Consider the following 60,948-nt stretch of genomic DNA (forward strand, 5'->3'; position numbering starts at 1 on the left):
TTATATTAAGTTAAATAGTTGCCTCGTGGAAATCGAAGAGCATCTCGGGTTTAATGGATTTTATAGGACTGCTAATTTCCCGAGATTGCAATGTTTTTGGCTTAGTTTGACTGGGAATTTTTTACTTTTAAATAAGCCTCTTGAAACAATGCTAAATATTTTTTATGAAATTATCTTTATTGCAATTTATCTATTAGTACGTCTAAAAAAATACTGGGCTAGAAAATACCCAATATGGTTTTCAATTGAACTTAAAAATCGTATTATCAAAAAGAAAAAAATGCACAAAAAATATAAACAAAGACGAACACCTACCTACCGACAATCGAAAGTTTTCTAGGTTGAGACAGCTATGCAAGGATCTGACACATGAATGTTACACACAGTATATTTACTGCACTGAAGCAACTATTGGCTCTAACCTAAAGAAATGATGGCCATTTGTTAATAATAAAAGAAGAAATAGCTCTTTTAAAAATACACTAAGATATTTAGACAAGACAAGTTGGACTGGAGAGGAGATTGCTAACTTTATATTACTGCTAATTTTTCTATAGTATACTCACACCATAGTGGAAAACTCGCCACTCAAGAATTATCTGCATCCCATACCTTCACATTAAAATATCAGATATATTTACTACACTCTCATACTTGAATATTAACAAGGGTCCTGAACTAGACGGTGTGCCTGTTTTATTTATAAAAAAAAATGATCTTTAATCTCTGCAGACCCTTATACCACATGTTCAACCTCTCCATTCAAACTGGAGTGTTCCGAGACTATTGGAAAGAGAGTTTCGTAAAACCTTTTTATAAGTCAGACGACAAAACGAGTGCTACCAACTATTGTCCCATCAGTATACTCAATACAGTTCCCCAGGGTATTTGAAAGCTTAGTGTGTGACATCATCACCCCCCTTCTTGAATCTTTACTAATTGATCAGCAGTTTGGATTTAGACCACGCAAATCTACGGAGCTGAACCTTTTCACTCAGGTGGACTTTTTGTTGGATGCTTTGAGGAAGGGATATCAAATGGATACAATATATACAGATTTCTCCAAGGCTTTCGACAGGGTGCCTCACTATATTTTGTTGCATAAACTAAAAATGTTCATAACCTTTATTGTCCTGGTTCAAATGCTACTTATTTGATCGTAGACTGATTGGTGCTTTTCTTTCTAAAACTATTCAGGTTCCATCTTTCATTCATTCTTTTATTATTTTTATTAATGATATATGAATGCTTCTTGATATACTATCTGCCTATTTTTGTTGTTTGCCGATGATCTGAAATTGAACTGTATAATCTAATCCCCTGATAACTGTGACAAATTACAATATGATCTATATAACTTGGTAGTTTGGTGTGAAAGAAATGGTATGGAACTTAATCTAGCTGAATGTAAAATAATGAGCTTTTCTCGTTTTTGAAAGACTATTGATTTCCACTAGAAGTATGATCGCTATACCCTTGGAAGAGCTCCTCTTCTTAAAGACTTCGGTGTCAGTTTCTATACACACTTACAGTTTTCTCATCACTTAAATAGTGTTACCAATAACGCTTTCCGAATGCTCGGTTTTGTTGGGAGATTACTCAAGACTTCACAATAAGCACTGCCGCTTTAAAAACACTCTACTGTATCCTGGTCCGTCCTAATTTAGAGTGTGCCTCCTGTGTGTGGTCTCATTTTTCTGTGTACATATAGATGCTCTTCAACTAGTTGAACACTTAAATTTTTTTTTAAACAAATTGCATATAAATTGAATATTTTGGATAATTACAATGATGCAAATATACTTAATGTGCTACATATGGCTCCCTTTACTATCCGCCATAAAAAGAGGGATCTTATTACTTTTTACAATATCCTACATGGAGCTTCAGAGCTATTTCAAAAAATCAGTTTTCATGCTCCACTAAGAACAACTGGAGCCACTAATAGCTTTCATTAGCCAATCCATCGTACTAACTATGCGCCTAATAATTTCCTTACTAGAACAATGAGACTAGCAAACCAACATCATGAAATTGTCTCATCATCACAAATTCCTGGGTCAAATTTTAGTAAAATTACCTAAATTATGTATTATGTTGTGAATTTAAAAGTTATAAATAATTATAATATAAATAATTAAAAATTATTTAAAAATTAAATGGAAGTATTTAAAAAAAAGTGAAAAACTGTAATTTTTATATTTATATATATCCCCTTCTCAGTTTGAGCAGGTGTCATAAAGTCATAAAGGATAGTAATAAGTTATGTATTTTTTTTGTATATTCTGTATTTTTTTCGAATCTTTTTTTCTTTTCGAAGCCAGATTATTTTGATTTCACTTAGCTATATAAATTTCATATCATTCATTAATATTGTAGCATTTTTACTGTTTGTTTAGGTCTGTAAAACACTCGATACACAAAAATAGCCAACTAACTGGTTTATTAGCCACTATTAACTCAGTTATTACACACCTATACACTAAACACAATAATTAAAAACTACTAGAAACATTTATTTACACTGTAATTATGTCCTAATATTTAGTTTGATAAAAGTTGCGCCAATATTCAGACTTAAACTCGCCTCCTAGCGGCAAGGGCTTCTTATCTATTAGGTAGGCCGTCCTCTTTTTCGTCCAACGTTGCTCCATCCTCGTCGCACCTTCAGGTCTAGGCGACGGATGGGATGATTCGCAACTGTTAAGATCGTTACACTGCCCCATTCGTAAGCTAATTTTCGTCTCGAAATGATTCCAAACATGTTGGATAGCAACAGAAGGTCTCCCTCTTGCACCAAAACCTGTTGTAGAAGTAACGATTCATGTTTTTCTCCAAACAACGACGTCAAAGTCATTGATTTAGGAATTGCCAGGCTTCGCAAGTCCTCGCGGAAAACCTCGGCTATCCGTTCAGACATTTGTAAATCCTTAACCGCACAATGTGCATACTTAGCTGGAGCACTAAAGAGGTCTTGCTGCACTTCACAGGTCACGCTATAGCGACTCTTTCAAATCCGGATTTGTTTGGATTTGCGCTAGCTCAGCATCTTCATGGTTTCCATAATGAGGAGCCAGTCACTTAAGTTGAATAACTAGCGCTTTACTCTGCGACGGCTGGTGTATTCTATAAAGGACATCGTAGATGACTTCTAGAACTTTATATGGCTCATCCCAAGATGTTTGAAGTTTCGGTGACAGACTCTTTGGTCTCTTAGGGGCGTAAAGCCAAACCATGTCACCTTTGTGTATTTATGGTCTTTGGCATTGACATCATATGCGACGTCCTTTCCAATCGCTGGCATCTTCAATGGAAATGCGAAGCTGACCATACAAGGGCGTACGCAGGTTCTAGACAAGGGGGGGGGGGCAAGAAAGGATATTCATGTTTGGAAATCGTGAACAAGTTCGTAGGAAAAAAATAAGTATACTATATACAAAATCTGCATATTTTATTTTAGATACATATTATAAGTTGAAGGTAGTAGGTCTAAGGAGTAATAGTAAAAAATAGTACACAAGTTAACAAGTATTACAAAAGGTTACTAGGTAATTCCTTATTTAAAAATTAATCTTCGTGAATCTTCTGCGAAGCGATTTAAAATCTTCTATAAAAGAATGACTCAAACTAGTCACTAATTTTTTATGCACACTAAGCATGCAAAGGCCGTTTAGCCTATCTTCTACCATTGTCGATCTCAGCCAGGTTTTTACTCGTCTAAGAGTGCTAAATGTTCTTTCAATGGTAGCTGTAGAATAAGGCATTGCTAATAGCATATGTAGGGCTCTTTCAACCGTTGGATAAAAATTTTCTGCGTGGTGAATCAAATCTGATACTTCCAAAGTTTGAAGATCCACATTTTGCATTTTTTTTCAATAGATCTGCCAAAGTTGAGCTTCTGACATAATGCCTTCTAATTCATAAAATTTGGAGACTTCTTCCATACGAATTTTTAACTCTGCAGCTGCAATTTTTGTAATCTGAGCAGGGTGTAACAAAGATAAGGCAAACGCTGGCGATTGATCTTGGCTAAACCGCGCTTCTAATGAGGATAGTAATGAGTCCAAATAGGGCACATATAGCGAACGGCGAAAATATTCACTTAATGAAGCAGCTGGATGATTTGCTCTATAAATTTGACGTCCAATAGTCCGGGGAATAAGCAACTGTATATCTAAAGCTTCCGCTATTTCATTGGCTGTTTTTAAAAGTTCCTCACTACCTTCTTCCGCGGAAAGTCTGTGTTCTATAACAGCAGTTTTTATTGTTTTAATGTGATCTGAACACTTAATTATATCCAGAGTTTTAGACTGCAAAATGTTAGCCACTGGTTCAAGCAAGGAGTTGTATTTGTCTATTATACATAAGGATAATATGAATGAAGTTTGACCAACCGCAGATAATAGTTGGAAAGCTGCCGTTCGAGTACCAGAATTTCCTTCTTGAGAAAGCTGCTCTAAACCTTTAACAATTTCGATAAAATGTGTCTTAAATAATGCAATACTTTTATATTTTTGGGACCACCTTGTTTCGCAGAGCAATGGAATTTTTGGTGCATATTTTCGACGCAAAACTGATTCCCTGAAAAAATTAATAGTATCTTTGACAGTTCCAATGCAGTTACGGATCTCAGGAACTTTGTTCAGATCATTCACAACAAGGTTTAGTTTGTGGGAGGCGCAGTGAAAATATAGACCCTTCTTGTATGTTTCTCTTAATATTTTTTGGACACCACCGTCTTTTCCCGCCATTGTAGCACATCCATCGTAGCCTTGACCCACAAATTTGTTAACATCAATATTTAATATATTAATGAATTTATTAATTTCACCAGATATAGTTTCGGCATCCATTTTTTCCAGTTCGATGAATCCCATAAATTCTTCCCTCACAATTTTTTTTTTGTTGTCGTAAAATCTTACCCCTATTGACAACTGCTCTTTTCCTGATATGTCAGCTGATTCATCAGCCAAAATACTGTAGGCATAAGCAGATTTAATTTCGGTAATTAATTTTTCCCTAATCAAGACTCCACAAATATTTAGGATTTCATTTTGTATCCTTGGAGATGTATACTGAGCATTTTTATGGCCTTTTTCCAAATGATTTTTTTAGGACCTCATCACCAGAGCTAATTTTTAGTTTAAGCAGATCTTGAAAAACGCCTTCATCTTTTTCTTTTCCTCTTAGTGGCAAATCATGTGTTCCACAAAAAATAATTGTATTGATGATAGGCCTTAACACATTTTTATTATCTTCAATAACTTTTGCATGGCCACTGTGCATAGCAACTAGTACATTTGTGTTTGGATTGCTAAAATTTTGAGCAGATTCACTTGACTCTTTATGCCATTGACTACCTACATGGGCTTTGCAGAAAATATGTATATCCTTATATTTGATAAATGGTCGGATAATAAGAGATCCCTGCACGCCGCGTGTAACTTTCGGCGGAAAGAGAACGCAAAACAAACAGAATGCACCTTTTAATCTTTGCGAATAAACAAGCCAGGGCTTATACATTTGTAGCCAAGTATGACTGAATTTGCGTTTTAAGTGCATGGCATCGCCAGAAAAAGCATAATTATCAGAAGGTACCCAGCATCGCTTTAGCATTTCCATCTGGTTTTCGGTTGTCATTTGTGAAGATCTTCCAACCCACCGCCCTATATCATTTTCATGGAAATGATCTCTCAGAACTGGTACTGGATGCGTAGGGTCAGATATTGCGTCCTGATCTGATTCTGCTGCTTGTTCCGATACTTCCGCCTTATCGAGCGCCTCGTTCAACATTACAGTCTGATCTGGGTTTACTGTCTGATCTACTGCCGCTTGACCTTCCCCTGTTAATATCATCTTAATTAATGTTTCACTGGCACTGGATTCATTGGAGGATACTGCGGCCGGATCTGCTACACTAGTCTTACTTTCATTAATGTTATTGAGTTTCCTCTTTTTTTGATATACTGCTGCAAGAAAATTTATTTTAATAGAAAAGGCAGGACAATTAAAAAATTATTATTAAAATGCATGTCAACATTAAAAATTTTTACATATATGATTACATATTATATCATAGGTTGCATATGGACTTTTCATTATTAATTTTAAAGTCGATTTAAAAAAAAATCTTCATTAGTCTTAAATTAGTATTAAAAAAATATTAACCACACTATTGTTGGATTAAAAATCCGAAAGTTCGATTTTTACATAAAGAAATAAAGAAAAATGCGAAATAAAGTAAGTCGTTGGAAAAATTATTAAGTTAATTACCATGGACAGGATTTGAACCTGCGTTCAAAAAGCGAAAGGTCACAGGTTCAGATCCTGCCCATGTTCATTAACTTTATAATTTTTCCAACTACTTTATTTCGTATTTTGCTTTTTTTCTTTATGTAAAAAAAATATATTGAACGTATTTCAAGATTACATTTGCATACTAAATACAAACAAGTTTATAAGCAATTTAATTATAAACGCCTCCAAATATGTAGATACCTATAAATAAATCTACTCATAAACAATGCTATTATTTTTTTTATCTAATAAAATGAAATACAAAAGGGAATTAAACATTGCTTTCAAACTTTCAAACATTGCCTTATTGATATTATTTTATGACATAAACGCTTGCACAAAAGAAAATGTTTATTTAGGGAACTTTAAAAAAATACTTACAGAAAAAGTTTCGTATGTCCATTTCTTACAACACTTTGCTTCTACTCCTTTTACCAACTACAAGAAAAAAACCAATTATACACTTGTGGCCTGATCTGTTGTCACTTCCAACATCAAAAACACTTTTGCTGGTAGACTGGAGTAAAAGTATTTACTAGTAATTTAAACACAAAAGTATTAGTTGACGAGTGACAAAAAAAGCAAAGTAAATACTTACATACCTATAAATAAATTAAACACTATAAAATAGCGGTTTACGTGTTCTTTGCCACTTTTATAAAATGTCCATTTAACAACGTTTTTTACGTTTTATACGTAAGAATGTAATAAATCGCGATTTAAGTGAATGCAATTAATAGCTGAACCGTTGTCCGAACTAAAATAATAAATAATTAAAAAACTCATTTACTTGATCGGGAATGGAAGAGGTCGCATCGCACTACCACAGCATAAAGAAACCAGCAGTCTCACTCCGCTCGAAAATGTAAGCGAACTAATAGCATCCTTAGCCATGCCGCAGCCATGTTCTCCGGATGCCGAGCTCACTGTTTATCGAACTGTGTTCATAGGTGTATCGCCTAGTTCAGCGCCGTACTTAGTGACTATTTTGATAGCGTTTTTACAAAGCGTAGCGTTTTTGATAAAAACTTTTGTATTAAAAGAGGGGTATGTCAAAAATTATTAATAAAGCAAAATAATTGACTTTGCCAAAGTTTTTAATAGCTGCAAATTTGGCTGTATGGCTTAAATAACATAATTAAGCATCAGTTAAATTTGCAGCAATGTAGTATTTTTTTTTTGGATTTTTAAGGACATTATTTATATTTCTGCCATTTTAAGAGTGTTGCCATATTTAAAAGAGTTGCAAAATTGTATATTTTTACTTTAGTTGGTACTTAATAATATAACAAAAATTCGCAGATGTTAGAATTGTTTTGAATTGTTGCCAACTATTTGTCTTTATTTATTGGCCTAAGAGTGTCTATTTGTTTTGAAATATTACTTTATTTGTATAATTAGTTATCCTTAAACTACTATGTAGTCAGAAAATCTAAAAGCGTTACTATACAGGGTGTTAATTAAGTATGTACCATAAATTATTTAACAGGCGATTGGTTGAGTAATTTTAAGACAAAAAGTTCATATGAACATAGGTCCGCCAGTTCTCTGGCGGTGTTATTTATAACATTAAGGAGCTAATTTACCCCTAACATGATTAAATTTATTAGGTCCAGTGTAATCTCGAACGGGACCTGAAGAAATATTTGTGGCAAAAAAATTGGGGCACCTCAATTTTGTGCCATTTTTAATATGTTATTTGATTTACTCAAATACAAATACAACTTTTTCGTATCTCGCTTATTTTTCGAGAAAAAAAAAGGCCACTTAATTGCATATCCCTGGATCACACAAGGAATTTGGGGAAAAGTTTCATTTGGAATTTATTATTAACTAAGCAAGATACGAAAAAAATTCAAGAGACAGAAAAGTTTTATTTGTATAATCCACAGAACATAATAAAAATTGCGCAAAAGTCAGTGGCATATATTTTAGTTGTTGTTAAATTTTAACACCCTGTATATTGAGAACTAAGAATTTCTAGACATATGCTTATATGAACTTTTTGTTTTAAAATTACTCAAAGAATGGTCTCTTAAATTTATGGTACATAGCTAATTAACTTCCTGCACGTATTCTTCTATATCGTCGTTGTTAGATGTAAAAATGCGATGTTTATTTTTGTTTAAATATTTTGTTAATGTATGAACTTTATTTTTATTAAAAAATCAATATTTGTACTATGTAGGTATTTTTATTTTACAAGATAATAACATCTAAAAAAATGTTTAAGTCCGGCTCTAGCCAAGGCAAAAGCCGCGCGGACCGTAGCGAGTGTCAGCGGCATCCCTACTATAAGCAAAAATGCCTCGCCTGCGTTAGTACACATGCACCGAACTCGCTTATTCAAGCCAATGTATTTTTATTGAAGTGCGACTGCTGGTTTCTTTATGCTGTGGCACTACCGCTGACGGGCAAACTACCGGAGGAATGGCCCGCACGCGCGATCTGATTGGTTCAAATTTGGTATTAGAGGTAAAAATGCGCCTTGTCTGCACAAAATCAGAACACGCGACCGGGCGAGTTCTCCTGTCGTCTCTGACGGGCGGCGTCGGAGCGGCTCGTGTCGCAAGATATTTTGATTTGTTTGAGGGACACCTAGTGAATAATTATTTTATGTGCCCAATACACTACACATAATAACACATCGTAAAATGTCTGAATGCTGAATGTAAATAAATGATTTTTTGTTAGCACCAGTTAAAAGTCCCCCTGCCCCCCCCTCGGTACGCCCTTGTGACCATAAATAACATCCATTCTATTACGTAGCTCACTTAGGCAGTCCTCCCCAGCAACATGAGTTCTTTGCGGGAAACCAAACTTCAGATCGCATTCGACCGGTACGAAAATACTTGGCAACTTCTTGCCAGATTGGTTTCATCTCTTCATTTATCTAGTTAAGGACTGTCTGAATATCGGGATTTTATTTTCTTTTTTAAAACTATTATTTTACCAAATATCGTCGACGATGATTCTCCCTGCTCAATGGTCAGCGTTGCTTTTGGAGCCGTCTGAATATACTCGGTTCAGTCTGGTCCCAGTCCGCTCAGTCTGGTATATTGACCGAGTATGTGTCTGCTTGTGCTTCGTATTTTTCTTAGTATTAGGTCTAATGATATACCAAGTGTGCTGTGATTGCACACCTTCTCAACCAGTTTAGTTGCTTCCATCCAGACTTTGTTTGCCGAGATGCCATTTATAACATGGTGCAGCTTGTAGGTAGTTCTTATGGCTTTCCCCTGCAGGTATATGTGCAGAGGGGTCAGTCCAAGTAGTACCACAGATTTACAGAATACAGATGTAAAACTGATCGAAAATACGCGTGCAAGCGCCTGACTTCAGACACGCTTCCTGTACGGTGGCAAGGGGTTTAATTTGCAGCAAGCCTCCGCGCCGCGTGCTTCTAATTTTCTCTACGTAGTACGCCTGTTTATGATTAATAATTAAATTGAAATAATATATTTATATTTTTTTTAAATATTTTTTTAGTATTATTTTTGTTGAAATGGGGGGGTATAAGTGTGTATATTCTATATAGAAGATAAAAAGCAATCCTACAGATACGCGCCCAAGCTTAGTGATGCTCATATTTTGCATCCAATTTTCAAAAAATGAAGGTCAAGCTAGCGGCTCAAGTGCTTAGTCGAACGGTAGCTTTTGGCATGCAAACTCAGATGACTTTGGGCATTTTGCCAGCTGAAGCTGCACCTACCATTGAAGTATTGGAAAAATTCGATAAATTATTTGATTTATTAAATTCAGTTAATGTTACTCATCCCAACCAGTACAAAATTGCATTTAAAGGATTAGATTTTCAAATATCATATTTAAATGGTATGTGGATATTTTTAGAAAACTTGAAAATTTTTAACAAAAAAAAACAAGATGTAACTTTAAAATGTAAATTTCGTACTTGTTATATGATAACAATAAAGGCTGTACTAGCACTTTGGCAGCAACTTTCTAGTTTGGGCTTTAGCTATATTAAATTGAGAAGAATCAAGAAAATTTTTTTGGCAAACAGTTCCCCTGCCACCTGGCTTGAGCCCTTTAGGTCCCCCAGGTCCGCCCCCTTTGGGTGGTGAACAAGGTGGTTGCTTTAGAGGGCAGTTGTTATCGCCATTTTCCCCTCCACCCCTTTTACCCTTCTTGGGTACCGTTTTGCCTGGTGTATGTTGGCCCTTTGCTGAGGGCAATTGCTGCTGACTCAGGGCTTTTTTTTGGGATGGAGCTTACCATCCCTGTGGACGACTATCAAGAGGTTTGATTTGAGGCCGTGTTAGGCGTCTTATCGTTCAGGTCTCCAGACGAAACCGTAATTGTGAAAATCAATTAAAAAGTCGAACGTTAAACAATTGCAAAAGGCTCCTAAAACTCCCAATGTTTAGTTTGTAACTAACATAAATCGATTTAGTTGTTGATTGTTCATATCTGAATAAAAAAATATTAAAATTCCTTGGGAATTCCAGAAAATACGGGCATTATATCGATTAAATAACAGCGGGCGCGGACTATAAATAGCTTACTGGCAAACGACATATGCTGCGTTCTAGACTTAGTTGCTGGATATCGATCGGACGCTAGCTTCACACATATGCAAAAATATCTAGAAGAAAAACACAAGGTGGCAACATCGGATACTTGCATTGTAAAGATCTAGGTATTCTACGTTGCCAAGTTGCTTTTTGTTTTTCATCAACTTTTTTGTTAAGAATCTTTTTTTATTCTGAAAAGTTTGTTGATTAGTCTCAAAAGATGTATTGTAAGTTAGGGAACAAAAGAAAATTTTAAAAAGTGCATTTTCTATCTATTAAAAAATACAGCAAATTAAAAAAATATTCAGTGGATTACGAAAAATATATATTGTATGAAAAATCGATTTGACATGATTACCTGAGAGATGGTGCACTCAATATATCTCCTATGGTTTGCAGCTGGGCTTATTTTACAATTCTAGGCATTCAATGTTCTAAGCAATATAGGGTGATTGTGCCGGTTAGCCGGCCACAACCATTTTTCGACCATTTCTTAATAAATTTGCAAAAAATAAGGCTAATTTCAGATATTAGGTATGATAATATTGACAAACTCGTTTTTGACTAAGCATCCCTGCCCTATATTACATTTCTAAGAGCCTAGCGGATGTTTAAAGTACTATTAGTGACTGTTCAAAATAGCGCTAAATTGGCGAGTAGAAATTGTGCGTGAATTTAAGCAAACAAGTAGTGTATCGGTGGCAGAAAATAGTAAGTATCTTCTTTAGATATTATCTAATGCTGAAACTTTTTCCAATATGATTTTATTATGATTTAATCTAGAAGTTTTTACTATAAAAAGGTTAATTTTTAATTTTTAAAATAGTTAAGTTAGGTGGCCGGTAACCGGATGAAATAATTTCCATCTTGCCCGATTCTCGGCCAGGGTGGCCGAAATCCGGTTATATCATTACAATGTTTTTTTGTCTCTCTCTATCTATACAGTTCCGCTATGACTATCGCTCTCTCTAACACATTATTTTGTAGCATTATCTCAAACTAATAGCCAGTTCTCGGCCACCTTTTTCTATAACATAAATGTATATATGCTTGGGTAAAAGACATGCCGAAAACAGGTCGATAATGATCCGGTTTTCGGCCGAGTCAATAATTATCGTTGAATTAAGTACTAAAAAATGTTTAAAGGGCCTAGTCTTTTAAATTTTTGTAAGCAATTCTTTTATTACAGATGGCAAATAGTGGCAAGAAAGCGGGAAATAAAAAGAAAGTTCGTGAAGGTCGCGTAGTTAAACAGAAAAGATGTTTCTTTAAGTATTCTGAAGAAAACTTGAATATGGCTCTACGCGAAATACGCGAAAATAATTTAAAAGTTAGGGAAGCAAGTAGACGATATGAAGTTCCTAGAAGTACAATTCAAGATCATCTTAAAGGAAAAATTCCCAAAATTTCCAGAAAAACTGGACCGGAAACACTTCTATCTATCGCAATGGAAAAAAAATTGTTGAATGGATTTTAACTATGGCAAAATGTGGTTTTCCCATTAAAAAATCCGAATGCATTATTAAGGATTTGAAAAAACAACACCTTTTTAAAAACGGCAAGCCTGGTGAACGATGGTATGCTAATTTTTTAAGGCATTACCCAGAAATTTCATTGCGAGAAGCCGACTCAATAAACAAAGCAAGAGCTGTAATTACTGAGGAATCCAAAAGGTTGTTGTTTAGAGAACTAATGCATTTTTTAACTGATCATAATTATTTAGAAATATTTGACGACCCAAGTCGTATTTTTAACGGCGACGAATCGGGTTTTTCTATGTGCCCCAAGACCGGCAAAGTCTTGGCACCAAGAGGCTGGAAAAATCTCTACCAAATTAAAAAAGGACAAGAAAAAAAAAACCTTTCGGTACTAATCGTTTTCAGTGCAATCGGGAATCTTTGTCCGCCTTTAATAGTATTCCCTTACCTAAGACCACCCATGTCAGCGTCTTTAAGCCCATGGAGACAGAGTAGAAAACTACGGTCAGAAAGTGGCAAAATCGACCGGAAAATATTAATTCTTCAATAACAAAATTAAATTTCTGCCAAGTGTTTTAGGAATGTCTTAATAATATTAATATGACCCAGTATATCATCAATGGTTTCCGCAAGTGTGGCCTTTTTCCGTTAAATCCGAACAATGTTGATTACACGAAGTGTGTAAGAAACACTTTGGAGAATCACAATACTGATAGAACTACGCAGGATTTAGTAGAACCATCACTATCTTCCGACAATATTAAAGGTTCCAAACAGGTTTTGGAAGCAATTCGCGAAAAATTAGTTAGTTACGGTATTAACGTTGATGTAATTATGGAAGAGATTAAAATTCTGAAGCTAAGTATTCCTTCTACAGATGTGACCCTGCCGAATGACATTGTTGTGACTCACCAACAAACATTACAAGACCCTCTTCCTCACATTACAGACGTCGTTCCCGATAATATAACTGGAACATATGTTAACATGGATAATATTGATATCACTCCTGTACAAAATATTATCTGTATGCCCATAGGCGATAAAGATAAAGAGTTCTACGTCAAACCCAGGGATATCATGCCTGAAAAAAGCTCTGATGAGGAAACAGATACCGAGTTCAACATAGAGTCTCATCAGCAGGTGATACCTGAGATACTTTCATCAACTTCCTATCATAATGAAAAGGACACAGGTTTGTGAAAAGCTACTTACTTTTTGTATTATTACGTTATATTCTTTTTTCTCTCTTATTAGATACTAAGCTTAACTTAGAACCTTGGGAGATTACACCTGAAACATCATGTTCTCATAATGAAACGAACACAAATACCGAGCTCAACGTAGAAGAATCAGGGGAGACTTTAACTGAAACATCATCATCAACTTTGTATGATGAAAATAAAACAGGTTTGTAAAAAGCTTGCTACTATTACTATTCTTACTGTTATTTAATATGCTTTTGTATTAGATACCGACTTAAACGTAGAGCCCCGGGAGGTAACACCTGAAACAGTACCAACGTCTCACGCTAAAAAGGAAATAGTTTTGCAACCCCAATCTAGTGAAGAATTAATACAAGAATCCCTTTTAGAAACTAACCAATCTCATGATCAAAATCAAGGCTCGTTTCTTCGTCATTTGATGTATCCAGAACCTGTGAAATATAAAAAGAAAGTCAGCAGTAATGAAAAATTACCAAGCGCTATTTCGTCTGTAGCATGGAGAAGACATTATGAGGAAAAGGATAGTGTTAAAAGAAAAAAGGCAGAGGAAATTGAAAAAAGAAAACAGAATAGAATTTCCGCCCAAAAACTTCGATTAACAAAAAAAAAGAAAATCAATGTTAGAACGACCGCCAGACAAAGATAGAATAAAAGAAATGCACTCACGAAGGGGCTGAAAGGAAGGAAAAAACAATATGTATTACTTGTAATGAAGATTTAGTAAGCGACACAGAAATAGACGATGAAAAGAACATTGGATGTGATAAGTGCACAAATTGGTTTTTTTAGTTCCTGCTACATTTTAAGGTATAATTTGTTGCTTTTATTTATTTATTTATTTTTTGTTACTGTTTTAATGTGTAAATTTTTTATATTGATGCTTGGTTAATGTTAAAAATCCCTTAATAATTAGCTATTACTTTTAAAGCATCTAAATAAGAGAAATTTTAGATAATCAGATTATCTAGTTAATATAATATACAGATTTAAGCAAAACCGTTTTTTTTCTACTAAATAGGTATAAATAATAGTTTTATTATAAAATATAAGAACTTACAAGTAAAAAAACTCAATGGCCGAAAAACGGTAAGACATGTGGACGAAAATAGAACGTATTGGTCGAAAACGGTTACAATTTTGGGGAAAAACAATTCCGGGTGTCCGAAAACCGGCAAAAGTGCGTATTTTGTATTTTTCTGTTATTTGTAAATTTTTGGGCATAGTTATACTTATTTTCAAAAAAAAAGCAATTACTAAATACTATTATATCATCAAGAACAAAACTTAATTGACATATTCGTCAAGACGGTTGGGCTGCACAATTTTTAAAGACAAAAAACCGTTAAACGGCCGAAAACAGGCGCATTCACCCTACCGAGTGGTAACAGTAACCATGTTCTCAGTATTCAATTTTTTTGAGTTTTGCATTTTTTTTTTGAAAACTTGGATATGTTTATTCTATTATTCCTAAACATTTTCAACAACACTTCATTTTACGCATGCCAAGAAGAATGCAGCAAGACAAGCCGGTACAGACAGTGAAAATTTTTGTAGCATTTAGCCTATATATTTGTGTTCTGTGATTTAGCCTTCGAGCCAGCGAGCCGCCCGCGCGGGCCGTAGTCATAGCGAGGAAGTTGTCCAGTCCGCTTTCGAATATTGTTTTATTAATTTTATTAATAATTATTGTATGTAGGTTTCGGTATAATACAGTATTCACAAATGATTATTTCATAAACAACGCAGAGTTAAAAAAGTACATTAGGTATCAAGTATATAATACAGAAAGGGTTAATAATACAGTATTTAAATGTCAACATAACCTATTTATTTTATTTAGAAAATACGTTGCATATGTAAATGAAAAGGGGATATGCAGGGCATTCGAAAAAAATTTAAGTATAGGAAGGATTATATTGGAAAGTGCTGGAGATTGATTTTAAGAGATCGAATTGCGCATTTCATGGGCGAAAATAAAGCGTTTTGAATATATGTATGTTTAGTCGGTCTTGTTATGGATATACCTACAGGCCGAAAACAGGTAATGTTTATTTCATGATGAATATTTCATTCAATCTGATAGGTAGGTGCCTACTTTAACAAAAATAGGAGATACTGACTCTAAAAATTAGTTTCAAAAAATTCTACGCATACTCTGTTGCACACGGTCGAGTCAAAGTTTACTGAATAAAATACTGAATAGTATTTTATTCAGTAAACTTTGGTCGGGTCGTAGTCAACTTTTTTTCTTATGATCGACACGTTGAATTTTTGGACAACATGTCCATGTTCTACTGATAGAAATACTAAAGAAATAATTTTTTACCATATTTAAATGCATTGGATATCAATAAAGTGTTATATAATAAAATGCATTTTGGAATGATTTTGTTAATATTGAAAAAAAAATATCGTAAGTGGAAATATATTCAGTATTGTAGGTGCACATGCCGTGTTGTCCTCTGTATAGGTATTTTTTATTCATGTAAATTTATTTACCTAAAATATGTCTTTTCTTCAACCTAAAACAAAATCTTGCTTTAACCTCTCATGTTTTCGACTATAATAACTATATCTATAATATTGCATAAAATAAAGAAGTTTTTCTATAATGCGCATGGATAATTTTTAGAATGAGTTAAAGATACTGGAATTTTTTTTTCTCGAAAACAAAGGCAGATATGAAGATAATAAGATAAGTTACGAAAAAGTTGTATTTTTAGTTGCTTAAATACAAAAATAAATAAAAAGCTGCAAAACAATTAATTATTGGCCTTGTGTTTTGTATGACATTCTGTGAACCAATGAGGGTTTTCGGTCGCCCAGCTTTTCTACCACGCTTTTTTAGGACAGCACGTATCAACCAAACTAATTAAAAAAAAGTAGCTCCTCTAACTCAATTAACATTCCCCCTATTAAAGGTTTTTTTCATTTTAAGATTTATTTTGTGGCTTCCCATGTGTGGTTTGTGGCTTCTTATCTATCTATTATATTATTATGACGAATTCATAATCGGGTATTATGACACTATTTTAGTGTAAATCAAATTAGAAATTACTATCTCATACGCCCAATTATTGAAAACAAGACGAAAATAGACTTGTTCAGCTATTTAGAAGAAATATGAACTTAAATCTATGACACCTTTGTTTATAGGTTTATGATGTCCAAGTCCAATAAATCTTATATACAATAATTTACATGAGGTATAATACCTTTTTTTATTATATACCCAGGAGCTGAACCTTTATCTATCGATTTCTGATCTTCTTTTCAATATCTTACCTAAGTTTTATGTTTTTTATTGAAATTGAAAAAAAAAACGATTTATCTTTTTGGTTTTTCTTTGTTGCTTTTTATCATCATTTATGAAACACTTTTTTTTATTTTAATTTGATATTTATTTGACTTTGATAAACTGATTATAATTTTTTTATTATTGCATGTGTGCACTGATGCAGTTTCCAGCGAACCACTGTGTATATGTTAGTGATCCCTACACGCCACCCTCTTACCATATGTAGCAACAAATCTTCACCCTGTAAATCTGCCTTTGTCCCGGTCACGTAACCACCCCTCTACCTAGCCACCCTTTTTACAAACTTAATTACTTTCTATTGTTATAGACGAGGGGATCTAAAAATAAACATCTGTACCTAAACCAATTTTATTTTTGATCCGGTCGGTCACAAACTCTCATTTAATCGGAGAACTAAGTTGAGAGTTTGGATGGTTTATCATTTATGTGCAAAGATAAGTTAACTTGTTTTTTCTGATATACACAATTAGTGGGCGATCGATAACTCCCAGCTGTGGTCCCTCGGTGCTTATTATTAAGTTTAATTGAATTTAACTGGCTTTAATAAGTCAAATTAGTCGGGCGTTCTGAATGCGTATTAAAGCGTTTTAGTGTATCAGTATACTTTTGTGAAAAAAGTATGCTGCCTCAAGAAGAAGTATTGGTTAGTAGCGGTACATCAGATTTTTTAAATCTGTATGGAGATATACGGAATTTATATGAAGCGCAGTGGAGATATCGGATGTAAGTTTATATTTCATTTGTATATTTAGTAATCTTATTAAGTATTTCTGAAAGGACAAATGTTTGTAAAAAATTTAATGTACAGAAATAATAAATATTTTCTTTACTATTATAAATCATAACAAGAATAGCACGGTAATTTTTTCAGACATGCATAATTTTAGGTTTTTAATAAACCAAGATTTAGTAGTACAAAATTTTCAATCTATAAAAAGCCAGATTTTTGGAGCTGACAATTCGTCCCTATTAAGTCGAAGGGGCGTATCTCAATAAATACGAATTTTGAGATAAGCCTGTCAAACATACTATTTTTTATATATTTTGTTATGACATACTAGCATATCTCTTGGTTTGCACATAAACCAAATAGGTCTGGGCGTATTAATAAATCCTAATTATATAAAAATCCTATTAATAAATTTGAAGATTTTACGAACAGGCGTATTTAAATAATGTTAAGTTACACCCGATGACAATTACTTTACTGAACCATGCGTGATTTATATACAAGGTGTCTACTATAAAAACCGCCAAACTTTGAGAGGTGATTAAACAAATCATTTGTAACAAAAAAGTCCTATAAAATTTTTTCGAAAAGTTGTTAGTTCTTCTGGTATTAACCATTTTTTGATTTTATCAAATTTCTTTAGTTTTTTTTATATAAACAAGAATATCTCCGTTATTCTTACCACCACATAAAATTTAGATATACTATCTGAAAGAGAATTAAATTTGTTATAAGATGGGTATATTTAAGTTTTTGAAATGTGCAAAATTAGTGGTATCTTCTTCGTTTTCGTTTTTCTAAAATTTGGTAAAAAGGGACATGTGTTTTTTCAGGAAAAACTACTGAATTTATATTCTTTCCAATGATATACTTACTTTTGTGATAGCTATTTGTTTTCACAGCAATATCATAGGAAAAAGAAACAAAACCACAAAATGTTTCAATTTTATATTTCTTGATTGACCAAAATTAAAAAATCAAAATTTCATTAAATAAACCTAAAATTATAACAATTGTTCAAAATGTCCTCCCTTTTGTTCAAAACATTTGATGCATCTTCTTCTGACATTATCAACAACCCGTTCAAGTTCAAGGCGTTTTTGTCGCATTTCATTGCAAGACACACTAATTCGATTAATTAGTTCGTCTCGAGTATTACTATAAACATTAGATTTAAATGTGCCTCAGTCATAAAAGTCAAGGAGCGTAAGGTCAGGGCTTCTGGGCGGCCATCTTACCGGACCGTATCTTCCGATCCATTTCTCCCCAAAGCATTGATTCAAGGAATTTTGCACAATTCTGCCATTATGGGCTGGGCATCCGTCCATTTGAAACCAAAGTGCCTGTCTAGCGGCTAAGGGGATTTCTTCCAGAAAGTCAACAAGGTCATTATTTAATAAATTTGAAAACTCATTGGAATTGAGCCGATCAGGAAGTATTACAGACCCGAAAAGGCGATCTCTCATTAATCCTATCCATACGTTGACCCTTATCTCATGCTGAAAATGTGAAACAACAGTCGCATGAGGGTTTTCTGTATGCCATATATGGTTATTTCTTAAATTCATTATTCCGGCTCTTGTTAATGTTGCTTCATCTGTCCAAAATATTTGATCTGTTCCCCACTCTGGCGACTTATTTAAGTACCACCTACAGAATTGAAGCCTCACCTCACCATCCACTGGCAATAAATCCTGGAGTTTTTTCAAATGAAACGGATGCAATTTTTTTTTTTTAAGAACTCTATGTACAGTGGAATGGTGAATCGTTAATGCAGCACCAATGCGGCGAGTACTTCTAGATCTATCTTCTGTAACAGCTCTCATAATCGCAGGTTCTTGTCTCCAGCATTGACCATTTTGACCACCTTCTCTAATCCGCAAACCTCGAAAGGAACCAGTTTCCCCACAGCGTCTGAACACTTCTGCAAATGTACTTCTATGGGGTTGCCGTCTATTAGGAAAACGAAGCGCATACTCCCTTGCTGCCTCCCGCGGGTTTCCATTTGCGACACCGTAAATAATAAGATGTCCCGATATTCAATGTTTGTGAAACTAGGCATTATTTTTTTAAGCACGTTTAAATCAAATTACTTATTTAACTACTTTAAGTCCAAGTGAAAACTTAATGAGAGTTCTCGTCAAATTTTAAATATCTATGCTTTTGTTATGAAACTGGGTAATACATGGTTTGTGAATTTCCTTCTTTTGCAGATTCATTGCCATTTACAAAAGATGGAAAACCTGCCTTTTTTCTTAAAGAATGAATATCGCAATATGTTATTTCTTTACGGATTCTCTAATGGAAATTTGTGGACTTGTTGTGTTAGGGAAGATAGATCTACAAGTACTCAACGCATTGGTGCTCAAAAGATCAAGAAATATAAAATTTGAAAATTTTCAATTTTTGTGGGTTTCTTTCTTGTGCCCATGATATTGCTGTGAAAACAAATAGCTATCACAAAAGTAAGTATATCATTGGAAAGCATATTAAATGCAGTAGTTTTTGCTGAAAAAAAAACGTGTATTTACCAACTTTTAGAAAAACGACAACGAAGAAGATACCACTAATTTTGCCATTTCCCAAATGTTACATTTAACTTCTGATAACACCCGGTATAAAAAATTACTCAAAAACTTAAATATACCCATAGCAAATTTAATTCTCTTTCAGATGGTATATCTAAATTTTATTTGGTGGTAAGAATAACGGAGATATTCTTGTTTATATGAAAAAAAAAAACAAATAAATTTGATAATATCAAAAAATGTTAAATACCAGAAGAACTAACAACTTTTCGAAAAAATGTTATACGACTTTTTTGTTGCAAATGACTTGTATAACTTATATACTTCTTAAAGTTTGGCGGTTTTTATAGTAGATACCCTGTAATGACAATAATCTTTCCATCATCCAAAAAAGGATCAGTGCGGATTGTGTTTCACATATCGCAAAGTTGATCCTGCCAAAAAGCTGGAACTAGAAAAAAACTACCAGCAGCATGTACTTGGTACTTGAAAAAGAAAAAGTTCGCGAAAAAAAAACAACACGAAAAAAGTGATCCTAATCCTTTAGAAGTTTGCGCTGTGTTCGACCTTCAGCAAGTGATTTTTTTACCAATCACTAATGAGAGTAAGTTATTTTATGGACGGCGATTAGCAAATTATAACTTGACTGTATATAACATTAAGACTAAAGAGGGGCATTGTTTTTTGTGACATGAAGGTTTAAGTAAGCGAGGTTTTAATGAAATTGCCACTTGCTTATTTATATCCCAAAATTTTCTTGATGACAATGGCATTACAAATATTAACTTATTTTCAGCTGTAGTAGTCAAAATAAAAAATCAATGTGCTTGCATGTGGTAAGTTTGTCTAAAAATATAGACACTATTTCTATTTCTTTTTGAACCATATCATGGTCAAAATGAAGGTGATACTGCTCATAGTGCAATTGAAAATGCTGTTAAAAGATCGGGCGATTTATTTTTATCATCTCAGGTGGCTCCAATTATAAAACTTGCTAGAAGGAATAATCCATATGCTAACGTCCGATGATTTTATGAATTTTAAACATGTTTTAAATGATCCTAAGATCCTTTTGGTAAGAAAGGATCATGCACGGAACAATATTGACTGCAAAAATATACGTGAAGGAATGGTAAAAAAAGATAGCGCCGAAAATATTTATTATAAAAATAGCCACATGCAAGAAGATTATAAATATATTACTTTAAAACGAACCGCCTTTAAAATCTCGACTTTACCACCTATGTTAAATGATCCTGTTGGCCCAAAAATATCATCTGAAAAATATAAAGATTTGACGGCCTTATGTAGTGGCTCCACGCCAATAATAAAACTCAAAGAACCTACTGATTTTTTTTTAAATTTACCACATTAGCAACTTCTTACTATACCTAACGTTTTCTTTGGCTTAGGTCTGTTTTAATGTTTTATTATTATTCATTTACTTTTCTTTTTTTTTTAAGAATAAAGTTTAAGTCGTGTAGTGCAAAATGAGTTTAGTTAAAGTTATTAAAATTTTTTATGTAATACGTTTATTTTTTTCACGAAATATAAGTTTACTCAATTGTAAATGTCAACCTAATATGATTTGCATAAACAAACTTGAAATTAGTTTTTGTTTTTTAGTGTATTCAATTATCAAATATTTTGTTTCAATTTATTTATTTTTCCCTTTTGTTAAAAGTAAAGTTTAAGTTGTTTGAAGCAAATTATTTATATTTTTATAGGGCCCAAGTATGTATTTTCATTAAGACAAAAAATTTTAGCATACGACCAATAGGCGTATCTCTTTTAAGGGATGATTTCACCCTATCATATAAAGGTCTGTAACTTATATTATTATTTATTAATAATAAAAATTCTGTAAGCACATACTCTACTTTATATAGGGAGTATAAAATATTAATATGAGATATCTAGTGGTGAAATATTTCCGAAGACTTATGATGTTTACCGGTCGGACCGAAAATTTCAATCCGTTATTGCCACACGTGGTGGCGGAGTTCTCTGTGGAGTTTCTAAAAACATTGTGTCTGAAAAAATTAGTTTGTCTGATTTTTGCAACAGTATTGCGCCCTCTATCGATATTGTTGGCTGTAAATTTACTATTAGGTTACAGATATTTTACATGATTATTTTGTACATCCCACCATCTATCACATCTGTAATTTTCGAGCAATTTCTGGATCAGTTTACACTTTTAATATCAAAGCTAAACCATAATGTAATAATAGTGGGCGATTTTAACGTGTCTGATTTCTCTATTAACTCACCTACAGGTAATCATGTTAGTCAAAAGTCTATTGCTGTGAATAATTGTGCTAACACTTTTAATCTTGATCAGTGAAATCACATCCTAAACTTTAATAACAGACTATTGGATCTTGTTTTATCTAACTTCACCTTTACTGTTTCGCGTAGTGACGTGCTTTTTGTCTTGGAGGATTTGCATCACCCTGCACTGGAAATTGGTTTTACTGTCTCAGGCCAACGTGTCCATAATTTTCAGCTTAATAAAAACTTATCTCATTCTTTTAACTTTAGAAAGGCCAACTTCCATCTCCTTTATGACTCGATCCTTGAAGCTGACTGGTCTACTGTGTATTTATCCTCTAACGTTAATGATGCATGTGGAGCCCTATATGATATATTGAATGGCATATTTGCCGCACACATTCCTCTTAAGCAGCAACGTAAAAGAAGATTTCCAAATTATTATTATCGAGAATTGATTAAGAACATTAATAGGAAAGAAAAGGCTTTCAAGGACTTTAAAATGTACAATTCTCCATTTTTTCAAAATAAATTCCATTCTCTTAGACGCCTTATCAAACTACAAATACGCAATGAATATAAGTTGTATATATCAAACACCGAAAGGAATATTTCTTTGGACCCATCTAGCTTTTGGAAGTTTATTGGTTCTAAGAAGGCTGGCACCAGGATTCCTGGTATGATGAGGCTACCCGATGACGTGGTAATTAAAGACCCACAAGACATAGTTAATGCTTTTGCACTGTTCTTTGGTGAGGCATTTATACAATCAAATTTCATTAACCATTCATCGATGTCTGATAATGTGCCCCACTTTGACATTTCCTCATTTCCAACGTTGATGCTTCCCAGATTATTTTGGCTAGTAAAAAACTCAAAAATAAGTTAACATCTAGTGTAGACGGTGTACCTAGCTTGTTGGTTAAAGATTGCATTGGTGTCCTGGCTGATCCGCTGACCTACATTTTAAAATAATACAATCAACAGAACAAATTCCTGAAATTTGGAAGACTGTTAAAATAATACCTATTTTAAAAGCTGGGGACTCTGATCAAATCGTAAACTACATGCCAATCTCATTACTCTGTAACTTCTCAAAAATGTTCGAAATTATCCTAAATCGGTCGATATTTAGTCACACAAAAGAGCTCATCTCTGTAGACCAGCATGGATTTTTTAGAGGGCGATCTTGTGTTACTAACTTATCCTGTCTGTCTAACCACATCTGTGAATCACTTGACGTTAATACTCAAGTCGATGTTATTTATACCGACTTCAAAAAAGCCTTTGATCGGATAGATCACTATATTTTGCTGCATAAATTAACTCAGTATGGTTTTTCAGGGAGATTATTTCATTTATTTCATTCCTACTTGATTGATAGATCTCAATATGTTGAATATGGGGGCTTTAAATCAAAACTTTTTAACGTAACGTCGAGTGTGCCATAGGGCTCGAACCTGGGTCCGCTCCTGTTTAGATTTTTTTTTTTAAATGACTTGATTGAGGCACTCACTTGTCATAGGCTGGCTTTTGCCGATGATTTGAAGCTATATTTAAATGTATATGGTTTGGAGGATTGTGTTTTTCGTCAGAACTGTCTAAATACATTGGAGGTATGATGCGCTGTTAACAGGTTAGGCTTGAATGCGTCTAAATGTAGTGTGGTCAGTTACTCTAGATCAAAAACACCCTTAAATTTTAATTACTTTATTAATGATACTATTTTGAGTAGATTAGAGCAAATTACTGATCTTGGTATCACCTTTGACTCTGAATTTACATTCGTTCCACACTTCAACAACATAGTCAAGTCAGCCCTGAGAAGGCTTGGGTTCATAGTTAGAAGTTCTCAGAGTTTTACTTTGGAATCTACATTAAGACTGCTTTTCTGTTGCTTTGTGAGATCAAAACTGGAGTTTGGCTGCACTATATAGAACCCGCTCTATCAGAATCATGTTGGTCTCCTTGAATCTGTTCAGCGTAGATTTGCTTGCAAGTTTTTGGCCTTCAGGCAGGATGGCATATATCCGGTAGAGGGTTTGATCATCGGCAACTATTGGAACGCTTCAATCTACATCCATTACATCTCAGAAGAATAATCTTCTCTGTAAAATTCCTGCATGGATTACTGAATGGATTCATTGATAGTCCTGTACTTCTTTCTGGTGTACGTTTCATGGTGCCTAGGCTTAATGCTAGACATCCTCTAACATTCTTTCTGCCTCATACTAACATCCTGTTGAAATCGCCACTATATACAATATGCGCTATATTTAATCGGATCTGTCACATGCGCGATATAAATTTCTCTCCGGTTCATGTAATTGTCGATATCTTGGTGGATCATTACTTTTGGGATTAAGACCCATGTGTTTAAGTTATAGTTAGTAGGTATATTGCAGTTAATTTAATTTAATTTTGTTGAATATGTGATTATCTTGTTAAACTTTTATAATTGGGTTTTTATATCATATTAATAGTTATATGTTCTAATTTTTTGGACAACTTTTGAGATTGTGACTTTACTTTACTTTTTTTCTTTTCTTTTCATTCTTTTAGGTTTGTTTGTGTGTGTTTTTTTTTAACTATATTTTTCATTGTTTTGCAACTGTTTCCTGTTATTGGGCAAGTTACCGGTTGGAAATAAAGGCTTATTATTAATACACATCTTTAATTTTTACCACAACAATTTTAAAACTTATATTTTTTTTAAAACTCACTTAGCTCACAACTAAGTATTTTGAGATACGCCTATGTGACTTGATAGGGACGAATTTAAATATTACTATTGTTATGGTTTGTTGTCCTGCGTTTATTTATCCTCTAACCCATATTATAATTTGTTATCTGGAGAAAAGCTATTTTCCCGAAAAGTGTTAGTTATCTCGTTATCTCCGGAGTACATCATTGTTATGCAGATTATATCCAAATTTATTTTTCATAATACCTTAATATTAATATAGATCTTAATATTATCTTTATTAGACTCAAAATCTACCTTTAAATTAATCCAGCGAAAACAAAAGATATTCTTTTTTGTATTGACGCCCACCGAACTTAAAACCCTTGTCTTAATTACTTTTAAAGGATGCGGGCTAGTTCAATATGTTTAATTGACTAGTGCATCTTATTTGTTTTTTTTTATAAATTATTTACTTATATGCACATAGAAGGATTAGATTCTGAACCGATGTGCATAACCTAAGTATTAATAAAAAACTTGCTTACTATTCCGGTGCACAGTAATTTTCATACCTAATTGCACATTACAATAATAAGTTTAAAATAAATGATTTTACGTTGACAGAAAAAACTTTTAAAATTTAGCTGTTCCTCCTTGGGTAATTGTAATTATGTGTATTAGTAAATTAATTTATTTTTTTGGTTTTTTTCACTATACTTGTGAATTAAATAAGTATACTATAATAGTATATAGTATATGTTAAAGTATTTATGATACATATGTAATTAAGTTTTCATTTTTGTTCTTGAAAGGCTTTAAATGTTTTTATAATTTGTTATACAATAATCTCCCTTACCATTCCCGCTCCTTATATTTTCTTTCACATCCTGATTTTCTTACCGTTTCCCGTTGGGTAAGTTCTTTTTTTTTCAATAAAATAATTAAGTATTATTATGAAAATGTAAATACGTTAATTATTCTCCTAGTTTTTGTACAATTTTATTAGTATTCTGTAGTTAAAGTTGATTCGTAGGGTTTCTTTAGGGTTCTTACTTACGTTTGATTTATTATTTTTATCTATAGTGTTTAGTTTTTAAGTAGTTCATCTTGTTCGAGAGCCCCATTTTGGCCCCAATTTAGGTTATTTAGGTTATATTATTGTAAATCCCTGTAGTTCTAATTTTCTAGAATTTGTATACTTGCTTGCTTTGACTATCAGTATTCTCCTAAAATTATTGGTCTCTTTGGGCAAAAACAATGAAGATAATTCTAAATATTTCGAAATTGTTCCATCGGGTTTTAAAAAGGACGCGCTTCGTGACAATTCATTCAGTTTGAATTGTTTAGTCAATTTTTACCTTGGAAACAATTAAACGACAGTCAAGGCGAGTTAGGTTAGTGTTTTTGACGTTGACAATAAAAGTATGTTCCCGAATTTCGTTACAATATAATAAAATCTTTAAATTATTATTATTATTTTATATGGTCTCAATAAAATTGAGCGATCCTTGTGCAAGGCCTATCCCTTAAAATATTATAGTCTGTTGTACTGTTAGCTTTTTATTAATTACAAATTCTTTTTTCTTGTTAGATAATGAAGGACTCAAAGTAATAATGAATATTTTATGAACGTCATACTTTGGTATGTCAACTGGCTATCGTATTAGTCTAAGATCCCACCATATTACGACCTTTACCCATAACGTTACGGGATGAAACGTATATTTTCATAAAATGTAGTATATTTTAAAATGTATTCCGTAAAGGTTGCCTGAGAAATCTTGTGCAAAATATTAATTATTAATGATTAAAAATTATTATTTTTTAAACATTGCACTCATTCTGTTACGCATTAAATTGTGTACTAATCTAAAGTACGTAACTTGTGAAATATGCATCCACTGGGTTGCCTTCTTTTTTCTTGTGCAGTTACTACGCAGCCAGGTGCGCGAGTAATTTGCACCTATCGAGTTACGCAATAAAACATTACATTAAATTAAAGTTAATTTTATTGCAAACAATATGGCATAGGGTTGCTTGCGAAAAACCTCTGCATAATCCCGGTTGCCGATTTTTAAAAGTTCCAATTCTCGCGCGGCTTAATGCGAGCGACAAATATAATCAGGGTGATTGATGGTTGATGGTACCTTAGACGTTTACGGGGAACTGAAAATTTTTTTTTTAAAATTTGGTAACATGTGTTTTAGCTGATGATCTAACGATTAAAAATATTTTTAGCGTTGCAGCGTTGCCGCTTATACCAAAAAGTAGTAGCAACTTTGTTATTTTAAATGGAATACCCTGTATATTTTTTTAATTTTCCGATCCGCTATCACTTTATGATTGGTTCTGTATAAGGTGTTCCTATACCTATCTTTAGTGGTTTTCGAGAAATTAATTATTTTCTTTATTTTTTGACGAAAACATAGATTCAAAATCCGATTCATCGAAAAAAAATTGTTCATCTTCAATTTCAATTGATTCGTTATTCGTTTTTAGCACGTTTTTTTTTTTCAAAATGAGGTTAATTCACTATGATGATGCTCCTACTACTAGCATGTACACTCGATAAACTAGTGGAATACAGCTGTTATGCTGTGTCTTTGTCTATCGCATTGGATATTATTCTCGGACCTCTCTACCGCTCGCATCGAGCCGCGCGAAAATTTTAACTTTTAAAAATCGGCAACCGGGATTATGCACAGGTTTTTCGCAAGCAACCCTATGCCATATTGTTTGTAGTGTTTGAGTGCAATGTTTAAAAAAAAAATAATTTTTAATCATTAATAATTAATATTTCGCTTAAGATTTCTCAGGCAACCTTTGCGGAATACATTTTAAGATATACTACATTTTATGAAAACATACGTTTCATCCCGTAACGTTATGGGTGAAGGTCGTAGTATGGTGGGATCCTCTACTATATAGTGTTATATATTATTTTAAAGGATATACAATCTACCACCCAACGGTGTATAAAAAATGTAAGTTTATAGACTTATAAACAGTAAGGGTTTAAAAGGGTGTTTAAAAAATAAACAATTTAATCAGTTCACAGAATTTATTTTATAAAGTTCCCAAAATGTACTCCGTTATTCGCGAAACAATAATAAAGTCTGTTTTGAAAATCCTCACGAACATTGGCAAGTGTTTGTACGCTAATATCTCTACATTCGCGAGTAGTTTGATCATCTTTAAATCATTAACATTTTCACGTAGGGTTTTATAAACTTTGCTCTTTAAACACCCCCAAAGGAAAAAATCTTATGGTGTTAAGTCTGGCGACCGGGCGGGCGGTTCAATTGCACCATGTCAAACAAATTGTTATTTAAAAAGTAGGATAACGGAACACAAAAGAAGCGTTCAACCTGAAATACTATTAGGGTCAAAAAATAAAACAGCTCTGGCAGAACATGCCGACGCAAACATACACCAATTTAATTTTGTCGTAGGTATTCTTGACTAATAGTGACTTTCATATAAGTATAAACTTCTGGTCTTCGAAATTCATACTTTTCACAATGTGCTTCTAGAAATCGTGCTCAGGAGTTGGATTAGTTCTTCAGGTTTAATGTTGGTTAAACTCTAGTTACATGTAATGCTACTGACTGGTACTGCCTGGATTGATAGTTCATTATTACCTACAACGACATTCATGCGTTATCATATTCATGCGTTCTATTTAGTAGTTCTCGTTTTCTTTATTCCAAGCGTTTTACAGATGTTCTGGAACAAGTTCGATTCAAAATTTCGCTTTTCTCTAAACGAAGCTCCAAAGATACACGAAGTTGGCAAATCCACCAAGCATACAATGCATTTCCTGTACCAGCCCCTTACGCCTGCCTTGCTATTAACCCAGCAAAATACAGGGTGTTTCAAAATTCACTACATATATTTTAAGGGCGTATTCCTGAGGTCAAAATAAGCCTTTTTTTTCCTATAAACATGGGTCCTAAAATGCACCCCCTTCAAGCTACAGCCATCGCGTAAATTATAATAAGTGTAAAAAAAAACAATTTTTTAAAACTGTGTCTACAGTTTTGCATCAAATTTAACGAAATTTGGAATACCCCCGTTATTTTAGGCGGTCTATTTACTCTTTATCTTAGAAAAGGCGTAAAACTAATTTTAAGGGGTAAACTGAGGGTGCACACTTTTAACGGCCAAAATTTTAGGGGTACATATTTTTTTTTTAATTAAGCTACACCAAAAAATAGACCATATAAAAATTTAAATTTTTGGTCTCTTGCATTTTTTCATACGACTATTAGTTTTTGAGAAAATCGCCGGTGAATAAAAGGATAGCAATATCGTAAATTAAAAATCAAAGCAAAAATTTAGGAAGTAGGCTGTGTTTCGCAATTGTTGACATTTTTATTTTTGAGGTTTTAGTAGTAGGCTGTGATTATTTGTTTTACACATTTTTTAACTTGCTTGACATTTGGTGTAAAATAAATTTACTGTCATTGTTGACTTTGTTTAATTCCAGTAGTTTACTTCCCGTTTTAGATTTAAAGTGTAGTTTTTATTCCCATGTTTTATTTCTAAACGCTAACATTGCTAAAATGGAAAATGAACGTTATTCATTCGAACATCTGGCAGACATCCATTTTGTTTATGGTCTTGCTGATGGTAACGCGTATGAAGCTCAAAGATTGTATCAGTTAAGGTTTCCTAATCGGCGACTCCCGAATGTACGAATATTTTCAGAGTCACATCGGCATCTTAGGGAATACGGTAGTTTTCGGACCCCCAGGAACAATGCAGGCAGACCGCAACAAGCACGAAACCCAGTGACAGAGGAGCAAATTTTGAATGCCATCGACGACGATCCTGGCCTAAGCACCTGAAAAATAGCTCGGAATTTGGATGTTTCTCATGCAACTGTCTGGCGGGTTTTGCACGAAAATAGCTTGTATCCATACCATATTCAAAGAGTTCAAGCTTTGCTACCTCAAGATTTCCCAAGGCGCTTACAGTTTGCAAGGTGGTTACTTCAGAGATGCGCGAGAGATAATAATTTTTGATCAAGTATTCTATTCACAGACGAAGCTCATTTTTCGCGGGAAGGGGTAGTGCATTTTCACAACGTGCATGTTTGGGCAGCAGAGAATCTGCACGAAATTAGGCAATCTCACCACCAGGAGCACTTTAGCCTTAATGTATGGGCAGGTTTAGTGGGAGATGAGTTAATTGGTCCTTTCTTTTTTCCTAGAATTTTAGTTGGCGACACTTATTTAGACTTTCTACAGCACCATTTAAATGGTTTACTAGACAATGTACCTTTAAATGTGCGAGCGAACATGTGGCATGGATTTTCTCTAGCAACTCCGAAATCTGACATTTAGATATAATGATTTGGTTTTCTGTAGCAAGAGTCCATATTCCAAAACTAGGGCAGACCCATTGTGTCCAGTGTGACTTGGCATTGGAGAATACGTGGCAACTTCTTCCCAACTCGGCATCTTCCCTTCCTTACCATTATTACACACTAATAGCACAGTCTAACAGTTCTAGAGTATAGAAATCTATATACTTTGCTAATAGTCCGATTTGTTTCAGTTCACAATTATTTATTTTGCACCAATGTCCAGTTGTCTGACTTCCAATTCACAATATAACGTTTTTACCGTTCGCTTTTGGGTGAATTAAAACACTCGATATACAAAAAGTTAACGATTTATTACACATGATCACACTACAATTTACATACATTGGCCCGCAAAATTAACCCAACAACGAAAATTTGGTTCAAATTCAATCCTTAACTTTTTTAGTATTGCGTCGATTTTTGTAATATTTTGCCGAATTTTAGCCCGTTTTATTGTCATAATTTTTTCATATCGAAGCTACAAAAATTTCCAACGGATTTGTTATTATACAGGAGTTAAATAACTTTTAAACACCCTGTGGAAAAAATTCACAACCAAATAATGATTCTTTTTATTGCATTTTCAAACCCCATCTTTTCTTAACAACCTGTTTTATTATTCATTCCGATATCTGTATTCTTAAAGAAAAAACACTGGCTTAAAGAAAACAATTTAAGAATGCTTTATTAGCAACAATTTTTTTTTAAATATGGATAGCAGCGGTATTAAGATTTTTTTTCTAAAATCGGGTATTTCTCCCACGAGCTTAAATAACAACTCTCATTCGTTCGGGCATAGATTTAAGATAGATCAAGAAGCAATCGCATCTTGGCTTATTTGTTGCCACTCGATCGTCAGTGCAACTTCTAACAACCAAAGTTTGAAACTCACCATAGTTCGGCCTCTCTTCTCCCCAGTATATTCCACAAGTGCCCAATAGGGTTGAGGTCTGGACTTCTTGGCGGCCAGTCCAATACATCAACGTCAACGTCGGTTAAATATTGCTTTGTTATTTGTGAAATGTGCAGTCAAGCATTGTGGTGCATCATGATAAAATGTTCTCCTATAAATGGCTTATAGATTATCAGATGAAACCAAGGTACCGTGAACATCTGCCAGTCTTCTTACCAAAGCTGAAGCAGAGGCTGTTCGATCTCGAAGAACTTGAAGACGAAAAATCGATCCTCAACTGCGTTTGTGGCTCTTCGTCTTCCCTGTCCAGGTTAACTTGAATAAGAACCAGTTTGTCTGAACCTTTGTATCGCATCGGATACCGTACTGCATCGATGGCCAGGCCTTTCTGCAATATACCTAATGGCTTGTGCTACTTCTTCTGAGCTCATTGTTTTTAAACGTATCGCTTATGCAACTGCTCTGAAATATACTTGAAAAACGCTTCAAAAATGTACAGCAAAATTAAATCTGTAATTCCTTGACCACAATCTTTTTGAGTTAAATTCTACTTTTTATTAACCCCTGTATAATAACAAATCAGTAGGAAATTTTTGAAGCATCGATATGAAAAAAATATGACAATAAAACGGCCTAAAACTCGGCAAAAAATTTTCAAAATCGATGCAATATTGAAAAAGTTATCGGATTCAATTTGAACCAAATTTTCGTTGTCCGGTTAATTTTGCGGGCCAGTGTATATAAGAAATATTTATTTGTACGGGATTTATTTCCCACTATTTATTTGAACTTAAAAGTCGCGCCAATATTCCAACCTGCCCTAGCGACGAGGGATTTTTATATACTCCCTAGACAACGTTCCGGAAGATTCGCTAAACTTCCATGTGTCTCCAGAGATGTCGCACATAGCTAGTATATTCGCAATGGTTAAGATCGTTACTTTGATATTAACATTAATATTTGAAATGTACTTTTAGTAGCTTTGTTCGCGGGTCCAATTTTGAACCGGTACTATTCGTATGCGCAATATAAACACGAGCGTTCGCGGTAACTGGGTAACTCTAAATTTTTAGTAACAGTTCAGCGTTCGCGGATAACATCGGATTTCGGATTGGTTAGTTATCGATTCAGAATCAGTTCTCATAGTCCCCGGCTACGCACGGAGCTATTAACATCTGTGATCCCCGGATTTTTACGCGCAATATGCAACATTATTATCAGCTGTTTGTATAAATCTAGCCTACCAACCTGATACTAAACTGTTTTTCTTGATTCTTACTTCTTAGTTTAATTCATTTTGATTTTGAAATATAAAAAAGAAAAATAGGTGATAAATCGTAGTAATAGAATTAATAAGTTCATTTACTTTTTTAACAATGACTTTATAATTATCTGCTAAATTATTTTAAGATAGATAGTTTTTCTCCATCCATTATGTCCGACCACTTATCCTCTAGCGATGAGGATATGGAAGAGTTGGTAGAACTTATATATGTTCCTAAAAGCAATGCATGCAAAAACAAGCAATATTTGGAGGAAGTTGTACCACAGTTTAGTGATGTCCAATATATAGAGCATTTTTGTCTAACCCGTGAAATGTCAGAAGAATTAGCAAATCGATTTGCTAATTCTGAATACTACAAATGGCAACAACGAGATTCAGAAAAAGTAACCCCACTTAAATTTATTATTGTTTTTTTGTGGTTTGTTGCTAATGAGGCAACATCATTTCGAGACGTTTCAGACAGATTTAACATCACTAAGAGCACCCTATTCAAAATTGTTAAAAGAGTTACATATTTCTTAAGCAATTTATCTCCGGAAGTAATCGAATCGCCAAGATTTGGAAAAAGAAGAGATTGAGACACATTTTCAGGACAACAATTTCCCTGGTGTCATTGGTATAATTGATGGCACTCACATAAAAATTGATAAGCCTGTAGATGATCCTGACTTTTATCTAAACAGAAAATATTTTTTTTAGTTCAGGTAATAAGTACGACTAATTTATATACGAAGGTTTTTGAAACAAATAACAAAAAATTAAAATATATAGGGAATATATATTTTAATTTTTTGTTATATATGTTTTTGGTACCTAAGAAATTTAAATGAATCTATAAAACAGAACATACAATCCTTATGCTTCAGGCTCAAGTTGTGTGTGATCACAGGAGAAGAATTCGTGACATCTTTGTTGGGTATCCTGGGTCTGTCCACGACAGTCGAGTTTTGAAAAATTTCCCTCTATTTGCAACCCTGCCAGAAAAATGTGGAGAATTATACCTTCTTGGTGACAGTGGTTACCCTTGCCTAAGAAATTTGTTGACATCGTTCAGAGACAATGGACATTTAGGCAGACGCCAGAGAAATTACAATTATGTACTTTCAACCAATAGATACATAATTGAACATTGCTTCGGCATTATGAAGCAAAAGTTTCGTCAACTACCATATTAAGTTAAAAAACATTGAGTTGATTGTTCATTTTGTCAGGGCATGTGCTGTTCTGCATAATATATCACTGGATGTTGAATTGCATGTAGGTCAAGAAGCAGTAAATCCTCCACCTCAAAATAATATAGTTTTAGATGAAGATGGTCGACTTAATAGGGATGACAGAAATGGTGTAGCCATTCGAAACGAGGTTATGAATAACTTACCTTTGTAATTTAATAAAGTCTGAACTGAAAATCTGTATTTTTCACTTTACTGTGTCACCAAAATATTATTAATAGTTAAGAATTAATTAATAAATAAACTTTTTTATAAAAAAGTGTTTTTATTTTTTGTTATATTTCAATTTATTAAAAAATAATAGCACTGAAAAAACAAGAAAAAAAAATTTTTTAAAAATAATATAATATATCAAAGTTAGAAATTCTAACCAAAAATAAATTAAAATTCTCAGTGAAATAAACTTAACAGTCATGCTTACCTATCTAAATATTTAATACAACACCACACAAATTTAGTAGCTGTTCTAATATGGCATGTATTCAAATATGTACAAAAGAAAATAAATATATAATTCCAATCGGATGGAATGTCCACAGTATCACAAAGCAGTTAAAGTAATATAACAATTGTTCTCTAAAAATGTTTCTTGTAAAACATTATTCTTCTCTAATAAATCGTTTCTCCTTATTTTCACTAAAAGTTTTTTTTGAGCTACCGTATCAGATGATAACAATAAGATGGGGTTAATATTTAACTATGCATTACATCTGTATATTCAAATACCTTTCTTCCCCTTCCAGTTAGTTTTGAATTATCTAAGTATTTTTTGTAATTTCTTTCCAAAACCTTCCATCTATTTTCGCAATTCCTTGCTGATATTTTTGTTTTGGTAAGAATTGCCATTTCGTTTGCAATGAGCTTGGAAACGACAATTCGATTATTTTTTAGTAAAAATAAGCAGGCTGAAACTTAAATTTAGCAATTTATTTCAGTTCTCTAGGATTTATAGTTACTTCACAATTAATTTTCAAAGTTTGAATAAATAGGCCATGTTAATAATTAGGCCATAATTTTTTCCTTGTACCAGCGCGGCCGGGATATTACGTCACAGGCGCCCAAGTGGACGCGACGAACGCGACGACGACGTATTATTATGCATGTTTTTGCTGTTGTTTGTGTTTTTCAATATGTCTGCTCCACATACCCGCTATAAATATTGTATTGTGCCAAGGTGTAGAAATACGACACAAACTACTCCAAATAAAGTATTTATTAGTGTACCCAGAGGAGAGAAAATACGGAAACAGTGGTGTAATGCAATGAAGAGAGACAATAAAATAAACAAAGTTCTTTCGAGTACTTGTAATCGGTTTTGCTGTGAGGATCATTTTGAGGTAAGTTAATTTTAAATTATTTAAGATAGCTATGACGGCAATCTTTTTACTACTACATACTAGTAAACTTACAACTTATAGGGTCTGCGATTACTAAATTACAATGTCTTGTCATAATAGGTATAGGATCGATTCAATAGCATTAACCAATAGAAAATTACCCAATTTTTGATACTTTCACGGTTACTGCAGTAAATTAAAAAAGTAAAACAACAGAAGTTAAGTTTTGTGTCTTCTTAATATACAGGGTGAGTCAAATTTTTGTAGCAGGAACTTTAACGAAATGTAGAACTTTTAAAAATATTTTAATAAGTTCATATGTACATATGTTCTATGTCGAAATACGCCTTAGTCAAGGAAAATGGTTGGACCGGTATTAGCCTATATTTACAACGTTAACGAAGTGAGCCGAATTTTTCTCGCATTATGGTGACATGCTTACTTGTTTTTGAGTGTATTTTAAGAGATTCTTGGTTTTTTTTTAAGTAAAATTTTTGGTTAAATCTATACTTTTTGGATATTACATCAAAGTCGGATGTTCAGTGTTTTGATTTAAATTTCGTAGGAAAAATAATTACTAGATGACATTTTTGCAGATTTGGTGGCAAACAGCTCGTTTCAGGTGCGTGATTACAGGTCCACCCCTCATTTTCCTTGTCTAAGAAAAATGCGTAGTTTTTGAAAAACAGGGTGTCAAAGTAAAAGTTTATTTTTAATTATTTTTGAATAGAATTTATAGTTTTAAAATATTTACGTTTAAAAAAAATTACAATTTACCTTTCGCACCCCGTATTTAGTAAACCAATCGTTTTTTGACCTATGATTATTATTTTTTTTACAGATTTTTTAAAATGCAAGAAAAGAATCATGCTTACTGTTAAAAGAGATCTATAAACAGAATTTCTTTTTTTTTCTTTTTTAATTGATTTCCGCTAAAGGAAAATTAACCCTAATAGTGTTTTATTTTTATTTCAGCTTGAAACTGATATGGAAAACTTTATGGAGTGGAAGATGATGGGTGGACGCATAAGGCTCAAAGAGGGAGTATTACCTCATATATTTAAATGTCAGCAGTCAAGTTCGGAGTCCGTTAAACCTGAACGACGTGTTGCAGCGAAAAGGCGTCGTGTTGAAATACTACAAAATATAGAATCATCAAATATCACACACACCCCAATATCAGTGGAGCGGGTTGATTGTAGTGGGGGTAGTAGTACTATTGATGACAAGCCACGTGAGTTCTCAAATGACGAACCTACTCTTATTCCTGGCAATGATCATGCGAAACATAAAAAGATCCAAGTGAGAAGAAAGGATTTCTCTCGATCTAAACAAGTTCAAACTGATATTACCATAAAGACATTAAATGTTCATGTTCGCCAATAAAAAGAGCAGTATTACATGTAAGTACTTCTCCTATCAAATTTAAAGAGGCGCTTAATTTGGAAGATCTTGTATCGAGCTGCTCTTTCGATTCGAATTCTACTGATTAAAAATGTAGTTCTTCTGACACAAATTTGGACCATGATGATGGGTAGAAAGCACTTATGTTAAAGGGGACCTTAATGTCAATAGGCAGAGCTCCGAAACTATTATTAGGTATCCCAAAAGAATCATATTTTTGTTTGAAAGTTTTCCAGTTCCACATACGGATATTCTTATTACACTTAAAAAAATTCGACTAAATGAACCGTATACAATATTAGCTATGCAATTTGGAAGATCATCAGTAAATATAAGCCAAATCTTTCGGCGCACTGTTCCTTTATTATCAAAGTACTTTAAAGAATTAATTATATGGCCACCTTCTAGCAAAGTAGCTGAACGTTTGCCAATAGCATTTAGAGCCAGATATTCAAAAGTTCAGTCCATCATAGATTGCTTTGAAGTTAGAATTCAAAAGCCTAGTAACCCTTTACACCAATCATTAACATGGTCTGAATATAAGAGTTGCAATATTGCAAAATATATGATTTCATGCACACCCGATGGTATTGTAAATTTTATTTCATGTGGATTTGGAGGAAGAACATCAGATACTACAATTTTCGAGAACTGCTGGGTATGTAAGCAATTTGTCTCCTGGAATGGAAGTTATGGCTGATAGGGGCTTTCAAAATGTGTCACACATCTTACATCAATATGGGTGTTTACTTGTCAGACCCCCTAGTGTGAGTGCAAACACTATTAGTAGCAGAAAAGAAGTGATTGAATCCAAAAGAATAGCGTCTCTTAGAATTCATATTGAAAGAGTAATAGAAAGACTTCGAGAGTTTAACATGACCTTACCACATGCATGTGTAGACCTTAGACATTTATCAATATTTGATGAAGTAGTTATAATAGTGTGCGGCTTAATAAATCTGCAAAATAAAGTAATAAAATTTTAAAATATGTATTTAGACATACCAGAAATGGAAATATAAACATTTTGTATGTTTAGCTTTCGTTTTCTTTTCAAAATATTGAATTAAATAAAACGATATTTAATTGGTTATTACAGAAAATTCCGTATTATATATAAATAAAACTGTTACAAACCTTATACTTTTCATATAATATAATGGCCATTACCTATCTATGTAGTTAAACACATATTTTTGGATAAATAGCGTTGGTCCAAAACTGAAAACACTTATCAAATAAATCTTTACAATAATTTTGGTCATAGTCCACATATATAATATGAAAAGATTTAGAAGCCTCAAAGTTAGGATGAGCAATGCAAAATATGCTCTTTTTTTTGTTTGAGAAGTGCATCTGCATTTCTATTTGTGCCATGTATCTGCTTGCGGGTTTCTGATCTATGGTAAAATACGTTTTAAATGAATTATTTAGGGGACATTTTATTTCCACAGAATAGTCTTCGCTTAAGCCATCTGGAGATGCCGCAAATATCGGCAAATCCTTTCTTAATAGAAGTCCACAACTCTTAAATTTAATTTTTGTTTGCCTTCGAAGCTCGTCCAAGACAAGATGCTCCAATTTCCTTCCTCTTTGCATGGCCGGAGTATCTACTAGACTATTCGCACCAAGAATACTTTCAACCAGTGATCCATCTAAAGTATTGCAATGGCTCACTTGATACGCTTTAGAGGCAGTGACACGACCATACCGCATTTAATGCCATAATGGGCAAGCAGCTTATTCTTTAGTGAGTTTGTATACTTCATCACATACATCACTGTTCATTTTATCTGAAGAAAATCTTATAAAAAGATTAACATCAGACGCACATGCTCCAGCGCCTTTAAAGGCATGAAATAATCTTTGAATGGTAAGTTGAACAGCAATGGATGGGTCGTAAAAGTAGCTACTTAATTGAATTTCCAGAGATCTTTGTTTTGATTCTTCTATCACTGCCTTTAAAAAACTTCCATCGGTCACTTCACCAGATGTTGACCCTTTTCCGATATCTTTAATTTTTAAAAACTTAATAGATGTATGTTAAGTTTTCATTTAATTTTCATTTAGTTTATTTAGTTCATATTAATTCATGTTCTTTTATCACTCGGTATTTTTCTTTAGTTAAATTTAATGCCTTTGGTTGACTCACCTTGTTAAGGAAGTATTTCATTTGTTTAAATAATTTATTTTTTTTTCTTGAATTTCAACTCCTCGTTTTGAGGCCTTAAACAGTGCGCGATTCATTCGAGCTCTAATCGTCAAACAGTTTAGAGTCGCGACTCAACACCGAAAAATCGCTAGAGTGAAAGTGAAGATAATTCGTAAATCTCGGCCACCGATAATAAAAGGTAAGGTCTCACAACAGCGTTTTCCAAGTTTTTAGTTAATCTCATCAAGTGTTTACAGTCCACTAAATTACTTTTTTTTTCCCTTTTTTTTTCATCGTGAGTTAACTAACTTTTTAATTTTATTTTTTATTTGAACTCAGCGCAATTAATCAACATTATTTTTGGTCACTTCGAACCGCATTTTTTGCTATTCACACTTTGGCCTTTTGAAAATTAACTTATAATTTTATAGAATAAACCGCCCAGTTAATTCAATCATATAGGCTTAAAAAGTACAATTTATTAGTTGATCAATTTTCTTCTCTTTTTCAATTTCAAAAATACATTGCATTATTCATTTCATCTTTAGTTGGTTTGCAGATAGTTTAAATATCGATCGCAAACATTTCATCGCATTTTCTTAACAAGAATGTATGAATTATCGTTTAAATCAGCACAGGTCGTTTTTCAAGTTGAATTCTTTTGCAGGATTATATCTAAAAGTAAACAGTGCACATATTTTTTTCCAACAGGTTTCATTTTTATATTGGTTTTAACAGGGTGTCACAAGTACATTTATTGGAGTTTTTTAATTGTTGCTTGTATTGTATACGCAACATCATTCTCGTTTTCTTATAGTCGGTCTAAAGTCGGTCTTGAGACTCCGTTTCTTGCCTTGAAATTTTCTTCTGAATTCATTTAATTTCTTCTGTTTTCTTCGTTTTTTTTTTTGGATATAGTAGGATGTCCGATAAACTGAAAAGAGCCAAAGTTCTTAGACAAACTGAATTTAATCGTCTATCGGATATTCTTAATATATCGAGAAGTGCTAAAGAAGACACTTCCCAACACATAATCTTTAAATTGAGTTATGATATTTTGGAATCAATTAGAACTGAGTTTTTCAAGCAGCATAACGTTGTCATTAGTTGCATTCTAGATGATGAGGATCAATTCACCGAACAAGACGCGGTACGAAGCTCATTTGAAAAAGATTTTTGGTATATTAAATCGATTTATTTTGAGCTGTTTGAAGAATCGTTGACTACAAATATTTCGTCTTCATCGTCTAGTAATCAGTCCCATGTAACACTGCCAAAATTAGAGATTCCATCCTTTTCTGGAAATATTACACAGTTAGCCACTTTTAAAGATATGTTTGATGCTTTGATTCATAATAACAGTACTTTGCGTAACATAGAAAAATTTAATTATCTTTTGAGTTTCTTACGTGGTCAGCCTCTGATCTTGATTCAGAAGTTACTGATGACAGATGTCAATTACACAACCGCTTATGAAATGCTAGCTAAGCGATATGAAAACCCTCGTTCGCTGCCCAGTGTTGCGGCCACACACTGGGCAGTATCGAAAATACCCCCAAACTCACAACTGAGAATCCTGCCGAGTTAAGACAACTTTTGGATACATTTTCTGATAATCTTGCTGCATTAGGAAATCTTTACTTTCCTGTAGCTTCATGGGATTTCATTTTGGTTCAGATGTTGCTTAAACGCTTACATGTTTCTATTGCTACTGAATTCGAATTGCAATATGATTCACATACTACTCCATCATTTCAACAGCTTACAAACTATCTACATAAGCGTTGTGCCGCTCTCGACAATGTTTGCTCAGCCCCTCATGAAAAAGATAAAAAATCACTTAAAAGAGAGGATCGCTTCTCAAATTCCAAGGTGGCTCTTCTAGGCACTGAGCAATCTAAATCTAGCAGTTGTGCTATTTTTAAAACAGCACATTCTGTTTATCGTTGTTCTATCTTTTTAACAAAAACTCCTAATGATAGATACCAACTTGTAAAATCGCTGAAAATGTGTTTAAATTGCCTAAGTAGTAGTCATTCTGTCAAAGAATCTAAATCGCCGCATGTTTGTCATAAATGTAGACAAAAACATCATACCTTACTTCATTTTGAGAGAAATTATTTTTCTGGTAGTAGCAGCAGTACTACACCACCCGCACTCTCATCAACCAGCTCCATCCACAATGATCAACCATCTAGCTCTCAGGCGGACTCCAGGTCTACCAATTCTTCGCATCTGGTAGCGAGTAGCCTTAACAATTATAATTCTAGTAATGTGCTGCTTTCTACGGCTCTTATAGATATGTTAGATGGGTCAGGAACATTTCAGAAAATTAGAATATTGCTTGATTCTGGCTCGCAACTTCACTTTACCTCACAAAATTGTGTTAAACGTCTTGGGCTTACTTCCTATAAGACGCCTTGCTCCGTTCAAGGTATTGGAGAAGCTCATGTACAAAACTGTGCAAGAAGTGTATTTACCAAGATTCGACCTTGTAATAAATTTAATCCGAATTTTGATTTGGAAGCTGCAGTTCTTCCAAAAATTTGCGGGCTATTACCTAGTCATCCTATTTCTACCGCAAACTGGCCTCATTTACGCAGCGCGTCCTTGGCTGACCCTTTCTATGATACTTCTAGCTCTATTGATGTATTAATAGGTGCTCCATTGTTTCCCTTTATTTTACTGGAGGGTATTTTACCGGTGACTATAATGAGCCAGTGGGAATTAACACTGTTTTTGGTTTTATATTGATGGGTAAAACGGTTTCCAACTCTTCACCTATTGCTACACAATCGCTTCTCTGTTATCAGGCATCAGTTAATGATACTATGCAGAAGTTTTGGGAAGTTGAAGAAGTACCACATGTCAAAGTTTTATCTCCCGAGGACGAGAAATGCGAAAATATTTTCCGTAAAACTACGTATCGCAATCGGGATGGCCCATTTGTGGTTTCCTTGCCCCTCCGAGGTGATGAGCCTATTTTTTATGGAAGTAGAGAATTAGCTCTTCGCAATTTCTTATCGTTAGAACGCAGGTTACAGCAAAATCCGAAGCTTTATGCAGATTATGCTGCTTTTATAAAGGAATATTTAGATCAGAACCATATGGAATTAGTATCTTCAGATGTAATCCCAAAAAAGTCGTTCTATATTCCACATCACTGTGTTTTAAAGGATTCAAGTCCCACTATTAAGCTTTATGTCGTATTCAATGCCTCTGCCAAATCATCAGATGGTATGTCACTTAATGATCATCTTCTGTCTGGCCCGAAATTGCAAGCTGACATTTTTGCGTTGCTTCTTGGTTTTAGAATTCATCGATTTGTTTTCCTAGCGGATATTCGTCAAATGTTTCGGCAAATTATCGTTAACCCTGCCCACACTGATTATCAGAGAATTGTTTGGCGCTTTTCTAAAGATCAACCTATAGCTGATTATCGCCTTCTCACGGTAACGTATGCACTAACATGCGCGCCTTATTTGGCTATCAAGTCATTGTTTGCTCTGGCTGAAAAGGAAAAGGAAAAGGATAATTTTCCTGAGGCCTCGCAAATTATTTTAAATTCATGCTATGTTGATGATCTAACTGGAGGTTCATCAACAATTGAAGATTCTAGAAAACTTCAAAAGGACTTAGTACTGATGCTGCAGAAAGGAGGGTTCGAACTTCGAAAGTGGTGTAGCAATGATCCTCGCTTGCTAGCTGATTTACCCCCTTCTTATTTGTATAATGAGGACATTTCTCTGAATTTTGATTCAGAAAGTCCGCTAAAAGTTTTAGGTCTTTATTGGAACCATTCCTCTGACGTGTTTCAATTTTTCGTTAACTCTGTGGATAGGGGTTGCACTAAACGCCTATTGTTATCTAATTTGGCAAAAATTTTTGACCCACTGGGCTTTCTTTCACCTTTAACGTTTCTCTTTAAGTTTTTAATTCAGCGTTTGTGGAATTTAAAGTTGGATTGGGATGCAACGCCTCCAAATGATATTCTTAATCTTTGGAAACAATATGTTACAGATATTTCAACCCTTTCTAGCCTCAAAATTCCTCGCCTACTATTTCCTTATTCTCCTGTTGAAACTTTGGAACTACATGGTTTCTGTGATAGCTCCGAAAAGGGTTACTGTGCCGTTATTTACTTTTGTAGTTTTCTACCTAACGGTCAGGCAACCACTCGTTTTAGTTGTGCAAAATCAAAAGTTGCACCACTAAAGACACTTTCTATACTACGTCTAGAACTTTGTGCGGCCGTGCTATTATCTCGTTTGCTATCACATGTTTACGATATTTATAAAACATCTTTTGTTATCAATAAAATATACGCCTGGAGTGATTCTACAATAGCACTTTCTTGGATTAAAGCCTCTCCGCATCGGTGGAGTACTTTTGTTAGCAACCGCGTTTCTTTTATCCAAGAAAGATTACCTTTATCTTGTTGGCATCATGTTTCATCTGAGAATAATCCAGCCGACCTCGGTTCTAGAGGTTTGCTCCCTATGGAGTTATGTAATAGTTCGCTTCGGTGGGCGGGTCCTAGTTTTTTAATTAGCTCAACTCGCAACTGGATCCCCTTCATAAACACTCCTTCAACATCACATGATTTACCTGAAGAAAAGAAAACATGTCTCTCAATTTTTTCTTCTAAGGGTGTTCTGGATAATCTTATTTCAAGGCTATATTCTTCGCTATAAGCATAATATTTCATTGCCCCGCAAAAAATATGAGGGTAACCTTACTTTGGTAGAACTCCACAATGCATTAATGCTTTTGGTTAGACATGTTCAGTCGCAAACCTTTTCCTCGGATATAATGTTAATTCAAGGAAATAAAATACCTTCGAAAGCGTTTAGAAAATTGAATGTTTTCCTAGATAGTGCTGGGATACTACGTATCGGTAGTAGATTAAAACATTCTTTAAGTTTTAACAATAACTATCCCGCTCTCCTACCCAGTAATCACGAGTTTACAAGGCTTGTAGTTACTTTTTTTCATTTAAAGTATTTTCACGCTGGTGTGCAGAGTGTTCAGTATCTTATTACACAGCAATTTTGGATATTGTCATCTAAAGCCGTTATTCGTCGTATTCTTGGTAAATGTGTTAGATGCTTCAGATGTAGGCCTCAGTCAATTCAACCTCCTATGGGTGATTTGCCTGCATCCCGCGTATCACAGGTAAAACCTTTTCTTCATACCGGCGTTGATTATGCTGGTCCATTCAATGTCATGATGTCTCGTTACCGCGGCTGTCGTACCAGTAAGGCCTATTTATGTTTGTTTGTTTGCTTTGCGACTAAAGCTTTGCATTTAGAATTGGTATCCAGTCTATCTACGGAAGCTTTCTTAGCTCCTTTGAGACGATTTGTAGCTCGCCGAGGTCGCTGCCAACATTTGTACAGCGATTGTGGTAGCAACTTTATTGGTGCATCCAAGCAGTTAAATAATTTTATGTTAAAATCCGCCGCATCTGAAGGTATAACATGGCATTTTAACCCCCCCTCTGCGCCCCACTTTGGAGGATTGTGGGAGGCCGGAGTGAAATCTGTAAAAACTCATTTATACAGAGTCATTGATATGCAGTGTTTGACCTTTGAGGAGCTAAATACTGTATTGGTTCAGATTGAAGCCTTTCTTAACTCGCGACCTCTTACACCCTTTAGTAATGATCCCAGTGATATGACTGCTCTAACCCCGGGTCATTTCCTGACCCTGGAACCTCTGAGTGTTCCTCCTGAATTGGATGTCACCTCACTTCCCGTTCGTCAATTGGATCGTTGGCAAATGCTTCAAAAAATGCACCAAGATTTTTGGCGTCGTTGGTCTGGTGAGTACTTGCATACGTTGCACCTAGTGATGCGAAGAGTCCGGATTAATCGTCCGTTCAATCCGAATATCAAATTATTCCGAATCAATCCGGATATCTAAATCGTCCGGATACACGCCGCCTGTCGTCCGTTCGACCGACAATGAAATATTTGTATGAGCTTGCACGAGTTCCACGTTCCACCGGCTAAGAGAATCCGAATTAAATCGTCCGGACAAATACCCGACAATCGGATTCGGAATCGGTAATATCGTCGCGTTGCCTTGTGGAAGGAGGCGCGCCAGGCGGACGATTCAGCCGGTCTCTTCGCAGTCCAGTGTCGGCGTATGATGCTAATAGATAAATTGATTTAAAAATATAATTTCTTTGATACCAGTGCGGTATAATTCTCCAGATTAATCTATTCTTAATAGTCGTTTGTAGTGAATAATTATTACAATTCCAACTATGATTTGGAGTAAATTAGGAAGATAGGAAGTTTGTTGAAAAAATTAAAATAAGGAAAAACATTTATTAGAAATAGAGGAATATATTAAACAACAAATATAAATATTAAACATTAATATAACAAGGTGTCTGCTTAACTAATTAATAAAATTCAAACAAAAAACATTTTCTTTGTTAACTTAAAACGAAAAATAATTATGAACGTATTTAACAGTCTTAATATTTTAATTAGAAACTGCATAAATATTTCAAGTCTAACTTTATGCCTAAAACTAAAAACAAAACGAAATTTTTTAAGTTTAATTGAAGTAACAAGTCGCCTGTCGACTACAGAACTAATAAAAAAAATAAGAACATGACATTTTAAAAAACACTGTTTAAAAATAAAATCATATGCAGGTTTTTTGGTGATAATCTGTTCCTGCGAATATTAGCCAGTTGACCCGCTTTTGAAAACAGTCTTTCGCTAGGTACGGAAGAAGCTGGCACACATAAATATTTTAAATGCAATGTGTACAACTCTGGCATCATAAATTTATGTTTGTCCCAAAACTCTAATGGATTGCTTTTGCGATCACTATGCTGCATTTCTAAATATTGACGCATACAAAGTGTCGAAGTGGTAGATGGTGTGCTTTTGGTTTTCACATCTTTAGTCATTTGAATTTTTGTGTCAAAATGTAACCACAGCGACATCTTTTCTTGTGGAATTTGATCTCTTGATGAAGTACTAGCAGTTAGGGAATAATCTTCATGATCGAGATTTTGAACATTCGAAGAAGAAACAATTCCTGCGACTTCCTCAAGTAACCACTGAAATGTATTTTTAGCATTATCTTCCAAACCGAAAGCTGTTTTTTTTAATCTGGGATCCAAAAAAGTGCTTTTGGCAGCAATTTTGTTGGTTTCTAATGGCACCAAGCGTCGTGAAATTATATCTAAAAGCTTTGATTGTAACCAAAGACCGATATCTGTATTTGGTTTAATTGTTTTTATATTTAATTGTAGTCCTCTAATGAGAGGGATCACCAAAGACATAGTTACGAATGTCTCACCTGAAAGTTCTGTCGTCATCATGTCAAAGAGTCTGAGAAGTGGCACACAATCTGCTATTACTGTCCATTCAGAAGCATCCAGAAAATCAGGAGCTGTAGGTAAAGTGGTTACTGCGATAGACAGGGGGTCTTTAATTTCTAAAAGTCTCTCCAACATAAACAAAATAGAATTCCACCTTGTGTAACAGATTGCTTGACTTTAAGTAAAGGCATGTTCATCTGCTCTTGGCATTTTTGTAATTTGCCAGTGGCAAGGCCACTGTGTTTGAAATATCCAACAAGACTTTTGCATTTTTTTATAATATCTATTAATAGCATGTTAGTATCTAAGGCCTCTTTCACGATTAAATTCAAAGTATGCGCTACACATGGGTGATGGTGTAGACGCAAATGCTCTATAATAGCGTTTTTAATGTTCGCACCGTTATCCGAAACAACTTTATCCATAAGGTTCCAATCATTTAGAATAAAAGATAAGTCCTCACTAATATGTTTTCCCGTGTGTGACACGCTTGATAGCTCTTTAACAGCTAAAACGCGGGAATTTAATGTCTTTGCATAAACAAAATGGCATGTAGCTGACAAATATGATATATTACTGTCTGATTGCCATATATCTGTAGTAATTGACACATATTTTACGTCACATAACACTGCTTTCAACTTTGCGACTTCCTCGTTATATATTTCTGGCAAAAGTCTGTTTGACAAAATATGTCGACTGGGAACCAAATAGAGAGGATTCAGTGTCCTGGAATATTCCAAAAAACCTTCATTTTCGACTATGGAAAGGGGCTGAAAGTCTTTAGTAATCAATTTCACTAGACTAATATCAAATTGTTTTTTTTGAAGAGCTGAAAGTTCATTGGTATTACTGCCGCCATATAATTTTAATTGTCGTCCCCCTGGTCGCGCCCGTTTTATAGTCTTTTGAATTCCTGAGGGAGATTTTGATTTGACTGCTTGATGTTCGATATGAATTCCATAACTTGTACTAGGTCCAGGTTCAGATAATATATCTAGCTGAGGAGCTTTAGAATTGGCACTTTCAAGTTCCTCTTGCATTTGAATATCAGAAACAGGGGGAAGATCAACAGAAAGGATTTTAGGAACATTACTTCCGTCTTCGTTTTCTTCTACGTGAGTTGAGAAAGAAACAACACTATCCCTTTTTATATGTTCATTGTATTGAATCGGATGTTTTTTTTTAATGTGTTGGCCTAAGTTGCCTGTGCTCCCAAAGTACTTCATTTGTTGTTTACATAAACGACAAATCACAAATAATTTATCGGAGGACTTATTAAAAAATGACCACACGTACGACAACTTTCTCGGGGCCATATTCCTAATTTATTGAACGCGCTACACTACAAAACGGTTTGTACACCCGCCACTGGACAGAACTGATACGTGACTAAACGATAAGCTAAACAATAACTGAAAACCTAAATTGGTGGACTCGAAGTACAATATGCAGCAGTATGTATTTTCTATTTCTTTTCCGTTGCTTAAATATGGCTTTAACTATCCTTATTGTACTCATTTAGAAACAAGAGAGAATACGAGAAAGCCCAAATTGTTTAAGGGTCGCCTGACCTTCAGAAGTTTTTTTGTAAACAAAGCATTTTTGTATTGATATTTTGCATCATTTAAAATACACATGATTTATTACATACATAATTAGCTATTTTAGTTTGAACATCATGTAGAAATCCGTAAAAACGAAATGTCTAATGGGTTGCATAATGCATACCTTATATTCGAAAAACAGCTATAAAAAACGTTTATCGGAAGGTCGAGCATCGAGCCCGAAAGCCGAAACATGGCATAATTTGCCGAACGGGCGAGACATCGAGCGGATGAATTAATCCGGATGAAAAAACCGAATTTTCAACTCATCCGAATCGATTCTGTCCGGATATCGAATTAATCCGGATTTTTACAACACTAGTTGCACCAACGTGCTAAGTGGCATAAATCCAGTGGTAATCTTTCACCAGGAACTTTAGTTTTAATTCGCAATGATTTGGCCCCTCCTCTACATTGGTCAATGGGCCGCATAACTGAGGTACATCCAGGTTTAGATGGATTAGTTAGAGTTGTTACTGTTCGCACTAGTAATGGGACTTTAAAGCGACCTGTGGTGAAGCTCTATCCTTTGCCACTTTCAGAGGACTGAAAAATGCAATGCATTTTGGTGGGCGGTATGTTAAGTTTTCATTTAATTTTCATTTAGTTTATTTAGTTCATATTAATTCATGTTCTTTTATCACTCGGTATTTTTTTTTAGTTAAATTTAATGCCTTTGGTTGACTCACCTTGTTAAGGAAGTATTTCATTTGTTTAAATAATTTATTTTTTTTCTTGAATTTCAACTCCTCGTTTTGAGGCCTTAAACAGTGCGCGATTCATTCGAGCTCTAATCGTCAAACAGTTTAGAGTCGCGACTCAACACCGAAAAATCGCTAGCGTGAAAGTGTAGATAATTCGTAAATCTCGGCCACCGATAATAAAAGGTAAGGTCTCACAACAGCGTTTTCCAAATTTTTAGTTAATCTCATCAAGTGTTTACAGTTTACTGAATTACTTTTTTTTCCTTTTTTTTCATCGTAAGTTAACTAACTTTTTAATTTTATTTTTTATTTGAACTCAGCGCAATTAATTAACAATGTACCCACTGAAGACAATGTTGATTTTGACCAATAGCACTTTACAGAGGTCGGAGCTAGTTCTTCGCTTCGTCGATGCATCCACGATAATTGATGCATGTTTGCAGCCTCCAGCACTTGCAGCACAATCGTGACATTGGATACTTTGAACCTCTGATGTTTTTTCGTTACAAATTAGGGTAACGTGATATGGTGTCTTACGGACCTTATGTTCTGGTGTGATTCGAGCCTTTACTGTGCATATACTATCTTCTCTCTTCAACTGCACGTACCCTATTGCACTATCGCCATAGGATTCTCTAGCTGATCTGCAAAGTAAATACACAATATTTCTTCATTCATATAAAACTCTTGTTGAATAGTAATATTTGTATTATGTTTTCAAAAAAGCTTAGACACGCCGATTGGTAGTTTTAGTCATGCCCTATAAGTATAGGTATTCGCAACAATCCCTTTTGGGTCCTGTCAACCTCACTGCCGCTGTCACTCACATATTACGGTGTAAGTAATTTATAGTTGTTTTATAAAATATATTTTATATATTCGCAAAAGGTGAATTTTAAAAGAATCGTTTTGTATTTTTAGTTGAAAATTGAAAACAAATCCAGGCAGCTGCCTTTAACCATTGCAAGGGCTTTCAACTTTAGAAAGATCTTTTTTACAGGACCCAAAATGGCGGATGCGAATACTTGTTCAACAAGTACTTTATATACCCTGTATATAAAGTGGTAATACTTATTGAAAACGTACTTTATATATAAAGCACTTACGTGTCATGTAACAGTGGTCAGTGCCAACTCTCTTATTTTAAATTCCAACACTAAATAATAACAAAATAACCTGTATATTATTTTGTGTTGTATTCTTCAGAACATTCTAGATATATTTTATGTACAGTGTCCTATCTTACATAATATACAAGGTAATATACACACTCTGTATAAAAAGTTTTTGTTTAAATAAATGCGCAATCAAAAATACCAATCTACATGTCCGAGCGTTCTTTTGAACCCGCCACCATTTATTTATTATCGATTTTATATTTTTATTTGGTAAATAATACCACTTTGAGTTTATTATAATAATAATAATAATAATAATAATAATAATAATAATAATACATAACATTAATAGAGGATTTTATTTAGCTACTGTTAATATGTAGTAAAAACACCTTAAAAAAAATAAATGTAAATTTCTTACCTTGATGCTTTTACACCGCGGATTTCAGCACTTATAAAATTGTTATTTGTGGCAAAATAACTAGCCATTGCCAGGGAATCAATAATGGGTAAGTTGTCTGACTGACCACGAACAAATCCCTGCTCCATTGTAATTAGTCAACAAGCAAAATACGTCTATAATAAAAGTTAAAAGTCAAAATGTCAACAAACAAAACCACCCCGTCAAAATAACGCCTGGGCACTAGGCTGTGGCTGGCTGGCTAGCAAGCGCTCTATAATACACCGTCGCGTCGGCGTCTATGACGTGTAATTGCGCGTAATTGGGACATAATCTCGGGAGGTATATAGCTTTGTTTTGGTTCTTGTTAGAATCGTCCTAGAATTGTTGTGCACATGCGCAGATTGTTTTATGCGTTTTGGTTAAATTAGAATTGATTCCGAATTGAAAGTTTGGTGTTTTGGTTTTTTTTTGGACCGGTTCAGAATTGTCCTAGAATCGCCCAAAAATCCCTGCTCGAGAGTAGGGATGAATTCAGAATCAGGCAATTCGCACATGCGCAAAAAATATATCCTTACAATTTTACCCGACTTTTTATACTACCGATAAATTTTTATGCAGGTGGGAAGCTGGTTTTTATACAGTTGACCATATCAATGCGGCAGCTATACTTATAAGAATCTATATTTTTTTGTGAGAAATTTATTAGTTTTAAGTACAAATTTGTATTTTCCATAGTCTTAAGATTAGCAAAGTGTGTTTCCTTTTTTGTTAAAAATATAACTTAGGAAATGTACATTTTTGTTAATTATTCCTTTTGCTTATTTCATAATACTTATATGTATGTATATATAATAGTGTGACCCATTTGTTTGTGAGACAACTTTATACAAAGTTTATTAATGGTGTGATTTGAATGCATTTTTTTTAGAGATTTTACAGCTTAAATAACTGCATCTTTTCAGCAAAAATAACCTCAATCATTCAAATCCAAGGACTACTAATGTCAATTTTTCATGGTCAAATGTTAGAAACCCATCTTAGACATTTTTATAAAAAAAATGCTGATTTTTAAAAAAAAATGCATGTTTTTTCTTGCCTAAAAACAGACTTATGCAAAAATAGAAAATACCAAGTTTCATAGTTTCACCAGAAAATACCAAGTTAAACGTAAGTTTAAGTACCAAATGAAACACTAAAAAATTCAACTATTTTTTTAGTGAAACACTATGGACCCCTTCTAAGGAATGCTGAATACAATGCCGCCAACAATTTTTTACCCTTAAAAATTGACATTAGTAGGCCTTGGATTTGTATGATTGAGGTTATTTTTGCTGAAAAGATGCAGTTTTTTAGGCTCTAAAAACAAATGAATTAAAATCACACCATTAATAAACTTTTTATAAAAGGGTGTCTCACAAACAAATATCACACTGTATATATCATTTTATTTGTTTATATTTAAGAAAATACACTTATTGACAATAATAAAAGGCATATTAAAGTATAAACAGTTTTTTATTTATTTTACTGATTAAATAGTAGGGCAGCTACGTAATTCCTATAAGCGTTGCCAGCCATGTTTTCCTCAATATTTTCTCCGACATATGGAGGTGGAATATTATCAGCTCCTTGAGGCTCTTCAATCAACTCCTGCCCTAGATTTAAAGTTAAATTGTGCAAAACACAACAGGTTCTTATAAAATGACATATCAATGTCTCATCTCTAAGTTTTAGATGGTATAGCTGCCTACATTTTTGTTTTAGAATTCCAAAGACATGTTCGATGACAATACGACAATGGCTTAATTTGATATTAAATTTTTTTTCAATTTCACTCAAATTACCATTGTCCTTATATGGTGTCAAAACATTGCGTAGACAAGGATAGGCACTATCTGCTAGGATAACTTTTTCTCCACATCTTTGGGGTAAACTATGAAATAGTGGAGAATTATTAAACACCCTTGCATCGTGCACTGACCCAGGAAAGCCAATGAACACATCTCTAATTTTACGGCTTGAATCACAGACTACTTGAAACTGAAAAAGGAAACATTTAAGTTAATTGTCAAATAAAACCTTGTTGTCGCCAAAAAGGAATGGAACAGTCAAAATTATTTTGGGTTTACTCAATCATCATTTTAACCCAAAATGACATTCTCAAAGTCAAAAAATACATCCACAAATTTTTGACTGTCATTTTAGGTTGAAATGATGGTCGAGTGGATGAAAAATAATTTTAACTGTCTAATGCCTTGTATAAATTCAACTAAAAAACTTACCTGAATGAAATAAAACTTCTTTCTATTCAAATAGCTCTCTAGATCATTTTTAGGTTGGTCAATCCTAACATGTGACCCATCCATAGCCCCAAGCACACCAGGAAAACCCATTTCCAAAAATTGTTGTTCAATTACAACTTTTTCGTTCTCTGTTGGCCAGCATATTACCTCTCTCGACTTATTACTTAAGAAGTAAGTTACATTGTGTATTAAAACATGTAACATACTTATAGCAATATTAAATCTGTCACTAACATCTCTAAATGAGGCGGCTTCATGACTTGCGTACCAAATAAAAATACATATTGACTTTTCAGCACCAATTCTTAAAAATCCAGTGTCTTTTTTAGGATATTATTCAGACTCCTGAAAGTCTCTAGCTAGCTCTATGACCACAAGTCTCGGAACTTTAAAATGCTCTAAGAATTCTTGTTCTGTATACATGGGCATTATGCTCTCGGCATAGTTTTTATTTTTCTGCCTATGTTGCAACACTTCTGGTATAACAACTTCCAAAACACCCTCTAAATCGTCAGAAGAAGCTGATGTATCGCTAGATGTTAAAAGCTCCTCCTAATAAGCCAAAATACATGGTGTAAAAAAATCTTTGAAAAATTAACTACCTACTATTAATGCAGTTACATTCATTTTTATTCCAGTCCTAATGTTTAAAAAAATATAAAGGTCCAAAACCAAAGCAATATTCAAAATTTCAAAACAAGTTGTGTTTAGTAAATAAACAATCAGAATCAGCCGTTTACTGTCAGTGCGTTAAGCGTTCGGGTTCCATACCATGCAGAATTGAAACGGGAGCGATTCCGGATTTTACTTTACGGCGTAACGAGTTCTGCGCAGTTCTAGAATCATCCCAAAATCGGAACCAAAACAAAGCTATAAAAAACCCCAGACTAGCAGCCTCATAACTTTGCAAATACTTACCCTAACAACTTGAAATAAACGTCATTGTTCTTATAAACTTATGTTGTATTTATTTTTAGGAAAGTATATATCGATACCTCATAGGCCGTAACCACACAAAAGTTATATTTTACAGGAGGGTCAAAAAACTTAATAAATCTTTGATTATAATTATTTTTAATAGTAAAATTTTAGATTTTTGTTGCTAATTTTGTTAAGAAAAAGTTTTATAAAGCAAATCCTAATAAAACTAATATTAATAAATAAAAAATTAACAATATTAAAAAAAAATCCGGGTTACATTATTTGGCTTATCAAAAAGTTAAGAATATTATTGTTATAAACTCTTTATCGGGGGGGATACGCTTTTTGGTTGTAATAAAAATAATAATGTCCTCTAAATAAAAAACTTTTATTTTATAATTTTTTTACTTAAGTATGAAGGTAATACCTGCGCAAATACAAAAAAGAACATTAATTTTTTTTGTAGATTTCTGCAATAGTTGTTGTTGTAATTCTTTAAGGGGTATATTACTGTATTTGGCCTTGTTCATGTTAGGTCAATCCTTATTTATTAAGGGTTACACTTGGGGGATACATCAACTAGCAACTCTTTAAAACGGTTACTCCAAACTTGGAGATTTATTGTTTTTCAGTTTTTTTGATAATTTAGTTTTTCTTGTGGGTTATATCATTTGGGTATTTTTCGGAGAAGAATCGAGATATGTACTGAACTTAATTTCGGCTATTTTGTGGGTTACGCCATTTGGCCTATGAGGTGTCGATATATTCTTTTTTAAATTTTCCAAGCCCATTTCACCGAACATTTTCTTTAAATTTTTATCTTCGATGAACCCACCATCCGTTATTTATGATGGTGTATTTTATTTCTCCTGGTGCCAACACTAACAAAAACAAAGTAAAACTTTGGTAAATAGAAAAACAAACCCGGTAAAGTTAGGTTAAGTTAAACAGTCAGCTGTTGGAGAAATTCGATTGAGGTCCACCTCGTTCGCGGTAAATAAAAATCCGGAATCGGTATATAATTAGACATGCGCCTTAAGAAAATCCCGAACAGTTTAGTTCTAGTTCCAAATTGATTCTAAACGTAACCCGCAAAGAAAGATATTATAGGAATTTGGTTATTATTCTTGATTATACTAAATTGAAGTACAATAAATATATGTTTTCAGTATTTTTTACCTTGGAAGTTAGCTATAATATATGAAGCATCTATATAAAATTTATCTGAATATTTTCTTGCAGGGCCATAACAGCACATAAAGAATTCCTAATACAACTGAATAATTTGAGTCTGGCCAGAGCTGCAGAGCCTATCTCCAAAGAAGAAATGAGAAACGTGATGGTTCTTGCATACCAAGGGGCCAATCTTCAATATAAAATAAGGCAAAATGTTGAAACGTAGTGCAATAAATATGTATCGAGTATACGCTCTTAGATAAAGATAATGCAACTTTAAAAAAAGGTTTTGGGGCAAGAATAAGGTTTTGTTTGTGATCTTTGATTCTAGTGCACACGCTAACAGCCCGGGCAATGTTTTCTTTTATAAAAAAGCGCTAGGTTTTACCAAATTTGGGCATAGACGTATAGAGGCTGTTGCAATAAACTAATAACTGATTTAATTTTCTAGTCATATGTATTGCCACTATTTATTTTTATACGTAAATTATTACTATACTGTAATTTAGAATCCAATATGTATTGCATTATATAGTTATACTTTAAAATATGTAGACATACTTTTTAGCACGTTAACTGCCGTGGAACATAAATATGGTGTCTCATGTTACTTTCAATAATAGCTGCGTGACATATCTGTGGTGTCTCAGAGATAATTGTGTACTATAGCCGTGTGAGCCTTGATCGGCGTCTCAGTCCTATATAAGTAATATGGAACTGAAAGAGCGCGGTTGTAACTGTCTGACACTAGCTGTTTTTTTTTTTTGAATTTGAGACTCGAAAGTGGATTTTCATGGTATCAAAAATAAGTCATTCACAAAAATTTATAGAAAATAAACATTTTTGTTGAATAAAATACAGCATAAAAGGAAGAAAGCTAAAAAAGTAAACGAAATACATCCAAATTCAAACATTTAAAAATTATTTGTTACAGTTATGTACCTGAAGAAAGCATCCAGATTCTCTTTAAAGCTTTTGATAACAAATGACGCATCGACGTCTGTTACCAACATCTTCCAAGAAATGCTGATGCCTTAGAAAGTTGAAAGGCTTTCAATGTTCTAAGGTTGACGCTCTTCCAAAGCAACATTTTGCCTTGTTGCTCAATGTCAAGACCTAAGAGACTGTTTACGATCTCCTGCTTAATTTTTGGGATGGACAGTTTTTCATTTATTTAAAATATGTGCATTTACCAAAGCACTGCCAATAAGAAGCTCAATAGCAAGCTTATGTTACCACTTCACCCCTCTGCGTAATGAAGTGGTGTAAGACTTCATTTGGCCCGAAAGATCAATGTAGGCTTTATGTTTGTTGTAGTCAACAATCGCAGCAGGTTTTCGGAATTCTTTATCATGGTTACTAATACATCAGTGTTTTGTGGATAAGGTAAGCATATCTCTTTTGTCCTTCCACTTTTGGACAATTACACCTAAGGTGCCTTCAGCAGCCTCGGTTTCTCCTTTCCTGAGCTTTTTGTTAACAATTTGCTTAGGATTCATTTTTCAATTTGATCGAAGAGTGCCAACTAAGTGAGTCTTCCTGGCAAGTAGAGCATGTGCCAAAACCACACTTCTATAATGATTATCTGTAAAAATAATACGTCCTTTGTCAAGTAAGTCATTTGCAAGAATGAGTACTACTTTTTGTGATGAAGATTGGCCCTCTACCCGATCTTGCCCATAATAAATCAACATACTGTAAGTATATCCCTTTTCGATGCACAGGTTATAAAATTTTATTCGGAACTTCTGCATTCGGAGGAAAAAGGATGTTTAATACGGATGCTACGTATGACTCTGATTCATGAAATAATAGGCTCAGGCAGGTGGAAGTGAGACGCAACATTTGTTGCACACGGCATTAAGATAGATTTTTATTATATTTTTATTTTTATTATATTATTAGAAGTATTATGTGTTGATGCCGCGTGACCATACGAAGTTTAAAAAAAAAATTAAATTTTTTTTGTAAAACAAAATATTAATGAGTGTTCTAGAATACCACAATTAACTTTTGAAAGAAAAAAAAAAGTTGGCCGAAGGGACTGATTTTTTTCAGCATTACGGCAGTCAACGTGTTAAGATAGTTTATAATGGAAAATTAAAATTATAATAAATGTATACAAGTATAAGCTTTTTGTATGTGTTCATATTGTATTCATTTCGTCTACTGGGACCGTATTAAAAAAGATAAATAAATAATTTTTAGCATATTTCACATCTAAAATATACCAAACGGACACCGGGAATTTGGTGCCACCCAGTTTAACGTACTACTATCTATCTATTGAGTACTAGTATCTATTGAGTCTGTAGTCGGCAAAAGAATGTTAAGAATGCAATAGTTGGGTTCAACCGAGTTGCCAATTTTAGCTATGTTATGCATATTTTTACTTTATTCTATTTGAATCTTAAAAGAAAAAAATAAGACTGACAACAGTGCATTACGAGTACATCACGAGAGCCGTAACATTTTCAAAAGGTTAAAAAAAAAGAATAGTCCTACTGGGAATTACCCATAAATTATGGTATATACAGGGTGTCCCAAAAGTAGACGTCCAAACGAAAGGAGGCGATAGAGGAGGTCAGTAGCAATCAAAAAAACCCCATATACTATTATTCGATTGTTGATGGTTTAAAAGTTATTACCGTTTTTCTGTTTTTTATAAAAATAGTGTCATGAATTCTGTAAAGAACTCATAGAAAGAATATCCTCACGTATTTGCGTGGTATTTGTTATGAATGTTGCCTTAAATAGTGTACTTTTTCATAAGTAATAATTGCATGCAAAACAATTGCTTCTGTCACTACTTAGAAAATGATAATTTCCCAATGTGTTTAAGTTTTACATACACATTTTTGCGTTTGAATTGATGCTGCTACAAAGTACGTGTTCGACCAAAAATAAACAGCTATCAGAAAAAGTTGCTTTATTTATGCAGATTCTTTACGGTCAAAATTTATGATAAGAAAACTAAACATTCTTTTTCAAATAATTTTTAAGATCAACATACCGTTTCCCTGTCGCGAATATAGTTAGTTTCTTTCTGGTTTTTCAACAAATTAGGCTTTATTTCTTATACTTAGACTGTTTGCTGTTTCTATTTTCGGAGTTTTTCGTGTTTTAACTCCTTTGCTACTATTACGTAAGTAATACCTTCACAAATGGCTTATAGTTCCCACGAATATGCAGAAATGCACTATGTTTATGGGCTCTGTGATGGAAATGCTCGAGCTGCTGCCCGAGAATATGAAAGACGCTTTCACGGTCGAAATCACTATCCTGACCTTGAGTTTTCATAAATGTGCATCAGAGTTACTTGGAAGGCATCATTCCTGGTCAGCCACGGAGAGTAGGAAGACCTAGAAATGATAACGATGAAGATGATATTGTGGAATTTGCAACAGAGAATCCAACAACAAGTATTCGTCGCATAGCAAGACGTTCGGGACTTCCCAAATCCACAGTTCATCGAGTTTTGCAAAGAAATCTGTTATATCCTTATCATGTGCAACGTGTTCAAGGACTTCTGCCTACTGATTATGAAAAAAGGATTCAGTTTTGTCGGGAAATGCTGCAGCGTAATAGAGAAGACTCTAATTTTTTTTTAAACATTTTGTGGAGTGACGAAAGCAGTTTTAAAAGAACAGGGATATTTAATATACACAATTTACATTATTGGGACTATGTTAATCCTAATATAGTGAGAAATGATCGTTTTCAGTCAATCTATGGGCAGGGATCATTGAAGGCAAATTAATTGGACCATTCGAGCTACCAGGAAGACTTAATGGCGAAAATTATTTACATTTCTTTCAACATAATTTGAACGATTTACTTGAAGACGTATCTGTAGCAACACGGCGAGATATCTGGCTGCAACACGACGGAGCTCCTGCTCACTCTGCCCGAATCGTAAAGCAACATCTTGATAGTACTTTTAATAATCGATGGATTGGAAGGGGAGGTACCATCCAATGGCCGCCGCGTTCGCCTGACCTGAACCCCTTAGACTTTTTTTTTATGGGGATATTTCAGAGAACTTGTTTTTATCAATGAAAGCCAGACTGAAGTATAACTGCGAAGAAAAATAAGACAAGCGGCCAACGTTATTACCAACAATGACAGAGCCTTTCGGCGCATAAAAAGTAATTTTATCAGCCGTTGTCGAATGTGTATTAGGGCAGGTGATTCGCATTTTGAACATTTATTGTGATGTTTAATAGCAATAAATTCTTTTTTTTTCATTATTTAGAATTAGATTATTTAGTATTACAATATTTTGATTTTTGTCCAAAAACGATTAGTTTAATAAAAATGTCAATCAAAAAAGACTCGTATCACTCTGAAAGTATTTCACCATATGAGAATCTTCATTAAATAAGTAACTTTTCCTGATAATTTTTAACTTTTTGTAGTAAATTTGTTTCTGCCAGGTTCACATAAAAGGCAAATAATTTTTAAATAAAAATTAAACATATTGAGAAATTATTTTTTTCTTACTAGTGAAAGAAACAATTATGCATCCAAATCATATTTATGAAAGGGTGCACTCCTTAGGGTCACACTCGCACTAAATACTAAGTAAATAAATTATGATATTTTTGTAATAAATTTTGTTCATGATGCATGAAGCGATTTTTACAAAAATGAGAAAAATGGAAATAACTTTTAAACCATCAACAATCGGATAATAGTATATAGGGTTTTTTTGATTGCAAATGATCTCCTCTATGACCTCCTCTCGTTTAGACGTCTACTTTTGGGACACCCTGTATATATGCAGGTAATATATTAGTTTAATTATCAATTTTTCGTGTATTATATTAGTTGGATTATCAAGGAAAGTGCAAGAAAAAAAATTATTTTTACCAGTGACGTCCGTAAGGGCTTTATCGCTAGTACGCCATCGCATTTTACTGAAATAAGAGTTATTTTTTAAATCCCTGTTTAGTGTTTTAGCAAATTTATATTCTTGAGTTTTTTTTGCGTAAATAAATAAATAAATAAAAACATAAGCACCATAGCAACTTATTTCACAATTACAATAAAATGACAAAAACAAAAACAAATTTGATGTAGTTGTTTTAGTAACTTAGCTGTAAATATTTCTTGACATGCAATAAAATTTTAACTTTAATTTTAATGATTTATTTTAATAACGAAGAATATGCTACTTTACATTGAGTTTATGGCGAATCGCAGTTTAATGCTAGACAGGCCTGCACTGCGATCAGTGGCGTAACACTGTCTAGGTATATGTTGAAAAAAAATTATACCATTGAGGTTAATCACACTTTTGAATTTTCAAAAAATATTTTCATAGGAGCTTATAACAACCCTTCAGGGTCACAAAAATGCAAAAAAAAAATATGTATATACAGTGTGTCCCAGGATTAAGTGCACAAAAGGGAAAAAAATCTTTATTATTCATTTTACGACCAAAAGTCATTCTTTATAAAATGCTCTGCTTGTTGAGAATTTGAGAAAATGACTTTACAATATTTAAATTTTAGATGGAATGTATAGGGTGTTAATAAATTAGGAAAACATAAAAATGCCTCAAGAGAAAAGTGCCATTATTTATTATTTTAATCAAAATTTTATAATACAAACTTTTTTATAAACTAACATAAAGACTAATAAATAAATAAAGGTAATAATAAAGGATGTAGCAGTAAAAATAGCATTATTATTTGGAATTACTGTCCTTTAAATTGTATTAATTTGGTATAAATACTTCTTACCCTATCAACATCTGAAGTTTCCTTTTTACAGATAAATGAAATTCTTGTATTTAAATATATATTACAAATACTTTTTATTAATAAAACTCTATGGGATATTGCAGGGAAAGTGTCGTGGATAGGCATATCATTAAAAGCTGGTTTTAAATAAAAGTATTTTAAAATGTCTACAATAATCTGATCTTTATTTATTTTTGAATTATTTTGTTTTAATTTAAGTATTTTTTCTGACTGGATACATATGTTTAAAACATCCTGACTTGGATACTTCAAGTTTCCATAAGATTTAAATTTTATTAGAGAGTGTAAAAAATTTTGTTTGTTGCCATATAATTCTGGAATGCATACATCGCATTTTAATTTAGCACCTAATTTAAAAAAAACAAACCCAGCTATTAAGGGTTATAACCTCGGTCGAATACTGCCAAAGATAATCAATAAAATTTAGGGCATAATTATGATCTTGGAGAAATTCATCAATTTTTTTTCATTTTTATCATCATTCTCCTCGGCCAATCATTTTTGATTTCGTATGCTACCATTAATTATGGTCTCTGGTGGTTTATAAGAAGAAATATTTAATATTGTAATTTCTTCCAAAGGAATGCAATTTCCTGCGCCGTTTTCCCTAACTTCAGCATGTACAATTAACATTTTTTTGTAAGCGGCGGTTAATTGCCTACATGTTGGGTTATTGTTATACCCACCATATACCTTTACAGAGCCAAAAAATAGTTCCAAATGATCTTTGGCTACATTTGTACATGGGAATGTACTTTAAAAATTAATTTTTTTTTCAACATTTTCAAACCAAATACCTTTCAAACACTCAAAACCTCCAAGAAACCTAAAAA

At 33.6% G+C, this 60,948-nt stretch overlaps 1 protein-coding gene and 1 long non-coding RNA gene across 5 annotated transcripts; one reads left to right on the plus strand and one right to left on the minus strand.

Moving 5' to 3' along the window:
• Nucleotides 1-3,685: 3,685 nt before the first annotated feature.
• Nucleotides 3,686-7,116, minus strand: LOC126738017 (zinc finger MYM-type protein 1-like). 4 transcript variants are annotated; one of them, XM_050443180.1, is made up of 3 exons: nt 6,900-7,116; nt 6,679-6,735; nt 3,686-5,969 (listed from the first exon to the last, which is right to left on the minus strand). In XM_050443180.1, the coding sequence occupies exon 3, from the start codon at nt 4,875-4,877 to the stop codon at nt 3,873-3,875; it is 1,005 nt and encodes a 334-aa protein (XP_050299137.1). In that variant the 5' UTR covers nt 4,878-5,969; nt 6,679-6,735; nt 6,900-7,116; the 3' UTR covers nt 3,686-3,872. The 4 variants fall into 4 exon arrangements, with proteins under 4 accessions (XP_050299137.1, XP_050299136.1, XP_050299139.1 ...); XM_050443182.1 differs by having other exon boundaries at nt 3,687-5,969; XM_050443179.1 differs by having other exon boundaries at nt 6,679-7,116.
• Nucleotides 7,117-17,171: 10,055 nt separating this feature from the next.
• Nucleotides 17,172-56,484, plus strand: LOC126738020 (uncharacterized). Its single transcript, XR_007661188.1, has 2 exons — nt 17,172-17,578; nt 54,414-56,484. It is a non-coding gene; the product is annotated as an uncharacterized LOC126738020 (long non-coding RNA).
• Nucleotides 56,485-60,948: the final 4,464 nt, after the last annotated feature.

The sequence above is a fragment of the Anthonomus grandis genome, chromosome 6, assembly GCF_022605725.1.
Source record: "Anthonomus grandis grandis chromosome 6, icAntGran1.3, whole genome shotgun sequence".
Taxonomy (NCBI): Eukaryota; Metazoa; Arthropoda; class Insecta; order Coleoptera; family Curculionidae; genus Anthonomus; species Anthonomus grandis.

Bases quoted from the DNA above. Each gene is read 5' to 3' on its own strand.
- LOC126738017 (XM_050443180.1), bottom strand. From the start codon at position 4,877: ATGGGATTCATCGAACTGGAAAAAATGGATGCCGAAACTATATCTGGT.